Source organism: Henckelia pumila, chromosome 3 (assembly GCF_033568475.1).
Source record: "Henckelia pumila isolate YLH828 chromosome 3, ASM3356847v2, whole genome shotgun sequence".
Taxonomy (NCBI): Eukaryota; Viridiplantae; Streptophyta; class Magnoliopsida; order Lamiales; family Gesneriaceae; genus Henckelia; species Henckelia pumila.
The window spans coordinates 42,052,421-42,122,501 of record NC_133122.1 but is presented as its reverse complement, the minus strand read 5'-3'; the positions used below and the strand labels follow the sequence as shown (position 1 = coordinate 42,122,501).

The 70,081-nt window shown below is 36.3% G+C and overlaps 7 protein-coding genes and 1 non-coding gene across 18 annotated transcripts; 4 read left to right on the top strand and 4 right to left on the bottom strand.

Annotated features, from left to right (window-relative positions):
* The first annotated feature begins 13,364 nt into the window (after positions 1-13,364).
* Positions 13,365-16,803, top strand: LOC140886791 (ABSCISIC ACID-INSENSITIVE 5-like protein 7). 2 transcript variants are annotated; one of them, XM_073293638.1, is made up of 5 exons: positions 13,365-13,484; positions 14,456-15,607; positions 15,721-15,792; positions 15,892-15,921; positions 16,481-16,803. In XM_073293638.1, exons 2-5 carry the CDS (start codon positions 14,528-14,530, stop codon positions 16,553-16,555), a joined length of 1,257 nt encoding a protein of 418 aa, XP_073149739.1. In that variant the 5' UTR covers positions 13,365-13,484; positions 14,456-14,527; the 3' UTR covers positions 16,556-16,803. The 2 variants fall into 2 exon arrangements, with proteins under 2 accessions (XP_073149739.1, XP_073149740.1); XM_073293639.1 differs by lacking the exon at positions 13,365-13,484 and adding an exon at positions 13,515-14,066.
* Positions 16,804-19,555: 2,752 nt separating this feature from the next.
* LOC140891222 (protein DJ-1 homolog C) lies at positions 19,556-22,639 on the bottom strand. 7 transcript variants are annotated; one of them, XM_073299597.1, is made up of 8 exons: positions 22,292-22,639; positions 21,706-21,906; positions 21,434-21,583; positions 21,152-21,331; positions 20,919-20,996; positions 20,601-20,801; positions 20,109-20,243; positions 19,556-20,024 (listed from the first exon to the last, which is right to left on the bottom strand). In XM_073299597.1, the coding sequence occupies exons 1-8, from the start codon at positions 22,523-22,525 to the stop codon at positions 19,818-19,820; spliced, it is 1,386 nt and encodes a 461-aa protein (XP_073155698.1). In that variant the 5' UTR covers positions 22,526-22,639; the 3' UTR covers positions 19,556-19,817. The 7 variants fall into 7 exon arrangements, with proteins under 7 accessions (XP_073155698.1, XP_073155704.1, XP_073155702.1 ...); XM_073299603.1 differs by having other exon boundaries at positions 21,706-21,833; positions 22,292-22,422; XM_073299601.1 differs by having other exon boundaries at positions 21,706-21,833; positions 21,956-22,416.
* Positions 22,640-22,778: 139 nt separating this feature from the next.
* TRNAR-UCU (transfer RNA arginine (anticodon UCU)) lies at positions 22,779-22,851 on the top strand. Its single transcript has one exon. It is a non-coding gene; the product is annotated as a tRNA-Arg (tRNA).
* A 3,659-nt stretch (positions 22,852-26,510) lies between these two features.
* LOC140887184 (probable ion channel POLLUX) lies at positions 26,511-36,660 on the top strand. 4 transcript variants are annotated; one of them, XM_073294263.1, is made up of 12 exons: positions 26,514-27,421; positions 27,681-27,749; positions 27,980-28,609; positions 28,980-29,162; positions 29,359-29,418; positions 29,502-29,705; positions 30,499-30,747; positions 31,742-31,840; positions 33,322-33,516; positions 34,227-34,319; positions 35,179-35,445; positions 35,992-36,660. In XM_073294263.1, the coding sequence occupies exons 1-12, from the start codon at positions 26,807-26,809 to the stop codon at positions 36,208-36,210; spliced, it is 2,883 nt and encodes a 960-aa protein (XP_073150364.1). In that variant the 5' UTR covers positions 26,514-26,806; the 3' UTR covers positions 36,211-36,660. The 4 variants fall into 4 exon arrangements, with proteins under 4 accessions (XP_073150365.1, XP_073150367.1, XP_073150366.1 ...); XM_073294264.1 differs by lacking the exon at positions 35,992-36,660 and having other exon boundaries at positions 26,511-27,421; positions 34,243-34,319; positions 35,084-35,220; XM_073294266.1 differs by lacking the exon at positions 35,992-36,660 and having other exon boundaries at positions 26,511-27,421; positions 35,084-35,220.
* A 128-nt stretch (positions 36,661-36,788) lies between these two features.
* On the bottom strand, positions 36,789-38,643 carry LOC140892686 (uncharacterized). Its single transcript, XM_073301643.1, has 2 exons — positions 38,388-38,643; positions 36,789-37,793 (listed from the first exon to the last, which is right to left on the bottom strand). The coding sequence occupies exons 1-2, from the start codon at positions 38,581-38,583 to the stop codon at positions 36,994-36,996; spliced, it is 996 nt and encodes a 331-aa protein (XP_073157744.1). The 5' UTR covers positions 38,584-38,643; the 3' UTR covers positions 36,789-36,993.
* A 1,042-nt stretch (positions 38,644-39,685) lies between these two features.
* Positions 39,686-43,097, bottom strand: LOC140890737 (uncharacterized). Its single transcript, XM_073298752.1, has 10 exons — positions 42,944-43,097; positions 42,665-42,775; positions 42,511-42,576; positions 42,244-42,408; positions 42,059-42,172; positions 41,625-41,696; positions 40,967-41,050; positions 40,754-40,854; positions 40,387-40,471; positions 39,686-40,200 (listed from the first exon to the last, which is right to left on the bottom strand). The coding sequence occupies exons 1-10, from the start codon at positions 43,022-43,024 to the stop codon at positions 39,811-39,813; spliced, it is 1,269 nt and encodes a 422-aa protein (XP_073154853.1). The 5' UTR covers positions 43,025-43,097; the 3' UTR covers positions 39,686-39,810.
* Positions 43,098-44,138: 1,041 nt separating this feature from the next.
* Positions 44,139-51,344, top strand: LOC140887256 (potassium transporter 7). Its single transcript, XM_073294376.1, has 10 exons — positions 44,139-44,552; positions 45,139-45,373; positions 45,468-45,716; positions 45,862-45,912; positions 46,368-46,628; positions 47,311-47,363; positions 47,488-47,602; positions 47,846-48,100; positions 49,468-49,990; positions 50,524-51,344. The coding sequence occupies exons 1-10, from the start codon at positions 44,307-44,309 to the stop codon at positions 51,065-51,067; spliced, it is 2,532 nt and encodes an 843-aa protein (XP_073150477.1). The 5' UTR covers positions 44,139-44,306; the 3' UTR covers positions 51,068-51,344.
* A 662-nt stretch (positions 51,345-52,006) lies between these two features.
* LOC140887230 (uncharacterized) lies at positions 52,007-57,394 on the bottom strand. Its single transcript, XM_073294346.1, has 5 exons — positions 56,430-57,394; positions 54,742-54,880; positions 53,689-54,672; positions 52,679-53,112; positions 52,007-52,238 (listed from the first exon to the last, which is right to left on the bottom strand). Exons 1-4 carry the CDS (start codon positions 57,311-57,313, stop codon positions 52,717-52,719), a joined length of 2,403 nt encoding a protein of 800 aa, XP_073150447.1. The 5' UTR covers positions 57,314-57,394; the 3' UTR covers positions 52,007-52,238; positions 52,679-52,716.
* Positions 57,395-70,081: the final 12,687 nt, after the last annotated feature.

Sequence of the window (70,081 nt, the reverse complement as noted above, 5' to 3'; positions counted from 1 at the left end):
CGTACGCGACACATCGGTAAAATTCAAAGCAAACACTCTTGATTTGATTATATCAAAGAGTTTTTTGGAAAAGATTCCGAAAAAACAGAACAACTTTCATGCCGAGTTAAACCATCAAATAGGTTTTGTTTATCATAAAAAATGTAATTTAATTATGTTAATCTACCTTTTATTATCCTAGAGTAACACTTTGACATAAAGGCTAGTTTAGATTAGTTGCCTATATAGAACTAATTATATATTCTTTATCCAATCTCATCAAACGTTTGGAATTATTATTTATCTATATAATAATGATCCAGCTACATCCATCAAATCATAATTAAATAGGATAATATTACTATTAATATAAAAACTTTGGTTTAAATGGAAAAAACCGTAAATTCAAATTGAAGAAAACAAAATCTGGATTTTTAAATTAAGATATAAATGATAAAACCAAAGTTTATATGGTTTGATTTCGAATTATAATTGTCAAAATCGTATTAACCAAAAAAACCATTATTACTTATTTAGATGATATATTTTTATAAGATAGTATATATTTAGTGAACTAAAGACCATTTTTTAGGGATGACAATTTTCCCCGCGGATTTGAAAATCCGAAACGGGGCGGGTTTGGGGGAGAACTTTCGGGTATGGGTTTGGGTTCGGGATTTTTAAAAATCCCCGAAACATATTGGGGTGGGTATGGGGATGCTATCCTCATCCCCGAACCCGCCCTGATAATGATAATAATAATAATAATAATAATAATAATATATATGTGTATATTATAATAAAATTTATTTATAATATATTTTTATATATATATTTTCGGGTATGGGTATGGGGATTTGATCCCTGCGAGAATGGGTATGGGAAATCCCCAATAAAAATTAATGGGGATCGGGGCGGGTATGGGGATCGGATTTGAATTCGGAGACGGGGATGGAGAAGGCATCCCCGTCCCCGACCCGCCCCATTGCCATCCCTACCATTTTTGTTTGTTTTTAGTTTATTTTTATTAATTTAATGCATTCAGATTTTGTATTTCGACGTTTTACTAAAAATATATATTATATTCTAAATATCAATTTAAATAATTATTAACCGAACGGAATCGAAAGAAAACGGTTTGGATATCAAATTATTTATTAATAAAATTAAAAACCGAAATAAAAATAAAAAATTTAACCGACCGATTAATATTCCTACTAATATATATACTTTATCAATATAATTTAATTTTAAAAAAATTAAAAATATAATTATCAAATTTAATCAATCAAAACAAACACATATTATTTATTGATTGTTATTTCACATCTTACTTGTATACCTTAATAATCACAAAATAATTTATTTGATCAAATCTCATCAACCAAACTAAAAGAGTATTTGTAAGAATTTCTACTTATATTGAAGGAATCAATTGTGAATAAATCCCTAAATTCAAACCTAACTTTTTTATAAATCCCTACAATAAAAATTCTTTCTTAAAACTCCCTAGGACCACCAAACTTGGTCAAATCCAATGTTTAATTCTTGTACCCAATTTATGCATTTATGTACTCCATTTATGCAATGTTTGTGCTCAATTATGGTACTTGAATCATCCGCAAAAATGGTATCAGAGCTTTAGGTTAAATATTCATACTTAATATTATTCGTTAACTCATACTTTTTTTGTTGAGGAGAAGATTTTTTACAAAAGATGACTTCAAACGAAGGTTTGAATCAAGAGGATTTTATTTATATGAAATCCTATAAACAAGTTAATCTGTTCACAATAGATTACTTACGACAGAAAGATGATTTCTAACTCTCAATTTTTAGAAATTACCCCAGATTCCTCTAAACTCTCCGGAGATCTTAGAGAAATTCAAAAGACGGTACAATATTACAGCAATCAGCTGTATAAAATACCTCGGCAGATTGAAGAAATCCTTAAGAAACAAGAAAAAATTCTTGTAACCCTAAAGGATCTTCAAACTAAAATCACAAATCTAGAACAAACTTCAGGTTCTAGAAAAGGAAATACAGGAGGAAGGTTATCACTCTCGTTTGGTACCGAACCGTTGTTACATCAGAAAGGTAAAACCAAAATGGTTCAAAAACCTTTAACTGATGATGAAAGGATGATTAATCTTATAAAAGCAGTATCAGAGAAAAACACTATCTGATGACTACTTTAGAGAGATTAAATCTCGAGGATCTACAAGATCTCGCGGATTTTTTTGCGAATCTCAAAGTAGTAGATCTAAAAATGAACTCCCCTGAGGCTGAACAACCCATAGGGAATCCCCCAAGATATGTGGTTAAAACAGAAGAACCACATAGTGAGTTTCAGGTTGGAGAAAATTCACATCCAGCAGGAACCAGATCAAGAAGGAGTAAAATCCCACTCCATCAAACTCCTTACGGAAAAATTGTTTTAGATCCAATACATCCTTATGGGGTTATGTTAAACCTTGATGTTTTGGACTTCAAAAACAGAAAAGATCTTATAGATGATTGGACGTCAGCTATGAGAATTGCAGCAGGGACATTAGATCTCAATAAAGAAGGATTCATTAAACTTCTAGAAATGAGTCTAATGGGATCTGTCAAGATTGCTTGGGAGATAACTATGCCAGATACGAAGGAATCAATCTTAGCAGGAGAATCCCTCAGCGAAATTGGAGAAAGAATGGCCACCCTATTTAAAGCACAATTCATAGGGGTAGACTATTTCAACAATCAAGATACAGAGAAAAAGAGAAGATATACTCAAGCTCTGTATAGCCTCGAGTTACATGATATCTGTTTAGTTGATGAATACATTATGTTATTTACTAAATACAGATGGAATTCAGGAGTCGAGAAAAATGTAGCTATTCAGCTATTTTTCGCAAAAATGCCAAGTCCCTGGAGAGAAATGCTGATTAAAGAATACGTTCCAGGTCATCTTGACACTTTGGCAAGACGCGCGTCCTTTTTGAAAGGAAAATTGGCAGAATGGTGCCATATAGCAGCATTACAGAAGAACTACAAGAAAATAAGGGGTATAAATAAACGTACACCTTTATGTTGTAAAGATAATGATCTTCCAACGATCATTGGAAACAGATCACAGGGATTTAAAAGGAAGAAATTCAGAAGTAATCCCTACAATAAAAGAATGAGAAGTTCTTGGAAACCAAGAACAATTTGGTCCAAACAAAAGGCCAGATCTTATAGGTCAGGAAAAAGAAGTGGACCTACAAGAACATCCCCAGTAACAAGCTCATCACAAAGCAGGGGAAGAACACCATCAAGAAGAACTTTCAGAAGAACTCATACAAGAGCAAGTGAAAGTTTCAAGGATTGCAACTGCTGGACATGTGGAGCAAGAGGACATATATCTACAAATTGTCTAGAAAACGAGAAAAAAGGATTTAAACTCTTTGAAGCAACAACAGATATGGATGATGCGGTCTTCTTTCAAGATCTAGTCCAAGTATATCAATTTGAGGATATCCCCTCAGATGAAAGCATATACGAAGAAGAGATATTGTTTAGTCAAGAAGATTCTGAGGATGGATCAGAATCAGAATCAGAATAAAGAAGAAGTGTTTCGGCATGAAACACATGAAAGTTTGGCTGGATTCTTTAGCCAAACCACGATATCTCATAATATGGTCCAAAGGATTATGAGAGAAAATCCAACGTTACAAAAGTACCAGGGATTTTCGGCAGGACAAGTAGAAAGAGTCTTAGGCAACCTAGGGCTTAGACAAAGAAGATATAATTTGATTTACAAATTATCCAGAAGGGAAATGGCAATCCCCATGGAGTTAACAAGTAATCAAATAGAGATGCAGTTAATTCCTTTTGAAGAAATAAGAGAGGAATTGCAAAAGTTGAAAGGTGAGGTAGCAAGGACGATGTCTTGGATTCATATTGGAGCAATCCAAATAATGATCAAGGCAACTTTTAAAGAAGGAATAGATTCACCCATAGATATAGTAGTATGCGATAAAATAATGGGGAATATTCAAGATGCTGTCCTGGGTACTATCTCAGGAAATCTTTGTGCAGGAAAAATTGTAGGAGTTATCTATCCAAGAATAGCCTACAATTTAGCTGGCAGGGACTTTAGTCAAGCCTTGACGTTGCATCAAAACTTCAAGAAAAAGAGACTGATGACGGAAGGTAATAGACCATATTCTATTACATATCAAATTTCATATGCTCTTTCTAATACTCATCATTCTGAATTATTTATTAGAAATGAGTTCATTGAAATTCCAGAGATCTTTGGAAAAGTTGCTCATGCAATATACCAAGAAAGAATCGAGTTTCCTTTAATTCAGGAAACAGACATTCAAATTCAAGACAGACCGGTTCTATACAGAGACCTTAAAATAGAACCTCGAAGGTTATCTTTTCAAGGAAACCTAATGACAAGTAGGAGATGGGACAAATCTCCTATTCAAGAAATTCCACCAGAAAAAAAAGAGTTTTTTATAATAGGAAAACTTAAATCTCCAGAAGGATGGAAAGAAGTGAAAATAGTATTCGATATTACAAGTCATCGGAACCAGTTCCCTTGTAACTCGATTTACTATTTGGAACAACATGAAAAAGGAACTTACTAAGGATTGATAAATATTGGAGAATTGGAAGTTCAAATCTGTGGAATTCCAGGAAAAGTAGTGGATCAGCTCATTCTTGGCCTAGAGTTTCTGGAAGACCATAAACCATGGAAACGCCTTGAAAAAGGAATAGAGTTCATGGCAAAAGAAAAGACTTGGAGGATTCAATAAGAATTCTACGAAATGGAAAACCAAGAGAATTGGATAAGGGACATTCCCTTAATCAGATTCGAGAACTCTGTTTACAAACAGAGGAAGAAGCAACTGTTGAAATTAGTAAGTCATGAACATGATTTACTAGAACGCATTGAAGATGTAGAAAGTAGTAACCATACTCTACCTTCTGAAGCCTTAGGAAGACTAAAGGTGAATATTCTTAATCGGATTACTGAGTTACAACACAGCCTGTTAAAAATGGCAGGGCCATTTAGTAATCCCTTTAAAAAATGACAACAAGTCCTTTCTCCATATACATTCCGATAGGGATGTTGTATGAACAATATAAGGCTGAATACTTTGCAGCTTATATCGATTCGGGAGCAGGAATTTGTACAGCAAAAAGAGGAGTCTTCCCTGAAGAATGTGAAGAAGATTTGCCAAAAATTGCTGGACGAGATTTCTCTCGAAGAATTTTAATTCTTTGCAAAGGAATAAAACAAGCAGAGATCCTTATGGGAGGAGCAGGGCAGACACCTTGGTACAAGGTAAAGACACCACCAATCTATTTTCATGATACAGGAGCTGATATCCTGTTAGGAAATAACTTCTTACAAATGTTTAAGAAGTACACACAAGACAATGAGTCAAGAAGACTTATGTTCACTACAATTTGTGATCATAAAATTATCGTTCAAAGACTCAAATTTGATTTTTATCGACAATTATCGATAATATTTCGCAGCCAGCGCGGTGATAAAGGACAACCTTTTCACCCAAAAATGAAAGATCCAAGGAGGTTTGGAGAAACTGTGTTGAAAATAACAACAGAACAAGAACTCCAAACAGAGGATATGGAGTTTCTCAAGGTAACTCTACATCACAGAGATATAGAGTTAGAAAATAAGGTATCCCTTGAAGATGTCAAAAAGAGGCTCAAAGAAAGTTACAACGAGCACCCTTTGGCATGGTGGGATAGAAATCAACTCAAAGCCAGTCTTACTCTAAATAAAGGCAAAGAGTATGAATTCGTCAGATATAAGCCTATCCCGATGAACATAATAGATCAAAGGGATATGAGAATGATTATCAAGGAACATTTGAACCTTGGTCTAATCAAAGAAGGAGTTTCACCATATAGCAGCCCAGGATTTCTGGTCAGAAATCATGGTGAAATAAAAAGAGAAAAACCCAGGTTAGTTATTAATTACCAATGTATTAATAAAATCCTGGAGTTTGATGGGTACTTCATACCCAGTAGAGAACATCTAATTAGCTGTGTACGAAATGCTAGAGTGTTCTCAAAATTTAATTGTAAGTCTGGATTCTATCAGATAAGAATGGAAGAAGGCAGTAAGAAATTCACAGCCTTCTCTACTCCACAAGGACACTATATTTGGGAAGTTATGCCTATGGGATTGGCCAATGCACCCCAAATATTTCAAAGAAAGATGGATAATCTTTTTAAAGATTATTTCAACTTTATGTTTGTTTATATTGTTGATATTCTTATAGCATCAAAAAACATAGACGAACATGTTAAACACTTAGAGATTTTCTCTAAGATTTGTAAAAAAAAAAAGGACTGGTTTTATCTGAAAAGAAAGCAGTCATAGCAACAAGGAAAATTGAATTCCTTGGTATTGAGATTGATGAAACTGGAATAATTCTACAACCCCATATTGTGGAAAAGGTAAAGAATTTTTCAGATAAACTTAAAGATGTAAAACAAATCCAGAGTTTTCTAGGAGTAGTTAATTTTGCAGGGATGTTCATAAACAACCTAGCAATGTACAGAAAGGTGTTCAGTCCTTTGTTAAAAAAGGATGCCAGGTTTATATGGACCGATGACCATACTAAAGGGGTAAACCAATTAAAGGAGATATGTAAGAATCTCCCAAAAATGGCTATACCCATAGATGAAGATGATCTGATATTATTCACAGATGCCAGTGATGATTGGTGGGCAGCTGTCCTTACCAAGATCACTCCAGATGGAGAAATACCATGCAGATACTGTAGCGGTCTTTTTTCAGAATCAGAGGCCATCAGATGGCATATCAACGAGAAGGAATTTTATGCAGTTAAAAGGGCTTTTGAAAAATGGCCATTATTTTTACTTGCTAAAAAATTCACGCTGAAGGTTGATAACACCCAGGTAAAAGCTTTCTTAAGAAATAAGATTGAATCTAAACCTGAGAAAGCTAGGTTATTAAGATGGCAAGCATTATGTCAAAATTATATTTTTGATATTTTTATTATTAAATCTCATGAAAATATTCTTGCAGATTTCTTAACAAGAGATGGAAGGCAGTGACGTGGATTCCATCATGAAAATGCAGAGGCATCTCAGGGAACACTTTGGGTTGCTTCAAACCGAGTTCAACCAGTTAGTCATTAATGCTGAAATGGCTGGCAGGTTACAACAAGCTGATTGGATCAAAGTATCTAATCGAATTACTGGATGTATGCAAGCTCAAACTCAACTATGGGCTGCTATTCAAGGGCCAATTGTTAAGGCTATAGAGAAACCATTGGTTTCTCATAAACAGGAAAAGTTAAAACCATTGGTTTTACAAGAAGAAAAAACACAGCCACTGGTTGTAGAACAAAGGGTTGAAGATTCCAAAACCCAAGAAACAAGTGTTAATCTATCATCAGCTTTTGATGAATTGGATGAAGCAACAATTGATGAGAATAATTCATCAAGTCAACCCTCCGCCTCTGGGGTAAAAGAGGAAGAGATCAATCTTAGGCCCAACACTGACAAGGGTAAATCTAAGATTGATATTAATCCAGCTATTATTTCTCCATTCCAGGTTTATCAACAGAAGTGGGAGAAATTAAAGACAAGGAGTGAAATCAACCCAAACACTTGCAGGGTTGATGTTGCAGGAATATATCCAAGGGTTTGGCTAAAAAACAATGTCAATCCTAAGGATGTAAAACTCTGGTATGAATTTGGGGCTTTGGCCTCAGTTTATACAACGTCACCAAGCTTCCCGGAAATATCACAGTTACCAAAATGGATCCAGGAAGCAGTCCAAGAAACATGGACAAATAATGATCATTTGTCCAGAGGAGATATGCTAGAACTATATTTCTTCAGTGCAGCTCCAGAGCCAACAGGGAAAGGATCACATGAACCCTTTCATTTCATCAATCTAAGGAGACCTGATATGACAGGCCATAAATTTATCAAGGATCCTAAAGCTGAAGAAATACCTTTGGTGTCCACTTTTGGAGAAAATGAAATCTCAACCATAAGGGCATGGGGTATTTGGGTCTGTCTCACCGAGATGGACAAAGTCAAATTTCCGTTCAAATTCTACCAGAATTCTGTAAATGGATCGTTCCTGTTAAATACAATGATAGGAAAAACAACAGCTTTCACGGAAGAACTCTTCGAAAAGAAGAGAAACTTTTTGTGGAACAACAAGCTGCCGGGGAATAAAGAAACTCGCCGAAAATTTTGTAACATGGCTCACATAGGAAGATGGTCTGAGGTTATCTGCCCAGAATGTCCTGATCTGAAGGAGCCAGAGTTCGGAAAAACATTCAAACCCCGAACGGATCGAAAAGATTTTTCCGAGACAAGCAAAGGTGGACAGAGACCACCAAAGATGCGTTTTTTCAGGGGACCACTGCAAAAGCAGAAGATGCCCCGACAACAATAAAGAAGACATGTGAGGAGCATAAATCCAAAAGAAAAAGGACGACATGTGACTCCTCCACCAACAAACGATGCCATCAATAATGGCATAACAGGACAAGGTGAATAACGGGTAACTCATCCACTAGCTAAAGATGCCATTAATAATGGCATAAAAGGACAAGACAAACAGCTGTAAGATTCCCTGAAGTTTCTCGGTGAAACGAGTGGAACCTCAACTATAAATACAAGCGTTCAAGGAAGCTGAAGATATCGATCATTCCTTTCAGTTTTCTTACAAATAAATTGTTGTAATATTTCTCTTTCTATTGATATAAGTTTTCGTTTATGTATTTCAAGAACAAGGCTACTATGAGTAGCTAAACAAGTTGTCTTCTCCTCTTTAAAAGAGTTGATTTATGTAATAATATTATGTCTAAATAATTTTTCTAAAGTATCTTGTTCTTTCATGCTCATATTTTATAATTAAATTCATATACCATACGCCTTAAGGTAGAAAACGAATTAAGGCTGTGCTGGGTGTCATTGAAGGAGCTTGTGCAGAAACCATCTGTTGCGACTGCGTGGTTGGAGTGTGAGGAGAGCTTCGTAAAACTCGGCAGGTATGACCCGACGACACTATGGTCAAAGAGGTTTTTGAATTTAATTCATCTTACGGAAGCATGTTGGACCCTAATCCAGAGTATATCGGCTGGAAACCTTGCGTAACCGATAGTTCGGCTTAGCCTGAACTGGTTCGATAAGTAAAACAATGTCACGTACAAAGAATTAAATGCTAAACACTTTATTAAGACAAATTTGGGGACCACTAGGGAGTTGAAACAAAGAAATTGGAGTGTAGGGAGTTAAGAGAAAGAAATGTTTGGGTTTGGGGATTTTAAAATAATTTGCCCATATTGAAGTGTTTTTTTTTAGATTATAAAGAAGTAGGTGAAAAAAAAAATCATAAATGTTTGAAATAAAAGTTCAAAGCCAATAAAAGCTAAAATTGAGTGGTTTGGAAAAAAATTTCCCCAAATTTAATTTCTAATTAAATAAAAACGATATTCTTACTTTATATAACACTTATTTTTTAAATATCTAAATTGTATCCATCTTTCCAAAACAAAAAAATCATAAATGTTTGAAATAAAAGTTCAAAGCCAATCTATATATATATAAAAGCAGAGTTTTTACTAAATATAGTAGTTTACCACCAAAACATACTTACTATAAATGAAAATTATGGATGAAATTTTGTTAAAACTATAGATAATGTATTCGGTTCAAATAATACTAATAATATTTTTGGTTAAATTTGTAAAAATAAATTTATATTTACTACTTTTATCAATGTTTGTTTTTTAATTTCAATTGATTTATTGTGTCCATATACAAATTAATCTTATCAAAAATATCGTAAATAATTTAAATATCGTGTATATATATCAAATTAATAATAAAAAACTTACGACACAACCTAAAACATTTATATATGCTTGCATATAGTTTTCATAAATGATATATATATATATATATATATATATATATATATATATATTTGTGTGTTATAGTTTAATATGATAATTTTTGCTAATTTTTTTATGCCTATATATATGTAAAATTTTTCATTAATTACTAGCAACATTGGCACACACGTGTGTAACAAAAAATGGGGTAAATTGCATATATCACCCTTGTGAAATCCCGTGTTAGCTAATAACCCCCTGTAAAAATTTTTTAAGCTAATAACCCCCTGTGATTCTAGATTTGTAGCATACACACCCCTTCTGGCTAAAAAATGACGAAAATGCCCTTGACTTTTATGAACTATTTAATTTATCATTTATTTTATGTAGGGGTATTTTCGTCATTTTTTAGCTGAAAAGGTTGTGTATGCTACAAATCTAGAATCACAGGGGGTTATTAGCTTAAAAAATTTTCACGGGGGGTTATTAGCTAACACGGGATTTCACAAGGGTGATATATGCAATTTTCCCCAAAAAATGTGATAAATGCATTTGTGCTTAATTTAAACATATTTGATATAGTGTTTCAAAAATTGAGTTAGTTTTGGTTTTCTCTTTTTGTTTTGCATAAGAAAGAGAAATATAATGCTAAGTAATAGAAAAGAGAAAAAATAACTGTATATACAAAGAAAATGAATATGGGAAGTTATTTTTTGAAATGTGGATTTTACAATATTATCTATTTTCCATTGTTTTTTTCTGTAAAATAGTAAGGAATTATTTGAAAATTAGAAAAGGTCATACCAACTTACCAAAAAAAATTAGTATGAGACTCACATCTTTAATATAATAGTAAGAGATATTCACCTATCAAATATAAAATTAATTTCAAAACTTTCCAAATTCATATTGAGATTGAAATTAAGAACATTGAAAATATAAAATAACTTTAAATATCTGAATCGATTATAATATTTCATTAATTTTTTTATTTTAGGTTTATCGATTGTTTTATTATTATTATTATTATTATTATTTAATTGATGTATTTTTTTAAAAATTAATAACATTCATAATTATTTCTCATATATTTATGTGAATATATTGGTTTTGAAATAATATTAAACAAAATAATATTAATATATTTGCATGCGTGAGTGATCAGCATATACATGTTATCAATAATAACTACCAGCTATACAACAAATAATAACAAAATTGTAATAAATAATTTGATCCGTCTTTAAGAATTTTTATAATTCATTAAATAAAATAAGTATTATCAATAAAATTTAAAATACTTATTTGAAATATTATTAATTTAATTTCAGTCAATTATGTACGTGTGTGAACATTCTCATTAATTGTATATATATGATAATTTTCGGTTCAAAATTTGATATTTGATTGGATATTTAAAATTTTAAAATTTTATTGATTGTTTCAATATTTTAGGTTTCAAATTTTTTTATATCATGATTTTTTGTTTAAAATTTATCCGATGTTTCAAAATTTATCTGATGTTTCAAAATTTGAAAAATTTTAATGTACCAATGTACAATTCAAAATTTGAAATTTGATCGTATATTATCGCAATTTTTTATTTCAGTTAAATTTTATGTTCATATATATATGTGAAAATTTTCATAAATGTTATATATGATAATATACCAATTTTGTGTTCAAATTTGAAATTTGATTGGATGTTAGTATGTTATCAATACTTTATAATTTCAATTAATTTTTGGTCAAATATGTAAAAAAAAAAATTTGTAAATTTTATATATAATAATGTACCAATTTTCGGTTTAAACATTGAAATTTCAAAGGATGCTATTAATACTTTATAATTTTTTCTAATTTTTTTGTAACCATGTATATGTGTAAATTTCGATAAATATTATATATGACGATGTAACATTTTTCAATTTAAAAAAATGAAATTTGATCGAAAGTTATTCCTACTTTTTAGTTTTAGTTAAATTTTTTTATGTCTATGTATATTTGAAAATTTTCATAAATGCAATATATGATGCAGTACCAATTTTTTATTCAAATTTTAAATTTGACAAGATATTATCAATACTTTTTAATTTAATTTCAATTTTTTGTTGTGTACATATATGAAAATTTTCATAAATACTATATATATTGTAATGTATCAATTTTTTTGTTTCAAAATTAAAAATTTGAAAGAAAGTTATCACGAATTTTTAATTCTGGTTGACTTTTTGTGTTATATATATGTAAAAAATTTCAATAATGTTATTTATAATAATGTATCAATTTCTTTTCAAAATTTGATTATATATCATTATTTTTCAATTAATTTCACTTATTTTTTTTTTTGCCCCTATATATGTTAAAATTTGCATAAATGCTATAAATGATAATTAGGTTTTGCTTAATATAATCGATATTATGGCTGGACCCACCTAAAAAATATAGAATGCATTAAAATATATACAATGATGTATCATTTTATTCAATTTATGTTATTATTTTGAGTGTTGTGTTACTTTTATATGCTTAGTTCTCACTAATATTTATCATATTAAATATATAAAAAAAACTATATAATATTACATTTTTGAATTTTTAAAAGAGTATCGTTGTGAATGTTTGGTATATTGATTGTTAGTAAATCAATTTTATATGTATATTAATTATAAACTTGATATAAATTTTTTATGATATATATTCTAAAAAAGTAATAATAATTTTTTTTTATTAAAATATTAATACTCCGTGCATCGCACGGAGTGAAATACTAGTAAAAGCTAAAATTGAGTGGTTTGGAAAAAAATTGCCCCAAATTTAATTTCTAATTAAATAAAAACGATATTCTTACTTTATATAACACTTATTTTTTTAATATCTAAATTGCTATCAACTATGTATTTATATAATTATTTTTACATTAAGAGTATTTTGTATGAAAATTAATTTTTCTAGTTATTCATGAGTTAAAAAAAAGTGACAAATTTTTTTAAGGTTAAAAAAAATATTATTGGAATTTTACGAATTTCAAAACTCATATAATATATATATAACTTAATTTTTTTTAAAAAAATCTCCAAAAAACTTTATACCAAAGACGTGAACCTGAGACAAAAGTTTGATAGAAATAAATGAAAACAATTATAAAAAATTGCTCCAAAAAAAAATATATAAAAAATATGATAATTTTTTCAAGTCAAAGTATTTTAAATTCACCCCTGAATAAGCCAGTAAAATGGGATCCGACCCATTATTTTTTTTAAAAAAATCTAAATTGTTGCTAGAAAGCACCAAAATATTTCCGTACTCCACGCCGAAATCCCAACCAATAAGAAGGCGCCATTTAACACCTTGTCCGAATATATGAGCGATCCACATACGCCCACGTAGAACTATCTGATTGGCTGGTCCATCAAATCGAGGCCCCCAGACCTCCTTCTCATTGGTCCACGTTCTGAAATTTCAGGCCCCGTTGAATTAAGAAATGGCGAAAATGATTAAAATAAGTAGCGACGGAGATTTATAACGAAGAGACTCGTGTCGAAACGGCACAAGACACTTGTCGACTCCACCTACAAGCCGGTCGGTGAAGAAATCTCTCTCCACAAGGTGATTGGTGGTTTCTATAATGTTCTAGAGATTTCTTTTCTTACCTGTTATTTTCCATTTTTTTCCTAACTTTTTTTGACTTGGCTGATTGCTTGAAAAGATGGGAACTTGGTTGAATCGGTTCATGTTTCGGGTTACAGAGAGTAGATCGATGTTTATCGGACATTTCTTTTGTATTTGTAGTTCTGGGTTTTTGTTTTGAATTTGTTAACGGGTTTATTATAGGATTGGGAAGATTAAGGTTTAGGTTCTCCTAGTGTTGAATTATTGATGATTTGGTGAGATTTTTGTTCAGTAAGGACATAGTAAAAAATGACGGCAAGAAGGGAATGGTTCTTCTGTAAGTTCTTGCACCGTGTTCGAGTGATAGGAGGCAGCTGAGATTTGAGTCATCAATTGATTATTGGGAGTGATGGGCATGGTTAAATTTAGGATTTGATTGTCTTGGTGTTTAGAAATTGATATTTACTTCGGTTATCTGGGTTTTAAAAGAAAAGGAAACGGATGAGAAATAGGAGCCATGCGGATTATTTTGAAGAACACTCTGACTTTGGCTGTTTGGGTCCCTTTGCGAATACCCAAGTATGAGAATTATTGTAACTACTTGTGTGATTTGGAAATTGATAATTTAATCACGCTATGAGTGAAATCTTTCAGTAAATTAATATACTTCCACTTAATCAAGTGAAAGCTGTGTTGCTCTTGTTTGAGGGTTAAAATAGAAGAAGTTGGCTACATGTGTTGTAATGTTAGTCAAATGCATCCTTGAAACTATGAAGTGGGATCTTAATTTATGTTGAGACTCTGAATTTGCATGTTTCATGGAGGCAACCATTAATTTGATGTATTGAGTTGGTCTAGTTATTAGATGGTTTGAAGTATGATACTGTTTTCATTCACGTCTATACTTTTACATGAACTTTTGGAGAACAACTTTGTACGTAAATGGTTGTGTTGGTATTTTTGTGTAGATTATCAAGATCTGAACTGGTGATTACCGTGAGTTCAGCCAGCTGGTTGCTCCGGTTTGCTATCTTGTACTTATGGGGTCTTACATGAACTTCAAGAATTTTGAAGATACATCCCAAACAGATGACAGTGGTTGGAATCAAACAAGTAACCCCCCTTTTACGCGACAGTCTTCCATATACTCCTTGACCTTCGATGAGTTCCAAAACTCTTTGGGGTTACCCGGGAAAGAGTTTGGATCCATGAACATGGAGGAACTTCTGAAAAGCATTTGGACAGCTGAAGAAACACATGCTTCGACCTCTGCCATGGGAGACGGTGTTGCACCGAATGGAAGTTTGCAGAGGCAGGGTTCATTGACTTTACCACGTACACTTAGCCAAAAAACCGTCGATGAAGTGTGGAGAGACGTTCTCAAAGAGACCATTGGCGTACAAGATGTTAGTGCTAGTGGTGGCTTGAACTTGGGTCCTAGGGAGCCCACTTTAGGGGAGATGACATTAGAAGATTTTTTGGCAAAAGCTGGTGTGGTTAGAGAAGATGCTCAAACTTCTGGAGGGCCAACCAGCAATGGAGTCTATTCTGGTTTACCTCTACAAAATGGCAATAATAATACTGGTTTAACTACAGAGTTTCAGCAAGTACCGTCTCAGAACAATGTTGTATTGGGCAATCAACACTTTCTTACTCCTTCAAATGTGGTGGTCTACACAAGTGGTGTTAGTGTAACCAGTGTTGCATCACAACCGCAACCGCAGCCACAATTACAGTCTATTCTTCCCAAGAGAACAACCTTAGCCTTTTCTTCTCCTTCAAATATGGGTAACAACTCCCCAATGAAGGGTTCAGTGGCTGGGATAACGAATACTATGGATAATAACGTGTATCAAAATGGAACGAGGGGCATGGGGGTATTATCTAATGGAGTGACTGTCACCCAAAATTCGCCCAGGAATTCTCCTCACTGTGATGTTAGTGTTAAGGGTTGCATGGATTCACCATCTCTTTCTCCTTCTCCTGTGCCTTATGCATTCGGTCAAGTTGGGGGACGAGGGAGGAGATCAACTGCTTCATTGGAGAAAGTAGTGGAGAGAAGGCGGAGGAGAATGATAAAGAACAGGGAGTCTGCTGCTAGATCTCGTGCTAGGAAGCAGGTGCTTCATCACAAATTTTTCATGTTAAATGGCACTTTATAGTCTTGTAGACTTGTGGCTCATCGGGATTCATGTTTTTAGTGATTGTGATCCAAAATGTGAAACATATGCAGGCATATACATTGGAATTGGAAGCGGAAGTAGCAACACTCAAAGAAATGAACAGAGAGTTGCGCAAAAAACAGGTATATTTTTAGGACAATAAGAAAGGTCCAAAACTTTGACCATGTGAGTTCTTGATTCTAACATATTATACTGTTTCTGCATTTCATGTTTTGCTTCAGTATGATCTGTTGGAGATGCAGAAAAATCAGGTACTTATTCCTTGTCAACTCTTAAATTGCTTTACTTGCAAAATTTTGATAGACTAATTTAAACTTTCGGGTGATGATTCCCGTCTTCCCCTCCAATGTGCTGCCATACCATATCCAAAACATTAATTACAAACATCTGGTGTTATATCATTTCTTGCACTCATATGACTTATTGCTGCATGTCACTTGTATAAATAGATTATGTTGTAAACATTTTAGGTCGAGTTTATGTTACAGTTTGACATTTAGTTGTATTTGTCAGTCCTATCTATATTTTATATATGATTCATGTGTAATTTTGCATGTTCAAAAAATTTTGTTTCGGTGTACTGTGAACAACCCAAAATGGTTGGAGTTTAGTGAAAGATTTTACATCACTTGTGAGAAAGATATGCAACCAAATGCTACAATATAGTATGTTCCAAATTTTCAGTAACATTCTGCTCTCAACATGCTGGATGTTTAGGATATATATACAATTTGAGTAGTGTGCTTTTTACATATTACAGAGTGTTATGTTCCATGTATCTCGAAGTTACGGGTTTTTGTTTGTTGACAGACGGCGGAGACAACAAAGAGACCAGGTGGAGCTCAAAGAAGATGTCTGCGGAGGACGAGCACTGGACCTTGGTAGGCTTAGGGGGAGGAGGTTCAAAATATCATGGTAACTGACTCAGCATCCTTTAAAAGGATTGCGTGCTTTATGCATGAATCTCTAGTGTAACACCAGTGCACTAAGGTTCCTTGTTTGTGTAAAATCTTGTTTGCTCCTCGTTGAAAACTATTAATATCTGTAGGGTTAACCCTATTGTAATTTTAAGGTTCCTCGTTTGTGTAAAATCTAGCTTGTTAAATCAATGAAACTATTGTGGTTCCTTATTACTTGTTTGGTCATTATTTTCCGAATAGATGTTCTCAACAATATATATTAATGGTTTCGGTCCCAACCCGTCTCAACCCACCAAATTACACGATATTGGCTAGGTATGTTGGGTTTACCTTCTCTCTTTACGCCTAAATTAAACAGGTTTGGTTAGCAATTTCCAAATCCGCTAAAGCCTAAAAGGCAGGCCTCACAGCCTATGTTGGGTTACAGTGCATTGTGGGTTGGTCGGTTCCTTCCGACTCTGTTGATGTTTTAAATCAATTTTGTCCTCTTTTCCTTAAAAGGTTCAAATTTTGTAACATACGAAATTATAGATTCGATTAAATATCTAAATAGACTGTTATAAACGAACTTCGAAGTTATGAGTGGTTTCAAAATTTATTTCAATTAAAATGGGATCAAATGACATCTTTCCACATATTTTGATTAACTAGAAAAGTGCAAGTGCATTATTAACAATTAAAAACATTAGTAAGAGAAATACTGTGTTTGGAATAATAAAAAATGGGATTTGAATTCGGAATTGGATTTAGAATTTCATTAATTTGAAATCCCATTTGCTGTTTGGTTATGAATTCAATTTTGGTATTTCGAAATCCATTTTTTGTTTGGAGAAAAAGAAATTTGAATTTGGAATTTTATATTTCAATAAATATCTAACTCTTCTATAATCTTGTGCACAAATAATTTACAAAATATATTATTAATATTATTAACCAAAATTAAAAAAATTAAATCTGGTCGTATTTTTTTAAATCTATTTAACTATTTAATTTAGAATATATAAATTTTTTTTATATAAACTACGTACTATCTTATAAGATTAATAAATAAGTATTAGTGAAAAAATAAAATATCAACATAAAATAATAAAAAATAAGATTTAATAAATATTTAAATTAAAATTTTATGAAATAAACTATATCAAAATTCAACATGATATGTGAAAATTATAAAATAAATAATATTTACTTCTCAATCCAAATACGTGAATTTAAATCAAAATATTATCATTGTTCCATTTCCATGAAAACAACCGGAATCAATGTCAAATATGCAAAATAGAAAAAAATAAAATTATAAATAATTCAATCAGCAATCACATCCTAATTTTTATTCTACCGAATCAAATCATCAATAAATCTTAAGAAGCATTGTCCATTTTTCATGTTAACCAATCGACGAGATCATCTTGTGGAAGTTACAAGAAAAAATCAGTTGTAGTTGAATTTGACATTAGAAAATCATTTGCTTCATAAATGAATTTTCTATCCACTCCATTCAGTTTTTTCAATTTGTTCTATTCAATAACGTTTAGCACTTTGGCAATTTGCGACATTGTGGCATTCAAACTTTCAAGTCTCTCGTTCAGGTCATCAGATTTCGATATTTTTTTCTTGCCAGCCTTAGATATTGCCAGCATTATACGCTAACAAAAAGATCAGAATAAGGTTTGAAGAACAAACCTTGCACAGACTTCACATAAATGTCACTTGACTCAATGAGTTAGTTATTCAAAATTCATGGAGCAAACATTGCACACCATGAGCGAAGAAAACATGATTATTGTGAAATTTGAACTTTTTGGTTGAAGGTAGAAGATAGACAAAAGTATGGCTAAACAAAGAAGATGAACGAAGAAGATGACGTAAGTGATGAAATTACAAGGAATATAAAATATTTATTTGGTTGATTTTTATTCTACTCATATCCGAATCCCCTCAAATCTGATCAAAATTGATAAGATTTATTTACACAACGAAATCCTAACAAATCCCATAAAATCCAATTCTATTTTTTAAATCCAATTGGCCAAACAGTTGAAACAAGATTTACAAATCCAAATTCTCATAAATCCCAGCAAATTCATGCTTCCAAACATAGTGGAACACGAAGGGTTTCATTAACAATAATATGAAAATTTTATGAAGGAAATAAGGATGAAAAAAGAAATTCACAATTGAAGTGATATATTTATGCTAAATAAAATATTAGGAAAAAACACATTCGATATACGTGAAAAATTTATAATTATATGTTCAATATCAATACATAATAGAGAAAAGATATTTGATTGACAATATTAATTAAAACACAATATGATTAATTAATGGTGATGTAATAAAATAGATAATAAAGGACACAAAAGAAAATTCACAATTCAAAATGATATATTTATATGTAAAAAAAAAATATATTTTAAAAGGGTTGATCCCGAAGGAGACCCCATTCCATATGAGTTAGAGGCCCATTGGCTCATGCGAAGATTAAATCGAGGGATGTGCACGAGCGGCAAAAATCTGAAAGAGGGAACAACATGATCCAACCCCCAGAACATACCCCACAATATTTCAGCCGAAAATATGCTCCACACGAGAATCGAACCCGCAACGCTGGGAAATTTTTTCCCACGTCACCTCAGTCCTTACCAACTCACCTATGCCCCCGTGGGCGTATATATATATATATATATTTCACATCACTAAAACACGATACCGGGTTTTAGTGGTCGGGAACGAGTTGAACATATTGATTGAGCAGCTGAAAATTTCTCAGTATGTATATATGTTAGATTTGTTCAAAAACTTTTAGAATACTAAATTATATCAGTTCACTTTTAGAATACTAAATTATATGTATTATATATCATGTTTTTATATTTTCATGTTGAAGAACATACAAGTGAAGCCGTGAAGGCTATTTTACCGACCTAAACTAGCATTTTCAATTCCCATGGTAACTAAAATAACTCATATTACTCCACTATATATATGTATTAAAAAAAAGATAACATAATGAGAATTGAACAGTTTTTCAAAATTGATAAACTACAAAACTCAATTTTGATAGGCCTACCTCATTATTGTGCATGCTATGTGGAATGTTTGCCACACAACTGTTTGTTTCTTGGATTTCAAGATTTGCCAATCTCCTGGAGAACATGTAACCCTTCTCGCAGAAGAAGGCTCGCGGAGAGCTTCCGACGAGCATAGGTATGGTAACCCGGCTGTCACCTGGGGTACTTGAGAACCAAACCTTCCGCCACACTCCTTGCTCTTGCGACCCCAAAAAGCTTGCTTACAATAGCTAGAGCAAAATCAGTTGCAGTAGCGCCTCCTTTGCTGGTAATAAGTTGCCCATCAATGATGACTCGAGCGCCAGTTGCCACGTGATTGACATTGCTCATCACAGAGGGGTGAGCTATGGCTTGCCTATCCTGTTCAAAGAAGAGCTGGAATGAGTTTTGGTTTCAACAAAAAAATACAGAAATATTGAGGTGTGAATCCCATCAGCGTCGCACCTTGAGCAATCCATGACCTTGCAAAATGGCAAGAGAGGAACAGATGGCACCAAAAAACCTTCCAGCGGAGTCTTGCTCTTTCAACAATTTCTTTAAAAACCTTGACTTGTGAAGTCGTTCATTCGAGACTCCTCCCTAAATAAAAATGAGCCAAATAAGGCGACACCTTTTAAGGACGATGATTAGGGGTGCCTATAAGTCAAGCTGAGTAAATACGGGTTTAATTAAGCTAAGGATTTTTTTTTACTACGAGCTACACTGTTATTGTTTCGGCAATACAAAATTAAATTTTAAATAGTAATAAATATTTTCAGCATTATATATACAATATTATTACTGTACAAAAATATTATATATTATAGAATATCACTGAGCAAATACATTCTTACATGTCATACCACATATAGCAAAAAAAATGTCATCTCCAGAAAAAAAAAAACAAACGTAGCATTCTTTCTTGGGTAAGATGCGAAATATATAAGAGTAACATACCGGCAGGATGATTAAATCATATGTTGATTCAGCAGCAGCACTTATCATTTTGTCAGCAACAATTTTTGTACCAGTGGATGACAAAATCTGCAAAGATTTTTCAACTGAAGCAATGATAACATTTGCTTTAGCTCGTCGCAGAATATCTACAATGGTCACAACTTCGATTTCTTCAGAGCCATTAGCCACTGGAATAAGTACCTATGGCATTTATCAGAAGCTTAAGAATAAGGAATTGCGTTATGATAAACACAGATTATTTAGGATACACTAGGTTCTGTGAACAACATGTATCGATAAGGAAAAGGAAGCTCTTACTTGAGGAGTATGATCAAGAGCCCACGATATGTCATTAAATTCTTCTTCTTTCAGAGCATTGGCATCAGCATTTAACAACTGCACAAATTAAAGGACATTAAATGTTTTCGAATATAATTTGAACCACAATGAGGAACATTTAGGGTGTGCATACAATTCAGCATTACAAACCATGCGTCCTCTCAAATGCAAGTAAAATCAAAACACATCAAATATAAGTAGTTCTCGCGTACCATCAAGTCAGAAATATCCATGGCCACCGAATTGCCAAAGAGCTGCTCCACTAATGATACAGCAAAATCAAAGCAAGTGCCCGGGCCTCGACTAGTAGTTAGCTCTCCAGAAACTTGAACATTTGATTTTACAGCCCAAAAAGTAGGAAGCTTGTCCATAAAGGCAGGATGACAAGTCGTCTTGCAGGATAAACTATGATCAAATTAGACAACAGAGTAATCAAATATATCACATGAAAAACAAGTAATTGAATTTCAAACATTGCACCAGATTCAAGGTACCTGCTTTTTCTTAAGCAGCCCCCAAGGCAAAAGTGCAACAGCTGGAGCAGCAGATATTGCACCATACAATCGTTTCTTTTCAGCATGCTTGCTAGTTATATCTTGAAGAATTTTGCAATCTCTTAAACGAGCGGAGCCTGGCATACCTCCCTATTTGGCAACACAAGGCCAAAGTAGGTTGATACAAATGTAAGATAAGGTGTGTGTTTGCCAGCTAATGTACATATAAATATGACCCAAAAACCACACAAACATGGTTTAGATTAACCGACCGGTAGTGCAACAAGATCAAAAGTTTCATAAAAACAGGAAGATATGAATGTGTCAGCTACAAGCCTGGTGCCTCCAGACGCCTCCACCTCAAGCTGCTCCTCCACTGATGCCAAAGTTACCTCTGCACCTGCGCGACGAAGAATATCAATAATTATCACTGCCTCCATTTCTTCTGTCCCGAATCCAATAGGCACCAGAACCTATAATTTGTGGGGGAAAACAGAGGGTGACCAACAAATTATAACTTACAAACTGCAAGAGGGCAATCAGACTGGAGGGAAAAAACAAACTTTATGCTACCAAGGGGCCAGGGAGCTATCCCTCACATTAAAAAGAAAACTTGCTACATGCAGCCTCTCTACAAATCTAAGTTTTATCCAACCCCTGGTTCTGTCCACCGCCCCCAAATCACTTCAAGTCTTCAAGAATCCACCATATGACTTTGAAAATCTAGAAAACCTCTTAATACAAGAGGACAGATAAAAGAGCAAAACACAAGCATGAAACTAAACGCAAACAACCAATTTTTAAAGAAAAGAAACAGAAACTCAGATGGTAACAAACACAGATATATAAAGCTGTGACCTTTTTGCGAGGAATTGAAGAAGAGGGGCCTGTAGACGGAGTGCGGATTGGAGCTGGGGATATATTTTTGTTGGGTTTCGAAGAGCGTTGTCTAAGGGCAGGTTTCTTCTGGGTTTTTGGGCTTTGGGTAGTTGCGCATATTGAGAAAGGTAAGTAAAGCAAAGTGGCGTCAGAAATGACCGCCGCAGGCTTGGCGGTGGTGGTAAACGGGAACGCCGGCGATATAGAATTCATTTTCTTCCGTTGCTTAGTCTCAGTTTGCCATAGTTTTGCTTTATTACCTATACAACCAAATCTTGAAGAAATGTATCCAAAAAACAATAATTCTTCTTCCTACTGTTTTTGACAAAAGCTTGAAATATTTTAAATTTCAATCCAAATACTGGAGTGGCTATGATCTGTTGCATAAAAGGCTATGATCTGTTGCATAAAATTTACCCCAATTATTTAATAACTTTTAATTAAAAATACGCACATCGTCAAAGTAGCGCCCGTGGCCTAATGGATAAGGCGTCTGACTTCTAATCAGGCGATTGTGGGTTCGAGTCCCACCGGGCGTGATTTTATTTTGTTGAACCTCTGCTTAGTGGGCCTAATCTGAGGACAGTCCAAAAATCTAGCAATTTTTTCTATTATTTTTATCTAAATAATTTTTAACATCTTGTAATTTTCGTGCAAAAAGTGAGAACTTTTGCACCCCCCAGGCTGCAAATGAGGAGGAATGTTGCCCCTTTTATAATGCAATGATGATCTTATTCTTCGTTTTAAGAAACTTTTAAGAATGATATAACTTAATCGCATGTTGTATGTATATACTATGAGATACAATAAATCGGATTTGGCTTTCAAGAAACTTGAGGGCCATGTTATGCAACATCGTCTAACACTTGAACAAACTCCATTATGACAATCATTCTTTAGTCATCTAAATGGCAAACCACTTTTTTATCAGAAGAATAAATTTGAAGAACACTTCATGTTGTCAAGAATAAAAAAATGTCACTATATACAGATACAAACACAGTGTTTCTTAAACATCGTATGTTGGGAAGCAGAAACACACGTGTTGCGTGAGCCGATTCCACAACGAGCCTGACGCTCACAAAACTATCGAGGTCCTGAGCAACGGCGAAGAACAGATACTCGCAACTTAATCAGCTAGAGCCTAGAGCAAATCGTTGAATCAGCCTATTGACAAACCGATGAAACATAGCAGCTGAAACTGGAAAACAAAGACACCTGGGCTGTAACAATAACAAAAGAAACTCCTTATCCTTCTCCCAGTATTTAGTTCATTTAGTTCTATGCTTTCTGAACTAAAAAAAAAATGATGTTTCTACAAGTAATGTTTATGGACCTCCTTCAAGAATCAAGAGTGTTCAAAAGAGCTGTATTGCTAGCTACTGGCAAACCTTGAAATAACGAACCCGAAAAACTAAAGAAGATGTTCATGTTCTGTAACCTGTATTCATCCTAATTATTTTCTTGCTCTTCTAGCCAATGCCTGTCTTATTCCTGAGGCTTCCTCTTCCTTCAAATTCTCCCCTACTCTAGCACTATGTTGAAAGTTTAAGTCACCCTCATCCAACTCTTGGCAAAAAGCCGAATAGTCCTCCCTCGCCAATAACATATTATGCAGTATCGAGCAAGCACCAATATAAGCAACCGCAACCTTGTATTCCTCCTTGATCGTTCCACTCAAAACACCCCATTTTCTCAAACTCGAAACAGCTTTTATCGAAGAAACACACATTGATTTGCACACATTGTTGAAGTTATCCTCGACTGATCCTTCCTCAGGATCCACAAAAGGTACTAACAAAAAGGGAAGCAAAGGATACCCCCCATTTCCTACTAAATACTGAGGCACACACACATCATTCATATGCAAAGTCCTCGAATTCAGGATCACGCCATTTTCGATGTCTTTAAACAAACTCGTTGATCTCAAGATTCGTGAGTCGGTTTTGTTACCACGAAAGCCAGCAATTATGCTCAAGATTCTTGATGATGAGTCCACCACGATCTGAGCAGCAATGCTGTCTGCTGGAGCCTCGTTTTCGATCCTGGCATCCGAAGAATTGCGTTTTTCGATCAAGAACCTAGCGCAATTCACTATTCCACAGCAATTCGGAAGACCCGTGAGAGCCTCGAACTGCGCTGAAACGGACTCTAATTCGGTTTGACTCGGAAACCCTACCCAGAACCGGAAGTTGGTGCAGAGCACTCGGCAGAGCTGTTTGACGCAAAATCTTGAAGCGGCCTCTGAAACACAGAAACGGCCGGAGATCTCAGGGTAATCCGCCCCCGTGGCGAGCCGGAAAACGCCGATCCCGAGCCTTACCTCAGCCGTTAAATCGAGAGGCGACTCGACCGGGTCACGGCAGTCCAACAACGGTTCGAGTAGCCCACAGAGCCATTCGAATGTAGATATCCTCATCCCAAAAAACTGCTTGAAAGACTCGGGGCTCTTAGGAACCGTCGAGTCCATCCCGGGAGCGGGCCCGGCGCCATGGTCTCCGTCCGACGCATCGGGGTTTTGGAAATGAGCCCGCTTCCGTTTTCTTGAAAAGGAACGGAAAGAAAGGGTGGCAACAGTATCTGAAGTCAAGAGGAAATGGTGCAGGAGAGGAAAAACGATTTCTTGGAAATCTTGAGGTGGGGTGAGTGAGGCTGGGAAAATGAGGAAGAGGAGGAGAAGAATTTGGGATACCAGAGAGGAAAGCGAAGCGGCCAGTGTTCGGGGATTCATTTTCTGATTTTCCCCAGGTGGTATTTGAGTCATAAAATGGAGTGTATTTCGATTCCCGTGCAGATGGAGACAAACAGATTTCGAGTTACCTTAAAATTCAGATGTTTTTGGTCCAAAAATCTGAAGTTGTGGGCAGGTAGATCCGACAGTTGTTATTGGATATATATATATATATATATATATATATATATATATATATTTTAATGATATGGTAATTTGCGGATGTTATTTTTCGTGTACAGTGCGTAAACGCCGTGCTAATGTAATAGCTTGCAAATTACGCTAGTCAGATAAATCAGACTAAACAAGCCTTGTGTGAGATACTATTCCAAGAAAGTGTTAAATAGAAGGAATTGAACTCATGACCTCTAACACAAAGTCAAATATGAGCTCATATTTTGGGGCCATATAAATACTAAACAAGTTTACACCTTACAATTTGAAAATTCCCTTGAAATTCTCTTGTTCTCCGAGGCATGATTTTCGGTTGTTATTTCAAATGAGACATTTCAAAAATCAATTTTGTTAGACATATATTTTATTCGATTTGACCCATAAAAATTTATTATTTTTTTATGTCAAAGTATTAATTTTCATTGTAGATATCAGTCGAACCGGTTTATATCATGGATATGAATTCGTGAAACTGTCTTCCAAGGACCAAAATAAGTACTTTTGAGTTTCTAAGCCCAAATTTCTTGGTTTGTCATCCAGTTTAATTCTTAGGCTGGAAACACAAACCACGTAGAGAAATGTGGTTCCAAATCAATATTTATTTGCTAACCAATATTTTGGGACCTAAAGGTTGGAAAAGTAGGCACTTTGTGATTTGGTAAAAATTCGTAAATTTGATATTATATGCGAGTCTTTAATCGGAATAAATAAATAAATCACTATTTATCTTTTCTGTCTAAAAATTGATAACATGTAAGTAGAACTATCAAAATGTAAAGAGACTAATCGACACACCATTTTGGTAAGTTGAAAAATTACTATCCTAGTTCAACAATTTTAAGTGATGGAACACACTAGCCAATTTTGTATTAGATTTGGTTAGGTGTCGCGGACCGTCTTACTATTTAAGCAAATTGATAAATTGTCAATAAACTATCTTATTTTGTATGACGGGGCTAGCTGACTTGATTAACTTGACCTATTTTGATAGATGTACATGCAAAAGATATAGATGGCAATACGTTTATTACTGTGAAGTACAAATTTTACAATTATTTTTCGTTTTTTTTTTGTTTTATAACTAAACTAAAATAAAGTATAAAGAATACTTCAACCGAAAATTAAATGCCAATGTAGCTGGGCAGTCTCCAATCCATCCTCTTCCTTTTCTTGTAGCAATTTCAAAACCAAAACGAAAACAAAAACAAAAACATTATTCACTGTAATCGAATGGTACCGAGAAACAAAATGAGGAGAGCAGAGTGCGGAGTAGGCGTTACTGCACTAAATATGGAGAACATGCACATTTTTAACGTAGCTGTGCCTCATTTTCTTGCGTCATTTCAAGAATATAATAATCAGTTAATCACATCATGTGTTTTCCACTTTAATTCTTCATATTTCAGCTCGTTATTCTACTCGGGAGCCTCGAATGGTGCCAGAAAAATTATAAATTTAGTGTGTCCAATCCCACCCACGATTAGAATTCATTTGGATTTTCTGGTGTGGGTCTTTTTGGGTCAGTGGAGGATAGACTAGGAACTTAAGCATAGCTAAAGCCCGAGTCTTTGTCTGGGAACACTGGTGGAATGTTGGGGACCAATGGCCAATCGGGCCCGAAGCCGAATACGGGCATGCCGGAGAGGCCACCGGTGACCAAGAAGTCCAAAACCGAGCCTACCGACGCCTCAGGCTCTGATGATTCCCAAGCAGCTGCACAATCTCCGGGCCCCATCTTCCCCTCCGGACGCCGCGTCTCTCCATCTCCACCAATCAGTTCCGCCTCATCCTCCGCCACATCGGCAGCCACTTACCTTGGCGGTGGAACCAGCAGCAACGATAGTGATGCTTTCAGCTTCAATTTTTCGGATCGGGACTACGTCTTCCCATCCAATCTCGGCCCCTACTCCACTCGCCGAAACCTCAGCATCAAATCTTCTACTTTGTCGAAACAGCAGGGACCAGCTCAATTTCCTGCTCGTAGCACTTCCATGCCGCCAAATTTGAGTGGTTCTGCAGTGGACTCCGGACGCCGGAGCAGTAGGACGAAGCTGAAAGCTGACAAAGACTTGAAGACATTGTCACTTCAAGCCTCCACGGCGGCTTTGGCCCCTTCTCCCAGAGTAACATTAATTCGTGATTCAGCTCATTCCAGTAGTATTCAGGCGAATTCATCATTCGGGGGCGCTTGGAGGTTAAAATTTGTGAGTGATTTTTTTTTCCATGACATGTTCTTTCCTTTTTTTCCTTTCGTTCTTTCTTTTCCTTTTAGTGTTTAGTTGATTGTTACTTCATAATTAATATTAGAAGATCACAGGGGGATCTTGAATAGAGTTGGATTCTTGCTCTTTATTGTTGTTACGTAGGCTGCGTGTTCTGGCCATTTGCTTCTTAGGCTTCAATTGTTGTTTGGAGCTATTTTCATGGATGAATTTGTGATTTGTGGTATGCTTGCACCTGCAGTTCATGTTTCTCAGTATACTATCACTACTGTACACAATTGGGATGCGATATGAGGTTGCAAGGCTCGAGGTAATTTCAAAGTTCCAAGTAGAGTGTGTCTATTTTAAGTTTTGGTAATATCACAGGAATGTTGTTGTGGTTGAATGCAAACTCCGAGCGCCCTTCGGTAACCTTTGTTTCTTTCAGTGTTTGCTGTGTCCCTTTGGGCATATCATGAGAGTATCATGATATATACTAAATGACATTACAAACCTGGTTTGCCATTAAATCCTGATTAAGAAAGATGGATGTGTTTGCAGGAAGAAAATGCCAACCTACATAGATTATGCATTCATAAAAATTACATCGATAGCAATCATGTAAAAGATATGGAGCTTGAAAATGAAAGTTCAGTCTTGTGGTTAGGGCACTCTGACGGTAGAACTATTGCTCTCTACACTGTTATTGTTACTCTCGTTATGCCATTTATTTTGTACAAATATCTTGATTATCTTCCACGGATCAAGAATCTTTCGAGGAGGACAAAGAATAACAAAGAGGAGGTCCCGTTGAAGAAAAGAATTGCCTATAAAGTTGATGTGTGCTTCTCTGTTTATCCTTATGCAAAGCTGCTTGCACTTCTCTTTGCGACTCTGTTTCTCATCGGATTTGGGAGCTTGGCACTGTATGCTGTAAGTGATGGCAGTTTTTCCGAAGCCCTTTGGCTTTCTTGGACCTTTGTGGCAGACTCAGGAAATCACGCCGATAGAGTTGGTACAGGTCCGAGAATTGTCTCAGTTTCTATAAGTTCAGGAGGCATGCTTATATTCGCCATGATGCTTGGACTTGTTTCCGATGCAATATCAGAGAAGGTGGATTCGTTGCGTAAAGGCAAGAGTGAGGTCATTGAAAGTAACCATATCCTCGTTCTAGGATGGAGTGATAAACTGGTAATTCTATCACAAACATTGCTATAAATGATTGTGACTTGTACCTCTGTATTGTGCTCCTGGGTTTTTGGTGTTATCTCACAAAAGAATGCCACTGAATTTAATTTTACCTTTTTCTTTCTCCTTAACTTCAATGAGTAATAGGTGCTTAATAGGTATGTGTATCAATTTATTCCTGATCATTTCGACGTGCCTGCTGATCTACTGTTTGTAATTACGCTCTACATTTTTCCTTCTCCCCTAGAAACTATGAGACATACTATCATGCAACAAGCGTCTTGATACGTTGAACGTCTACATGCAGTTAAATTTGTGATTATTGAATTAGAGAATTTTTTTATTAATTGTTAGAAACTATCCTTTATTACAGGGTTCACTTTTGAAGCAGCTTGCAATAGCAAATAAGAGCATAGGTGGTGGTGTTATTGTTGTACTTGCTGAAAGAGACAAGGAAGAAATGGAAATGGACATTGCAAAGCTTGAATTTGACCTGATGGGAACATCAGTTATCTGCAGAAGCGGTAGCCCACTTATACTTGCAGACTTGAAAAAGGTAGCTTTTACTATACTGACAATAACCCATATCTATTCTCCCTTGTCATAGCAGGATACTGAGATGCATTTTTAAGAATTATTTTTTCGACAAAAGTCAAATTCTTTTGGTCATCCCAAAGCCCCACCCCTTACCCCCCACCCCAACTGAGCCCTATAATTTTTTCTTTTATCCTATACCCGTGTTTGGCCAGCAGATCTCAGTCTCCAAGGCACGGGCAATCATTGTATTGGCATCTGATGAAAATGCTGATCAGGTCCCTACTTTTATTTCAATAAGTCTTCGTATGGTTAAATTTTAGAGTTTCTAGTTGCTTATTGCTTTGGAATTTCATATTAGAGTGATGCACGTGCTTTAAGGGTTGTGCTCAGTCTTACTGGTGTGAAAGAGGGTCTAAGAGGCCATATTGTTGTGGAAATGAGCGATCTTGATAATGAGCCTTTGGTCAAGCTTGTTGGAGGAGAACTGATAGAAACAGTTGTTGCCCATGATGTGATTGGGAGATTGATGATACAGTGTGCTCTCCAGCCTGGCCTGGCGCAGGTTAGCTATGATATGTAGATTTTCTACATATGCTGTGTATTATTACTTGTGGAAACGAAGCTGGGGTATTTCAATAACTTTATCATTCAGAAAGCGTACCTTCTATAAAGGTGAAAATCGAGGTTGTGTAGATCCTAGAACATTAGTCTCTGGGTTAACTATCCTTTTTGTTATTGTTTTGTCCATGTCTTTAACATGTCGAATATCACAGCCACATTACGCTCTTATTACAGATTTCATTAGTTCAACTTTTATAGTTCAAATATTCTGTAGTAAGTGTTGCAGATTATTCAATTTAATGAACTAATAGTGTTGGCAATTGATCTCGATTAACTGTTCAAAATTTGCTGGGTGGAAAAATCCATGTTTTCCGTATCATCTGATTATGATTAATCAAAGGAAGTTGTGACTAAAAAGAGCGTTATGTTAGTCCGTGTGTGTGTATTTTTTTATTCAATGGGGGTGAGGATTTATCTAAACCTACCATAACTAATTAAACAACTCACGCAGTCGGTGGGATTCATGGATTTCAAAATGGTAAGATTGTAAGTTTTATCAATGATGTGTGGATTTGCTAGACAATTAACAAATTATTCAATCTGTCTTCTACTTCGGCATTTGAAAACTTAATTTGAAATATTGTTAACACTAAACTTTTTTAGTTCACTTTCTTCTTCTCCAATTAGAATGTCAAAAACTTGTAGCTTCCACTATAAAAAAATCCAGAAATTTGTCCCAAAAAAAATGAGAATTAGGTATTTATTATGTGAATTATCATGGTTCCACTTGGCAGATATGGGAAGACATTCTGGGGTTTGAAAATGCGGAGTTCTACATCAAAAGATGGCCTGAACTGGATGGTACCCGTTTTGAAGATGTACTTGTATCTTTTCCTGATGCAATTCCTTGTGGAGTTAAAGTTGCTGCAGATGGTGGAAAGATTAAAATGAATCCTGATGATAAATATGTTCTAAAAGAAGGTGATGAAATCCTTGTCATTGCCGAGGATGACGACACATATGCCCCCAGTTCCTTGCCAGAGGTCAACCTCTTAACTCCAACTTTATGATAATATCACTAGTATAATGTTTAAAATATGGACATCTTTGACTTTGAATGCGAAGGCTATATCTTATATTTATATCACACTTTCTTTGATGTTGATATACATGAATAGTTTTGTCTGGCGAAATGCTCTCAGATTTCTATTTAATGGACAGATTAATAGGTTTTGTGTACCATTATCTGTAGGCCAACTGGCTTGATATTTCAAAATAACCAATTTGAGAATCCTTGCCAAATGGTCTGACCATTCGTTTCCGCTTTGAACTGCAAAAAACGGCAGTCTCTTCTTGCCGAGTCCATCAAAACTTTGCCTTTAAAAAAAAAAAAACAAAGAAAATTATAAACAGAGTTGAATGAGGTAGGCATTGTACAGATTTTCCTGTCACTCTTTTTTAAAAAGGTTTTACACCATTTTTTGGATTTAAAATGCAAAATAGTGATAATGTGTATATTGATGTTCAAATAGTTTAGGCACCTTATGACGCTAGGTTAGATCTAGTACCAAACATATTTAGTTCTTGTATTATTTAATTTTATTATCCTCCTATACTTTTCTTGCATTTGTTTTATGAATTGGTCTCCGCCTGAGAAGATATATAGTTGGGAAATTCTCAAAGCATAAACTTTCATTTCTGAAGATTTCTTGACCTAAATGCTTGTGATATTTATTGTCTATTACATGTTTCAGAGTTGAACAAAAATTTCTCCCATTTGTTGTATCCATCCTATTGCCATCTTGTTAACTTGCTCTTAACGAGGCAAGTTAAAATAGCAACACATACTCACACGGTAGAGACACAATAGATTATTGCTGTGATTACACTTTTTCAAGAAGCCGTCGTTCTCATGTATGCATCTTGATTTCTGCAGTCATGTATGCATCTTGATTTCTGCAGCTACAATAGATTATAGCTGTGATTACACTTTTTCTAGAAGCTGCCGTTCTCATGTATGCATCTTGCTTTCTGCAGCTTCGGAAGGGACTATCGCCCAGGATAACTGATCCGCCGAAATTCCCTGAAAAGATTCTATTTTGTGGTTGGCGACGTGACATCGATGATATGATTATGGTGATTTTTGCGCATAATCACATTCATTTTCCTTAACTTTCATACTTATTTTATAAGTAAATCTAGTTTCCTTTCATCTTTGTGGTTCTTTTGATTTGCTATAACAAGTTGATACTGATGACCTCAATTTTCTTTGCAGACTTATCACATTCCTTTTCTTTGACTTTCATACTTGTATCAAAAACAGCTCTTGTTTCCTTCCATCTTGGTGGTTCTTTCAATTTGCTACAATAAGCTGATCTTGTGCTCTAGATTTTTTGTGTACACTAGAGCTAGCTTTGACTGCTTCAACAAATTGCTGTTGCTCATTTTAAAGTTTTGGTCAACTGGAGTACTGGACTAAACAAATGAGGGAGAGAGAGTATTAAATTTGAAATAGAAGGTGACACATTTTAGCATGCGCTGGTTTTCAGGCGTTACCAGATCCAGAGCTTGAGCAACTGCTGTTCTGCATATAAATTAGCTTTCTCAACACTATTAATTGCAATTCTACATATAAATTAATCGAGCCAATACTCGAGTTATTGCAATGCAATGCACAATTTAGGTTAACCAACTCTCTAAAACCTATATACTACAGTTTGATGCTGATAATGCACAAATAAAGGGATTTATATCTAAACCTGTAGAGTGTCCTATTGCTTGAGAGTTGGTAATGAGATCTAATATGAACTATCATAATCAATCAGCCGAGAAAAATAGTTATTTTACTTGCTTGTATGTATTTTAATTAAAAGGGAATGCATCTCTTCATGTGCATGGACAGTAGGTAACAACTCCTAGCACTCCATGAGACTATTACAAAACTTATCATGCATGTGCCTGCGTTTGGTCTTTCCCTCTAAAATTCTATATATCCAAAATTGATACTTCCTCTTCTATTATAAAATTTATCTTGTAGTGTTTTTCTTGAAGAAAACGCCTTGAACATTTCATTTCATTAAAACCAGCACATCTTGATTGTCTTGACTCTTGTAATTTATCTAGTCAGAATTTTATGAAGCTGTTTACTAGCCAAGTCCTTTGCAAGTGTAATACAAGCTCAAAACCAATGATACTCTTGAAGATTAAGTAAGGCATTTGTTGCAAACATCAAATATTAAGTATCTCACTTTTTTATGAACTGAAGTTTTGAATAAACTAGCCAAAAGGAGTGTTCTTATCTCAAATCTCACCTTCACTCATATATGGAGAAAGAATGATCTTTTTTCCACGAGGGACCTGGTTGAGCTCATTAACAATTAATGCTCTAAATTTTTGTGATATTAAGCTTTTAGATGACATGTTCTTTTGATGAAATTGCTGATATGCAATGTTCTTACGAAGCTTCACCGCTTGATAAGTTTCTCGAACCTGTTTTATAAAAATGATAAATGTGTGTTTAATCACATACTATTTAAATGAGAAAAATGTTCGCATTTTTACATAAAAGTTTGCTGTATCTCATAAATATTAGTTTGGTTGTACACTGCCATTTGTAGGTGCTAGAGGCATTGTTGGCTCCGGGATCTGAATTGTGGATGTTCAATGAGGTTCCTGTGGAAGACCGACATAAAAAATTAACAGATGGTGGCCTTGATATTCTTGGGTTAGTGAACATAAAACTAGTCCATAGGGACGGGAATGCTGTCATCAGACGCCATTTGGAGAGTCTTCCTTTGGAGACTTTTGATTCTGTAAGTTTCATCTTTAGAATGCACCAGTATACCGGAAATTTTCTGCTGGAAATGTTCTAATTGTGATGGTTGAGCTATGCAAAAAATTTCAAGTAGCCAAATAGGACGTGGAAAGAGAAGTATTTTATTTTCTGATCTAAAGCATTTTGCACTAGAATGCTATTGTTTTTGTTATGGCATCTTAAAATTATGTTGTCCATTATGGGGATTGAGATTGAGGTAAACAAATGCAAGATTTCAATGTCTATATTTTCCGAATGTAAAAGGTCCATATCGTTATTCCGGAAAAATAATCTTAGTCAAGCATCAGGTTTGCATATGCTGTTCCTTTATGACTTCTTGTGGTATAAAAGAAACTGTTTTTCTTGAATAGCCTGTTACCTGAAATTTAGTTTTATAGCATTACTCTATGCATTTCAATGCATGACATGGCTTCAAATAAGACCTTCATCTTAATCAGGCAGAATTGTTCCCTGTTCATCCAATCAGGTTTGGCATTGCCAAGAGTAGGAATCATTATTGATCATCCCCTCACCACACTTCCAGGATAGAGAAGAGGCTATTAGTTATGTTTGTTAAAATTGTTTTCAGCTGCCAATTTTTGTTCATCTACTGATGTTTCTGGGATTAGGTACTGAATTTAAATGAGGACTTCTGAAACTGACGTTTGGATCCACTTGTCATGACCATTACTAACTCTAAGAGAACAGATTTTAATTCTTGCAGATGAATCTGTGGAAGACTCTATTGTCCAATCTGATTCACGATCTCTTGCTACCCTCCTCCTTATTCGAGATATACAGGTCATTTCTCTATCTGTGTTTGGTAGATGTATATATAATATAATATTATAATGTGATTCAATGAGTTACAGTTGATTATTATCTGAATTCAAGACCAAGATCTAATCATTTGAGCCATTTTTAGACTTTTAAATGTAAATGGGCCTGCCTCTTTAGTTTTAATGTTTGAGATTATTGTTTCCTTTTGTTATGCATTATTTAGCTTATTTCATGGAATAGCATTTGTGATTTGGGTTTCATGCATAGGCCGGACTAAATGATTAGTATAGCCAGAAGGTCTAAGTTAAGTGTTGGGGTCTTGTACAAACCACGCCTTATTTATCAGTATTTATACTTAGTATATTTTTCATTGTTCGTGAATCATTGTATTATGAACCAAGTAGAAGCTTGTTTTGAGAGCCATAAATAATTCTTTACACCTGTAAATTTTCATGCACCATGCATAAGGATAAAATACACTTCGCCCTTCCTAAACTTTTAGTATTTTAGTTTTGTCCCCAAAAGTGTTATTTAAGGCTCTGCTCCTCTTCTCAATGTTGTGTTCTAAAATATAAATCAAATTAGTTGGTATCATATTTTGGTGTGCTCCAAGGCCCTGGCGTATTGTTGATTAATAATAATTCCTATATGTGCATATAAACCTTATTTTAACAAAAAAACATTTTCTTAAATTCCTATGTCACTTTGTACAAGTGCAAATCCTTCAAAGTTTAATTTGTTTGAACCAATTTTTCAATGCAACTCTGATCCACGGTTCCTACCAGGGTTTTTCTGTCTAATTTTTTCGCCACCATGTTGAGAAGTTCTGTAACAATTCTCAGTTACTGATTAAAAGTACTTGGATGATTATTTACTCCAGTCAAAACGCCTGCCGTACAAGGATGCAAAATCCATTCCTATAAGGCATTCAGGATTCTCACAAAGTTCTTGGATTCGGGAAATGCAGCAAGCTTCAGACAAATCAATTATTATAAGTGAGATATTGGATTCTAGAACTCGAAATCTTGTGTCCGTGACTAGGATAAGTGACTATGTATTGTCAAATGAGCTGGTGAGCATGGCTCTAGCCATGGTTGCAGAAGACAAACAAATCAATCGTGTGCTTGAAGAACTATTTGCTGAGGAGGTATGCTTCTCACCATTCTAGCTTTCTGAGGTTTCCTTCAGTAATTTCTTATATATATAGTAGGGCAGTGTAAAAAATGTAGACTGGTAGGCCAGTAGGGGGAGACTGATTGAGGATGCCCGTAAGAATTGGACAATGCTTTTGTCCCATTAAATTTTTTAGGTTACACTTGGATTAATGAATTTGAGTTGGAGGCTGGTATTTGATTTGATGAACGATGTCGATTTGAGACATGGATTTCAAATACACCAAAATCCACCTCAATTACTATTGAAATTGTATAATTTGATATGGAGCGAATTTAAGTCAGCTTCAATTTTATCCATCCAAACAAGTCTAAAGTACTTCTCAGCTTTTACTAACAAAATTTCACAAAATTTCAAAATTTTGTTAAGGAAAAGCTGAAAAGTGCTTCCTAGAAGTTCTCCCAAACACTACCTAAGAATTAGAAATCCATTGCCCCGCTGGTGTATTTAGACGGCGGAAATGTATATTTGTCGAGTATTCACTTACCGAATTTTGACACATCTGTTCCTGGCTCTTCAGGGAAACGAGATGTGTATAAAGCCTGCAGAATGCTATCTTTATGACCAGGAAGAGCTTTGTTTCTTCGAAATAATGATCAGGGGACGCCAACGCAAAGAAATCGTAATTGGGTATCGACTCGCAACAGCAGAGCATGCTGTGATCAACCCTGTGGGAAAATCTACGCCACAGAAATGGTCTATAAATGATGTTTTTGTCGTCATTTCGTCAGGTGAATGACAAGAGGAACAGATAAGTGTCTGGATATTGATCACCAAAATCTCGGGACGACTCAATACTATGCTACATGATGCAAAGTTCAGAGCAGCACCCTCTCACCGAGCAGCTACTACGATGATACTCTTGCTACACGAAGTTTATCAAATTTATATTCAAGAAAGGAGGGAACTCCGAATGTCGCGAGAGGCGCTTGCACTTGGCCTTTTTTCATAAATACTAAAACAATGCAATCACCCGAATGTATTTGTAGCTGTTTTGTTGTTCTACATGTTAGCTATAGTTTAGAAATTAAATAAAATTAGAAAGCACTTGAAATGTTCAAATAAAACCAGAAGTTAGCAAGTTAGGTCATTGAAGTAATTGTGGTTATGTTTCGATTAATTTCACTTGCTAATTGAAGGAAACTGAATTTTGGTACCCTCTTATTGTCTCTTTGCTACTTCTTTATAAAATTTGACGGTCTCGAACTGATTAGTATAATTACTTGGTCTTCTTGTTAACATCATACGCTTGCAAGCAAGGTACCTATATTCATGTTTTGAAAGATAATTATGTACAAAGGCTTACAGCACATAAATCACAATCCAGAAGGGACCAAAAAAAACAGAAGTTCAGTATCTTTATGTACAATACAATGTTAGGACTCGTCTTTCAAACTAACACTACTCGAGTACATTCCGTTTTACAACGAGATCTAAAAAGCATCTATTATACAAGTAAACATACTATAACGCAGCAAGAGCATAGAATCTTCACCATTAGTATTTATTCCCATTTGGCAATTTAAGTATCTCCACCCATAGCGTTATCCCATGCCTTCATCCCATTGTGGCCATGTCGTGGACTCAAAACAACGGGGTTTATAGCGACATTCTGCCTTGAAGCCGAGTAGTAATTGTGAGGGACAGGGTCAACTTGGTAATTCACCCCCTCAACACGGCCGACAGACCTCACAGACATTAGCCTTTCGGGGGCAACACTTCTATTGAAATCAATAGGTGGCTTGGGAGATTGGTAGGCAGGATAGTGTGGCTGTCTATAACTCTGATAATATTGGTGAGGAATTTGATGAACATAATAATGGCCTGTTGGTTGTGGAGAATTTAAGCTGCATATGCTAGGCATACTGCGAACCTTGTGCATATTGGTACGGCTACTTTGGTGGTTTCCATGAAGCACGGGTTCGTTGTTTATGGTTTCCGTGGTCCAGCTATCTGGTGACCTTGGGGAAGAGCATGCTGAGGAAACTAAAGAGCCATGTTGAACAGAATTGATAGTTGGGTGTTGTTTCATGTTGAATGGAGTAGAGGGGATCATGCCATTGATGGCATCAATATATCGTTGCTCAAGCCCGTGGGGATCTACATAGCCCATCTGGTTCTCCAACGAAAAGGGGTTTGCAGGGAACAGGAATGCTCGAAGTTTTGGAGCTCCAGCAGCTTCATAGTTGATAGCTTCATCCATCATGTGGCGTAGATCTTCATCAGATCTAACCGAGACCAAGGAATCGAGGTCCTCTGACAAAACTTGGTACTTGAGGATCATTTCTCCCTCGATTAGATAAGTGAGCTTCTTCATAAGTTCTGTAAATAATGAAACCACTCACTGTCAGAACATTGAAAGCCAGGACTGAAAATCAAAACATTTTTCTCTTCTTTCCTTTGCAAGATTCAGCATCTTCTCTTCCCAAAAGACATTCCAAGTCTACTAAATTCACCATTGTAAATCATGCATCAACTCTAAATTCTTGCATCTGCTATCCGCCACCACCTCCATCACCACAGAAAAGTTTTGCAATCCAATCCGTATAAGTAATATGAATAAAGAGATGAGCAGAGAACCAAAGGCTACAATGCAAAACAACATTATGCAAGAATTTTTAGACTACTATCTCATCTACCATATAAATTATAAATCAGAGAAAAGATAATCGATAACTATGAAATAGAACAATTTTTCTTCCGTAAATGGAGAAAGTCAAGCGTTCTCATAAACCATTTCATACTACGATCCATACATTAAGGTTCAATTTGTTCCGTATAGGGGTGAAATCCATCCCCTTCATGCAAAAAATTCTCCGAAAAAAAAAAAGCTTTCCAAAAATTTAACTTCCTAGTTTTCAATTTAAAAAAATGCGGATAGAACGAAATGAAAATGTAAAGAGTGAAATGCAAAACCTTGGAAAGGAATGTCCCGCGGCACAGAAATGACACGGGTTTCGCCGCCAACATATTTGAGGTGGCGGTCGGCGGGGCGGGGGAGGATCTTTCCGCCGTGACTGCACAAGAATTTGATCCGGTTCTTAGGCGAATTGGGGGCTGAATTTGGCGCCGAACCCGACTCAGGGGCGATCTCAACACCTCCTCTCGACATTGCAACGCAGGCTCAAATCAATGGGAGAGAGAATCCTGAGAAACGTTAAGAGTTCGTTGGTATTTATACAATTGTGCACCATAATTTGATTTATTCATTCATTGATTATCTTATTTTAATCACTACTTATTATCCTTTATTTAATTAATTAATTTTTTTTTACTAATAAACAAACAGAACTAGCAATTGGATGAAATTATTAGATTAATAAGCTTATTCATATACTAATTACTATGTCATTAAATGCTTTCTTATCGACAATAAGATTTTTTTTAAAATATCTCAACGAGCCAATTAATACTTATTTTTGCATGATTTTTCATTTCACAAGGTATAATATATCCATACACAAAAATCATGATTTTTTCATTTAAGATGTTCACGCGAACATCTCAAATATAAAATAAATTCGGTCGTTGGATCCACATTCGGACACTGCTCGAATGAGGTAGCATAGACTGCTCCCCCAATTTGACAATTTCTCATGTTTCCATATCGGTAAACATTATCATGCAACGATTTACGTTCTTCATTGATTTCATGTGTCTATAATTGAATTTTTTAAAAAAATTTGTTATAATTTTGGCACGGTAGCAACTTGAAATGGAAAAGCGTTCATCGGTTGGCTCATCTCGACTTTAGCAAAATTTTATTTCTGTTTTTCGATTTCGATTTTAAAAATTATATAATCCAATTATCATTTTATTTTATTTACTAGACATTATTAAAATTACACATTTTATTTTAGATTTTTTTATTATCAAAAAATAAGAGAATAATTACCGGCAAACTATAAATTTACAGAAATATATTTTCATGGTAAAATAAATTGAAGAAAAGAGAAGATATTTTGTAATTCATTCAAATTAAGATGGTAAAAAATAATTTATATAAAGGTCTGTACTCGACAACATTGTGTGTCTTTGTATACACATGGAGCTAAACTAAATAGGCACCCACCAAAATAAAATCATGAAATTTGGAGCAACATTATGATAATTAGCACTTTCCATTTCATATATAATGAACAACCCATAAGCAACTCATCCATGAGCAAAACTCAAAATCCAGACTTCTCGAACCATCAAATAAATTAGGCAAATAAAGAAACTGGGATTTTAAAGAAAATATAAATAGCCTCCAATACACACACTAGCAACAATTTAAACCCAGGTTATGAAACTAACAAGAACATAAAGCCGAATTTAAAAAAAACAGATAAAATAACTAGTCGTCTTTGTTCTCCTCAACAATAATGTCATTATCTGTTTCTGCTTTCACTACTTCATCGACCCGTCGAACATTATCATCAACACCAAGCACGTCGTCCATCATATCATCCTCCGCGACATTTATATCTTCCACATCGTCTTCATCTTCGTTGTTGCTTTGTCCAGGGATCTTTCTTGTTTTGGGTCCGTGCTCAAGCTGATGGGTCTCAAGTTCCTTGTCCATTGTTTCTTGTAAGTTTGTTGCATCGTTGTTTGCTATCCAAGATTTTCTTCCATTTTGCCACCTTTCCAGACCATTTTCCACATTCGCAATGTACTTTTCTGAAACCTCCTTCTGATACTGTGATAGTTCACTTCTCCTAGCAGACTTCCATTCTTGAAACATCTGATGACAAATAAAGAAATTGCTCCATGGAAGATTTATTCTAGCAGCGCACATAAGTACGTTTTATCTAATTACAACTAAAAAAGGAGAAAACGATTGGGTTTCAGTACTTAACAGCCCCATCTGTAGTTTAAATATCAATCTTACTGCACATTGCTTCAAGCATAAGTCACAGAAAATACTTACCTCTTCTTTTTGCTGCTCAAGCAAAGCTTCATCACGATCCAAAGGCCTGGCAAGCACGTAATAGATTGGAGGCTCCGTCTTTGTCCTGGAAGATCACAAGCAAGGAAAATAGAAGAAATATGTCATACTAAAAACGATGGAAATTCATAAGAGCATCCTAACTCCTGTACAGCAAGAAACCGGGGTCATTTAACTGCTTCAAAGTTCTGCATACGAGTGGACACTTATCTTCTGTGTCAATAAAATTGTGAATATGGACACTTTTGGACCAAAATTAATAATAACCTGCAGCATGTAGAAAAAACAGAATCAGCCGGTTGGTCATGCTAGAGAACATTCAGACTGTTACCACAGAAAACAAGAGTACCTTGTGAAATTTCCAAGTTTTTTGTGATGCTCACTCCATCGAAGAAATAGCAATTCCAATTTCTTTTCCTCCGCCTTTGCAGCAATACGAGCTCTTAGAGTCTAAAAATAACACAGGCAATACAGAAAGGAATTCAGAAGTGCTACTATTTTGCATAGAGCAGAAATAATAGCATACAGTTTCAGACATAATAGATTAAAATTAACAGCAAACCAGGTCTCTTTTCCGCTTTTCCGCAATCTGCTCACGCTCTTGCTGCCTCAGCTTTTCACTTTCTTCACGTGCGCGCTGTTCAGCCTACGTAAACACGTGATATCTCAAGTTAATGACATGGAAAGAATATTATCTTGGAAAGAATATGGAAAGAATATTATCTTGGAAAAATTGACATGGAAAGAATATTATCTTAAAAATTTTTGAAGTACAAAAATCTCTAAGTTCAACTTTTAGTCACTCACAAGCATAGGCAACCAAGGAGGACAAGAAAAAAGGAAAAATATTGCACTCAGTATTTCATGAAATTTCTTCTAGCATCCTCAGTAAAATGATTCGGAAGCATACACACGTAAATATATATGTGTTCCTCAATGCATGTGTATCGGCGTACACAGACCCTATATAGGATTAGTCCATCATAATCAGTTTTTAACTTAGACACTTGCAACTTCAGGTTGCCAATCCAAGCTCACAATAACTATGCTCACATATACAAATCAAAGTTTTATTGAAGCCCATAGTTTTTATAGACCACGTTGTCAAACCAGCGAGATAGTCCAAGACAGCTAATTTCTCTCAAAAAAGAAAAAGAAGACAGTCCCTTGTGTTTAATTTTGTTTACCCTTCACAAGGAAAAAAGAAAAGGTATACTCACCCTTTTCAAAGAATCAGACCTCCGCATGTATGCTTCCGTACCTGAAAGTTGCTTGTCTTCTTTCCTGAACCTCTGAAAGGGGGCAAACAACAGTAAATGTCCAGACGGACCACACCTCCATTCATCACTCTTTGTACTAGGGTAAAAATATAGAATCTCAATACCACTTACAAAGAGTAGCACCTTTATTAGGAAATAAGACAACATCTCACTTAAGTTAATACTCCAGAAAGGTCAAAACATATATGATGACCAGTAATAAATCTGGACCTTTAACAAAGATCAATGTTTTACATGCTTCTTTGAGATATTTGGCTGAGCTAATCATAAACTATAAGTAGTTTTCAGAAACTATAACTAATCCACCCAAAAATATTAGAGAATACGACATATTGAAAATAGATAAAAATTACAAGAACTAGAAGCGAGAATACCTCTAAAGTCCCAAGAAGCTGACCCAGCATCCTCTTATTTCTGCTAACCAAATTAGGATCCTCATCTTTAGGCAATACCCTTGGTACATGCTCTGCCGGAGGGATTTCAAAATCCTATACCAAGTACAGGACATAAGAAAACAAATTAAATCCTACTCACGCACCCCAAACTCATTTTCTTGTACCATTTTAGAGGGCAAGGGCCTCTTATTGCCATCCCGTTGCGGCCAAAGGGATGGCTTCTTCTCACTCTGACTCGTATTTGTATCTTCAATTTCAACAGGTAAATCTTCCCATTTCGCATCCTTCGCAGCTTCGGAGCCATCTTCAGCTATTTCCCCATCCTCAAGCTTCAACACCCAAAAAAATATAAACAATTAACTTAAAGCCAAAATTGTTCACAAGCATTCTCAGCGCAACAATGCTAAAAATTATGCAAGGGATGTCCACACCTTGACCACAGCAGAAGAAAGTCTCCTTTTTGCTGCTGGCTGGTCCTCCATGTCATTTCTCTCCGCCTAATAAATCAATTGACAACCAATTATTTATTTTTCTTTAGCAAAAAAGTATAGCAAGGGTGTAAAAAAAAGTTAATAAAAGAATTACGGGTCGAACAAAGCCACGCTGGCGACCGCCATTGGCAGTAAAATTGCGAGGACCGGCGTTCGATAAACCACCACGGCGAATCCCCCTAGGATCGCGAAGCCGCTCTGAAATCTGCTCATAGGAAAACGAGGTATCATGGATAAATTCAAAAAAAAAAAAAAAACTAAGGCAAAAATTATCTGCATAAAAATTAAATCAGGAGCTTCAGACAGTAGATTTCAACGTATATAGACACCAAACACATTCATAAACAAAAAAAAAATACAAGAAAAAATTTACTTCTCGTTGCTGGCGGTGGAGTTCATCGATCTCTCTGCGGAGTTCTTCCTCTGTCTTTTCAACTACTACCGTGCTGCCCATTTGCGTCAACAGTAAACGAAGAGGAGCTGCAGATGCAAAATCAAAACCCTTGCGAAGAATTAAGATAAAGTATATTAATTAATTAATTATTTTTTAAAAAAGAAAATACTTTTTAATGTCGAGAGCTCGAATTTTCTTGATTTTTCTCTCGAAATAGCCAGAATTTTTACATATGTAACATATTATTTATTACTATGTTTTATAGGTGTTTGTTAAAATAAAACTTAATAAATTTTCGTTTCATATGGATCCTAAAATATGTTTATTTTTGTTTTGTTAAATATATAACTCAACTTTTACCAAAAATTAATGTCATGCCAAATTATCTTATCCAAATATATCGATTATCATCATATCATACATATTTCATATAATCACAAACAAAACAATTTTCGTTGTCGTGTACTTTGTACACCCATTGTTAGTAAATGAGATAATAATGATACATGATATAAAGATTATAAACTAATATATATAGATAAAACAATGGAGCACAACATTAATAACTTTTATAACTTGAAGCTAACCAAAAAAAATAAAAATTAATAATCAATTAATATATTATCATTCACGATAGCTATGTTAGTTCACATAACCATACGTACTAGATAGATAAATGTTAAGTAACGAATATACTTTATATTATAAATTTTCCGTGAAGAAAATAATTAATTATTATAAAATAGGTTATTTGGTTTCATGTATATTGTTTTTTATTATTAATAATAAATAATATAATATAGATGGTAGACATATATACATATATAAAATTTATCCTCGAGTTTTTAGAGTGGACAATAAATGAGTTTGATCCATACTATCTAGTCTAGAAAAAATAGTGGGTCAGATGATGCAAAATAATTTTTCAATATTGCAGCTTTGATTCTCGTGTGAAACATATTATTTGCTTAAATATTATAAAATATGTTCTGAAATTGAGCATATTGCTTTCTCTCAAATCTTTATCACTCATGTATATCTTTCGATTTAATTTTGCATGAGTTAATGGACCTCTTAATCGGTTTAAAATGGGATTCCCTCGGGGCCAACATTTGTTTTTTCAGAAAAAATAGTGGGCCGGTTGAAAGAAAATAAAGGAGTTATTAAAAGAAAATAACAGTTGTCGAAATTTGAAGAGAAGGAGCCCGATGGCGTCTGATTCAGTCCCCCAGGGTTCATTCATTCCACGTATAGGAGTTTACGTTCGAGAAAGTAGGCGATTAAATCAATTTCCAGCAGCCAATTTTGGAAAATGCGTGCCGCTAGATAATCAATAAGACTGATGGCGGAGGAGGGATCGGAGAGGGATAATGGAGGTTTAGCTTCTATGGATTCCATGGAATCCAGATGGGTGTATCAAGACGAGGAAGGCTCCGACATCGATCACGAACGCGATTACGTCGACGGCGGCGAGGGTTCCGATGACGAGGATAATGCGGAGCAGAGGTTGATTCGCACGGGCCCTAGGATAGATTCGTTTGATGTTGAAGCCCTAGAAATCCCCGGCGCTCACAGGAATGAATTTGAGGTATTATTGACTCTAAAATTTATCACATCTGCTTGTGCGGAGCAGTTTCGTGGGTTTTTTTTTCTATCTCTGCTGTTTGTGTCAGTCATGATATTAAACTGTAAAGAATTTAGTACATTTATACATGGTTTAAATCTTCCAAACCGGAATAGTCAAGTCAATAGAGTTAATAAGTTATGGCGGATGTTGACACGAGGTATCTCCAAATTTTTGTCGCACAAAGCTGACCGTAGCTGTCACGTCACAACGAGTTCATACTCTGCACCATTTTTCATGAAGAGCTCGGTGAATAAGTAGACTTCTGACCTAATTTATTGTGAATGAAGAGTGAATTGATCTTGGACATTTGACAATATATTCAGACATCATAAATGGTTGTGCGTACTTTGATGTTTTTCGTAAATCTGATACGATGCTGCCTTCATAGGTTGCAAAATTGTTTTCTCCTTGCATTTTTTTTTTGAATTTGTTGCATTAGAAAGTGTTTGCCGGAAAATAACCACCGCAGTTCTGCTAGTATTGAGTTTTCTCGCTATAAAGATGTCTATGGGAGTATGGGTGCTCATACTTCATTTCAAAATTTCAGTCGCAGGATTTCACGATGGGCAGGAGAGTCATATTGGCCTTTCAGACACTTGGAGTTGTTTTTGGTGATGTGGGGATTAGTCCATTATATACCTTCAGTGTGATGTTCAGCAAGGCTCCAGTCAATGGGAATGAAGATGTTCTTGGTGCATTATCCCTAGTTTTGTACACCTTAATTTTGATTCCTCTGATTAAGTATGTTCTTATTGTTCTTTGGGCAAATGACGATGGTGAAGGTATACGGTTTCTTAAATTTTGCCTTTATTTATACAAACACAATCTACATATGGACTGGACGCATGGCCTACATTATTTTCGCAATTGGTGCAGGTGGTACATTTGCTCTGTACTCCCTGATTTGTAGACATGCCAAAGTTAGTCTCTTGCCGAACCAACTTCCATCAGATGCTCGTATATCAAGCTTCAGACTTAAGGTGCCATCAGCTGAACTGGAAAGATCTCTAAAAATAAAGGAAAGACTTGAAGCTTCCCTGACACTGAAAAGGCTTATTTTGATGTTGGTCCTGGCTGGTACTTCTATGGTGATAGCTGATGGTGTTGTTACACCTGCAATGTCAGGTGCTTTTTAACAGATCATTTTCATACATTTAATTATTCCGGCTGGATTTGTTTGGTAGGCCAAGAAAGGATCCCTTTTTTAATTAAAAAAGAAAACTTTTTTGCTTATTGAATATGGTAAATTTACCTTATGATTTTTGCGCAGTAATCTCTGCTGTTGATGGCTTGAAGATCGGAGTCTCATGGGTAGAGCAAGGTGATTGATCCGCTCAACTACTGGGACTCAGCTAAATCTGTAAATAATGTTCTTTTGCTTTTGACATTGGTGAAAATTTGGTAAATCTAAACTTATTATGATCTTTTTGCATCAATTCACGATTGAATTCCCTGGTCAACTTAAGCTGATATGAGATTCGAAATACTGGAAACTACCATTTCCCTAAAAGTAAGTTGTTGGTCTTAGATAATCAATACTGGCTAAACATGCTAAGCTTATCAATCACAAAATTAAGTTTTGACCATAGCATTATTCACCAAACTTCCATCATCACGTCCTCCATACTTAATGGATTCTATATTGTCCGACTAGTACTGCGGTTGCATTTTAAACGATTATTCCATAATGTGAACAATTTGTCCATCTATAAGTGCATATTAAGCATGCAAATTTGTAGTCTAGCTGACGCTTGAGGCTTTCTTTCTGAATTGCAGATCATGTAGTGATGATCTCGGTCGCATTTCTTATAATTTTATTCAGTGTACAGAGGTATGGAACTAGTAAAGTTGGGATTGTAGTTGGTCCTGCCTTGTTCATATGGTTTTGTTCTCTTGGAGGCATTGGCATATACAACCTTGTGAAGTATGATACCAGTGTTCTGAAGGCATTTAATCCAGTTCATATATATTATTTCTTTAAGCGCAACTCAACCAAGGCTTGGTATTCCCTAGGAGGCTGTCTTCTTTGTGCAACAGGTATGCTCTCTTGGAATCAGTCGACTGTTATTTTCTGCTTTTATCTATTGGCCCCCTTCGAATACAGCTTTGCGCTGTAATATTGTGGAGTTTGAAGTCCATCGTTTTAAATGGCAGGTTCTATGGTTTTGTCTCGCCCATTCTTTTTTCTCTCTACACGTGTTTTCAAGTTTTCACAATCACATATTGGACCATATATGTTTTCTTGTATTGCAGTTTGCTATGTAAATTCTATATTAATTTGGCAGTTTTCTCGACTGTGATCAGCATCGGACATTCGTGGGCATCAGAAATGACCCTGAATTCTTATGTGGATGATTTCAGTATAAGAAGTAATATAAAATAAAAGTGATAAAGGAAAGGCTGAAGTAACCTAGAAAGAGTTTACGTGACTTTATTAATCTCCTCAGAGCAGCTTATGTGTGCTAAATTCTCTTTTTGTACTCTTTACTCTGTTCTGAAAGAGTTGTATATCAGTTGTCAGTTATTAAGCTATCATATTAAGCTTATGCTCTCTGTAGATGAACTGGCTTAGAATGTACCCCATATTTATATGTCTAAATGACTTGGTTTCTCAAAAATCATCAGTAATATATCACTTTTGACTGCTATCTATAGCTTATATATTTGTTGTTACAAAAACGTGTCTGATCAATTTCTGATCATCAGTTTTATGACTCAGGTTCTGAGGCAATGTTTGCAGATCTTTGCTATTTTTCTGTAAGATCAGTGCAGGTAAACGAACTGCAGGAGTTTGATGTGTATTTTTATTCACTGGGTTAATGTAGAAGATTCAATATATTTTTTTTATGTGGAAATTTTATTTTCTTATTCAAGTTTGTAAATATGTTTGTGGCAGCTTACTTTTATATTTCTTGTATTACCTTGCCTTCTATTGGGATACCTGGGTCAAGCTGCTTATCTGATGGAGAACCACGCTGATACAACACAAGCCTTTTTCTCTTCTGTTCCAAGTAAGCATATTCTTTTTTTAACTGTGATTTATTTATGATGAAAACTTCAATTTAGCGAATGTAAGACATTTCACTTGTTTAGATTTGCTTACCATGAGCATACAATTTTCTCTTTCCTGCTAGAATGTCTATCGATTTTCAATACTTGATATTAAAATCTGTATGATGTGCAATTGGAAGAAGTACAAGAGTGATGATAAATAACCTCCAATAATGAAGTGCTTTATTTCAAATGCTTTGCAGGTGGAGCTTTCTGGCCTGTCTTCTTCATAGCCAACATAGCTGCACTGATTGCTAGTAGGACCATGACTACAGCTACATTTTCTTGCATTAAACAATCCGCAGCGCTTGGTTGCTTTCCTCGTCTGAAAATCATTCACACCTCAAGGAAATTCATGGGTCAAATTTACATACCTGTCATGAATTGGTTTCTGCTGGCTCTTACCCTGATATTAGTATGCAATATCTCAAGTATTTATGAGATTGGAAATGCATATGGTTAGTCTCTTTGCTTATTGTTACAGTCGGGGTTTTTTTTTACGATATTCTTTGCTGCTCTGTTCAATTGCCTTGATATGTAACTGATGCTTCCTCTATTGTTGATTACAATCCACAGGTCGGTCTATTTTGTTAAGTTCCCCTCGATTTGTTGATTAACTGCCAGTATGTGGGGCCTTGGGGTCCTTACTGTTCCTGCGGTTATTAACGTACAAGAAAATTAAGAGCAGAAATATTCTTTTAACTAAGCTGTACCCTAATTAAGTAATAGCCTCTTTTCAAATGCTGTATAATAGTTATACACATGATATATATATTTTTTAGAGTAATAACAACATTCCATTATACGCATGATTTAAAACCATTACATCATCCAAATATAGTCATGCTATCCATATGTATCATATTTAAATAATTTAATTTAATGTTTGAACCCTCCCCGGCAAACCAAACTAATACTAGTATTAATAAAATACTAAATTATGTTTGTAGTACATGAATTTTCGAAAACCTTAGCTCCCATAATAGTTCACCATCTCCTACCTCTAGATGAACATTCCTCAAGTTCCAGGTTCCTATACTTACTATGATAAATCCACAAGTGGGGATACGACAGTCTCGAAGGTGAGCAAACCCAAAGTTGAGTCCCACAAGCACAAAAATCCATTTACCTAAAATGTGTTTTCAACTCGAAACAGCACCAAAGTGTATAGTACCATGGGCGGCACGATTACTTGACCCTCAAAGCATGACCACATGTATATCACGTAATGCAGGATTATATTTTGATTCCTTATTTGTTGACTGGTGTCTGTCTATCGAACTTGGATTTCAACCTTAAGCTTTGTGGCTTGTTGTAATATAGTTAGGTCAACAATTTTTTGCCGCATTAGTCTCATTTTGTATATGCAACATTATGTCATGAAATTGATTTATAATGAATATGTTGTTCCCCCCATATTTTTCTCTAGATTTATTTTTCATCAGCATTTTCATGTAGAGCCTCTGATTTCCTATTGTGTTTCCGTGAATCTAGAAGAAGTTGAGAAAACGTATGATGCTCCCTGCCTGTCAATCTATTTGATAGCAGTGGCGTTCCTTATATCATATTGTAGCGAACTCCATCTGATAATGGAAAACTAATATGTAATGAACTTTAGGTTGTTGCAATTTCACATTAATGGTTCGTGATCAGTGAAATCAAAATAGCAAATCCTTTATATTATATCTGGCTTTGTATTACTCTGTGGCATAAATAATCTTCTAAACCTTTCTATTTTATCTGACTTCATATTACTTTGTAATACACAATGTTTCGGACTAGTATAAACTATTATTATGGTACCTGATATTTCCTTATTTGACAGGCATTGCAGAACTCGGAGTTATGATGATGACTACAATCTTAGTGACTCTTGTAATGCTTCTTATATGGCAGATTAACATTTTTGTTGTTATGAGTTTTGCTATACTTTTCTTGGGGTTGGAGTTAACATTCTTTTCGTCGGTTTTATGGAGTGTGGGGGATGGTAGTTGGATCATTCTGGTGTTTTCCATTGTAATATTTTTTATAATGTACATTTGGAACTATGGGAGTAAGCTTAAGTATGAAACAGAGGTTAAGCAAAAGATGTCAATGGATTTATTGCGGGACCTAGGTCCCAACCTGGGAACTGTCAGAGCTCCTGGCATTGGGCTGCTTTATAATGAGCTAGCAAAGGGTGTACCGGCTGTATTTGGACATTTCCTTACCGATCTTCCTGCTGTGCATTCGATGATCATTTTTGTCTGTATAAAGTATGTTCCTGTATCTGTTGTGCCTCAGAATGAAAGGTTTCTGTTTAGGCGAGTCTGCCTTAAAAGCTACCACATGTTTCGTTGCATTGCCAGGTACCATTTCTCCAATTGTATCATTAGTTGCATATCCTAAACCTCATCTTGACTGGAGTAGGTTAGGACAATTTCCATCCATATTTATAATCTATATGACAAGTGAAATAGGCTTGTTGAAATGCGTGATTCTGCAGATATTTAAATATCTTTGACAGTTTGATTGCACTGAGAGTTAGGAAGAGCATCTTTTTATTTCATTTAGTCAGCAATTCAACTTTCCAGAGTTTATGATAGTCTATTTTTAGCTTGACGGAGGTACTTGTGTCGTCTCTAAGTTGTAACCGTTCTGTATGCTTCACACGTGGGGTCTTCTTGTGCAACTTTTAGGTCATTACCATAAAATATAGGGTGCTGCAATGCAAAATTTTTATAAGACGATACCCCCATCATATATGTACATCCCGTCACACTATTCATAGGACAAAAGCATCTAAAAAGAGGAATGATGTCTACATCGATTTAAAGATGTTTAACTTAGCAGCAGCTGGCCAACTATGTAGATATGATGGGTGGATTTCATATTTTGACAGATATGGTTACAAGGATGTTCGCAAAGAAAACCACCAGACCTTTGAGCAGTTGCTGATCGAGAGTCTTGAGAAGTTCATTCGTCGGGAAGCTCAAGAAAGGTCATTGGAGAGTGACAGCGAAGACGACGACTCAGGTTCTGAGGAAGAGCGTTCTTTCTCAAGAATTTTAATAGCCCCCAACGGCAGTGTTTATTCACTCGGTGTCCCATTACTGACCGAATTCAAGGATGCCAACAAGTTCATCCCCGAATCCAGCAGAATGTCAGAAGAGGCTAGGCAAGAGACGTCTACCGACGAAACTGCTATAGACCCAGAACAAAGTCTTGAGAAAGAGCTTTCTTTCATACGCAAAGCCAAGGAAAGCGGGTTCGTGTATCTTCTTGGTCATGGGAATATCAGGGCAAGGAAAGATTCCTGGTTTATCAAAAAGCTTATCATCAACTATTTCTATGCTTTCTTAAGAAAGAATTCCCGGAGGGGAACAGCCAATTTGAGTGTTCCTCACTCACATCTGATACGAGTAGGCATGACGTATATGGTGTGAAATGAAACTATAATCAAGCCTGCACTCTCTGTAAGCATGACATACTGACGCCTTCGGCGGTCGGTCTTGTATGATCAGGTTTCAACTCATTTGGAAGCTCATTGACTGACAAAATTTGCATGATTTTGTAGCTTTTGATTCCCTGTAAAGATGTGGTATACCTTACAGGAAACTTTTACCGTATAAAAAAATTAAAACTCATGAGATAAAGAAAATATATAATCGTATTGTATCAAATCTTTCTACATTCTGAGTCTTGGTATCTTGTGATGTTTGTAAAATTTATTTGTATATCGAAATTTTATATATTTTTAAATTTATATGTATTGTTTTTAAATTTATATATTGTTTAAATATTTCGATGTATACCAAAATCGAGCGAAATTTCGGCATTGATGTCAAATTATTCTGAAAATTTTGATTAATTCGATATTTTTTGGTACTATAAATTTGTTATATCAAACATTTTGATATTTTTCCCACCTTTACTCTTTTTGTTTTGATCATCGTCGTCATGTAATCATGTTTGAATGAAAAAGAGATGATAATGGATGATTTCACACTTGTTTTTTCAAGGAAAGAACAATTCAAGGAAAGAGGATATTTATTTTGTTGGTGTTCTTAAAATACCACAATATTTAAATCTGAAATAATAAATTTTCGAAGGAAAACAGGACCCCTCCAAAAACCATTTTTCACCAAAGAATTTGGACTAGAATTAGGAATCATTAAATCAAAGAACGGGAAAAACAGAATAAAAAGGTCATCGCCCTACGACATTTCTCAAATCATTACATGCTAAACGATGAAAGCATTATGCTCGAGCTGCTATATTGCTATAAAATATTTGAATTATATCACTGCCATTTAATCTACTCTCGATTTTGCACAATATTTCTAAAAATTAAGAGCATAAGAACGTGCAGAAAGCGCCAAAAATTAAAATGCACACGCAAATATATGGAGCTCATAGAAAACGCATTCGACGAGAGTGAGAGAGACTGTATATACATACATATGACAGATACACCAACTCCTAATGCAATACACGGGGGCGATCAGCACAACTTAGCAAGCCATACATACAAAAACTTAGAAGGGCCTCTTTTCGGCACAAGATTAACGGCAGTTCTCCGACAAGACTGAAAATTGTTACCGGGAATATGTGGCACTGCAATGCAAGAATTAAAGAACAATCAACTGCAGATTATGGATATGGCCTTGAAAAGTGACAACAGACGGATATCTTGGATGGTTACCAGAAAAAGAACATGGAAAAACTTATAATGGATTAATGAAAATTGAAAAATCGCAAATTGTGATAATTTGGGATGTGAGAAATCTTTGTTGTTTGTATGAAGAAGGGAATAACATAAGATGCACTACATGAGAGTGAACCAACTTATAAGTATATGAAAAGACAGACAAATTAACTTGAAAAAAAAAAAAAAAAAATTGGTCATGCCATCAGTTCCAACCTCTCACAGAATTCCCTCAAATTTCAAGCAAGGACAAATCATCTAGCTATGTCGGCAACTTCACTCAACAAACCATGTAGTCTATTTCTATGTAATCTTTTACCTTTCACATCAAATGGGAATAATTAATTACCTTCAAAAGCAGAAGCTGATAAGTTAATGATACTAGAATCAGAAACCATGAGGATTCATGGAGAGACCACCAGCTAAGTGCCCAGAGATTTTATCCTTGCAAGTTGGACACATATAGCCAATGGATTCTGATGGCGCTTCTGATTCAACATTGTCAAGTTTGAACTCTGCTCTGCACCATACACACACAGTTGTCAACTGATTTGCATCCAGTGAATTAAACGTGACGTCCTCCGAACCAAACGTAACTGAGGAATTAAACCCATCAACAATCCCAGCTATATTTCCTAAATTCATGGAGCTTCCCGACAAAGATTGCAACTCTTCTCCATTCATAAAACCGTACTTGAAGGGTTCCAGGTCATCAAACCTCAGCTCCTCAAATTCTGTAGCATTCCCAAGCTTCTGACCAACCAAAGAAAATTCATGTTCTACCTGCAGTTATTGCATTTTGAATAGAATTTATTAGCACCAAATCGATTTAGCAGGAAAAAGAACTACCACACTTGCATAATGAGACAAGGAAATGGATGATTTTGCTTAATCCTGGAGAGGTTATTTTGAGCACATGTACAGAGTTGAGCTCACTGGCATTTAGATCCCAACAGATAGGATGCACTTTTACAATTGAGAAGACAAATAAAATCATAAAATAAGTTCTCGGTTTCCAAATAGGAGAGATTTTTCAGCACCTGTAATCTTGTAAAGTTTTTAATCATAACAAACAAGATCAGGAAGTTTTGCATTTTCTTAATTCTAATAATGAATTTGATTTCAAACGCTTACATCACCACAAATCATGGGACATGACAAAACGTGAGATTATTCCACTTCCGAGCATATCAATTACACATGTTTATTGGCTAACTAGCGACCGAAAGAATGTAGTGGATACTGGTCTATCAGTCTAAATATCAATTTCATGTATGCAACAATTGAATCCAGGTATCTAAGAAATTTTACCCCCCACCCAACGAAAACAAAAAGAAAAATTATAAGCTGATTATTCACCTTATTTGACATAGAGTCCAAGGAAGGGAAGAACTGAAATGATTGAGTCAAGGGCACAGAAGCAACTGCACTTGAAAAATCAATTTCTCCAACATTTAATCCACGCGCATCTTCTAGATGATCATTTCTTGGATTGGAACATCCATTACCAAAATTCATCTCCAAATTTCTGTTTCCATATTTATCAATGTCATGTGACCCAATATATTCCGATTCATTTACGCACTTGTCATCAATTTTAATGTCCATATTAGAAGTGTAATCATTGATCACCATACCATCAGTATCCATCATGGCTAGGCTACCATGTGCATTCAAGTCTATGTAAGCAGATCTGTCAACCTTATCTTCTTCCTGTACCACAGGAGAAGAAAACAAATTTAATTCCTGACTACTACAGGCAACTGGAGTTTCTTCCAAATTAAATGCAACAGGAGGAATATCGTTTGTGGTTTGTTCACAAGTTTCAACTTTTGGGGTTTCATGTATTGAACCTTGGGCTATTTCAATCAAAGCATCCATTTTTGATGTCCTCGGAAGCAATACCTCCTGCGATGGAGATTTTTCATTCTTCTGGATGCTTGGAGGAGCAGTTATTTCACTGGAATTTTTCCCAGAATTCCTCACATGGACGCCAACATGTCCATTATAACTTCGCCTTTCTTCAAAAACCTTGTGACAGAACTGGCATTCATATTTCCCATCTTTGATGATCACGCCTTCCCCAACAGGAGTCCCAATTCTGCACCTTTTCGTTGTCTTTTGGTGGACTGCAAACAGATGCTGCAAGTACACACTCTTCTCATCAAAAGTCAACTTGCATTTGGCACATTCAAAGACGTCCTGAACTTGAACTTCAGGAAGGTTTTCTATGCTCTTAGAGCATTCATTATTCTCATGTAAACCAGACGAGGCTCTATCCAAAGTAGAATGGGGTGGCACGTCATGCCACGTGACACCTTTTTTGACAGCAGAATGTACATTCTGTTGCATACCGAATTAGTTTCATTTCACAAATTAATAAAGAAGATGATAAACATTGAGCATGCTTACCTTTGCAGTTGACTCGACACATGCCTGTTGAATGCTAAAAGGCTTCTGATCCCTTGGATGATCAGTATCATTACTCCCAAAATACGATTTCAAAAAGGATGCAGCCTCCTGGCATGATAAATATTGTTGTCCACTAGGGCTGTGGTTTTTTTGGGGGTTGGGGGAGGGCAGGCCAGGGCAGGTGGGAAGGGAAGAAAGAGCAGATAAATGGGTTAAAACCAGTAATAATTCAAGCAAATATAGGAATCAAAGAAAAACTGTAAAAAATGATGAAAAATTTTAGAAACATCTGGAAAAGATGCAAATTGACTTGGTACACATGTAATATTTCTCACAAAATAAATTCTCTTTTCAAAAACGGCTATTAATTAGATTCCACTTATGAAAATTCCTAACCGTTAGAAAATAAAACAAAATTACTGCAGCATCGAGGTCATTATTTGTTATTAGAGCATTCATCAAGTGCAATTCAATAACTTCCAACCAAACCGGATGATTGTACTTTGTTTCAATGTTTTACACAAGGCAGACTACTAACCAACTGATTTCCTTTAATTTTTTATTCTGACCCGACTGTTCGGCAACTAGAGTATCACTTAGAGTCCCTCATCTGCTTTATTTGTCCAGTAACATAAGGGGTATCTAAACACCTTCTAAGTCTTTATTAAACATATAAAAATCGGGTTAAGTATCATTATGCTCCCCATTCAGTAGTTCTATGTGTAGCGTCTGATTCCCTTCCTGACAAGCAGATAGGAGGAAAGCAGGAATTTCCTTTGCTTTATGATTAACCGATCTGTTTAAGAAGACAGTGAACTCATACGGACAGCCAGAAGGTAAGGGCAGAGTTCTATGTTCTATTGAAAGCTATCTCAATTATTCCATTATGTAAAATCGGTAGATTTTATTCTGAGAAAGAGAAGCTCTTTGCAGTATATATTCATGAGTATAGTGGAATATAAAAACATATCCACCAGGAACAGGCAGAACAACAGTTAACACCAAAAGGCATTACAAAGTAAAGTTGTCACATGCTCACCCCTAAAAATCAAGAAAACGAAGAAACTTACTAAGTTCCATTGATTAATAATAATGCTTCAAATTTGTATTTCTATGCTGCCACACAAACCAAAAATGTTAATCTCTCGATATATGTGCAACAGCACAACACAAACTTCAATATATGTTAGATCCATTAACTCCCAACTTCCAGAATCAAATATGCATCCTCCACATGGTAAATAGATTGATCCATAATACTGGTTGGTTACAGAGCCTTAAGTGCAGACTGTGGAGCATTTTGTGGTTACTACCCGTGGAAAAGACTGTTAAACTCTTCACAGCCTAAATATATTATGTCCGAGGCATTGCACCAAGCGATTTTTCTTGTTCATCCAATATTTGATCATAAGCAGACCATCCTTTTGATTTTAGAAATATTAGCATCACATTCTTTCTTATCCAATATCCACCTTAATTATGACAAACAAAAGTTACTTTCTTACTCATCAATTGCTCCGGATTTGATCTTTCATTTATGTCAACTCATATAAATCATTTTAGGTAAACAAATTGACCACTTGGTCAGTGGTAGTAGGCTCGTGAATACTACAGTGACAAACAGCAGAGAATCGGATAAATATCTAACTTTATGAAAAATATTTGGAAAAAACCCGAAATTCTACAACCTTATGAATCTGCGGCAATAGATGGATGGACGGAAATCTCGCCTCCTGATTCCAAGCAAGAGCTTCCAGCCAACGGGCAATGCATCTCCAAACATACCTGCATCAACATACTTCCTCTTCTTTCTAGTGCTACACCATTGCCCCTCCAAACTCCACAAAAACCCCAAAACACCCTCCTCGGTTACCAATCCCGCAGTCCTGCTCCTCAGCTCTTGGGCGAACAATTCATCGCCATTCTTCTCCAATTCGTCCAAATTCACCAGCTCGCCCTTACTATTCACCTTTTGCAGCTCACCACCTACGCCACTCTCCAAAAAACTTTTTCTGTTCAAATTCTTGTTTTTCTTCGCCCTTTTCCGCTTCTTCTCCGCTGCATGGAGTTTGATCTTCAGATTTTCTTGTAATCCTTGAAAACGTGAATGCCGGGAATCCTCCGTCACCGACAGCATCGCCTCCGCTTGCGCAGGAGGAGCCGGAGGCGGAGCAGGAGGGGGAGGGTTGTGGTTGCCATTCATAAAGTGCTTCAGATAGTGGATAATGGAGTGGTTCACGGGGTCGGAGGAAGGGTGAGAATCGCGGGGAGGTTTAAGAGATGGGTGTGGACCGGGGAGTCGGAAGTGAGAACGGTGCAGGAGGCGCGAGTAGGTCTGTCGGCGGCTTCCGGCGGACTCGTTGAAGAGTGAGCGATCGAGTTGGGGACAAACAACATCGTCAGTACAGCGTAGGTCGAAGGAGGAAGCGGAGCAAAGAGAGAGAGCTTGCAGTTCCAATTGGGAGAGCCTTGTGACGTCTACGCACTTCAAAGCTTCCACCTTCAAACAGGCGTCTCCGCCGGAGGATGAGGACCGCGGCGGCGGTTGTTCGCCGGAGGCAACACTAGCCATTTCTCGCCGGAGCGTTACAGTGGAAACCGTTCACAGAGGAAGTGCCAGCAGCAGAACCATTTCGTAGGATCACTGGATTCCTCAAACGACACCGTATTTAATTAAATACTATGATCATGAATTGATGACGATTTATATTAAAAAAATTAATTATTTCACATCTTTTTGTCCCCCAAAATATACCATATATAACTAATAAAATCGTGTTAAAATTTAATTCCTTTTAAATGAAGTTGATAAAGGTTATTAATGTAAATAAGTTAGAAGGAATTTGATACTATAGAAGGAATTTGATATTATAGATTACTTGCATGGAAAAATAGTATATGGATTTTTAAGATAAAACTGTTGAAAAATATATTATTATTATTATGTTGAATATTAAATATTGAATGTTGAATGTTGAATATTGAGTTGTAAAATGTGGAAAATTAGTGTGTGATGATGTAGATGATGATGTATTAATTTTTGGACTAATCTCAAATGTGGATCTATAAATAGGTCTTTATTTGTGATGAAAAATACAATTGAGTTGAGAGGAAAATATTATAAAGTGTAGAATTTGATATATTTAGAGTTTTGGAGTATTTACTTTTTACCGTAAATTTTTACTTTTTCACAACACGTTATCAGCACGAAGCTCTAAAAGTCCTCCATATTTTTCCAAGCTCCAAAACATAAGAAAAAGGTAACAAAAGTAAGAATATTTATTTTATTGTTTATTTATTTGTTGTGTATATATTTAATATATAATATCATGTTATTATCAGAAAGGATAAAAAAAAAATTAGTTTTTAAAAACTTGTTATAAATCCTGGGAGGATGTTAAGACGACATCCCACACTCCCAGTAAGGGATACGACAAGTATAAAAGCCTCTAAGGTTTTTAAACAATGACGTGATATGATATATATTTATTATGTATATATACTAACTATATTAATATATAATTTCATGTTATTATATAAAAGGTTGTCTATGACACTGACCTTATAATAACGCGATATGATATATATTATTGTGTATTTATATACTAATCATATTCGTATAATCTCATAATATTATATAAAAGGCTGTCTAAGACACCGACCTTATAATAATGTGATATGATATACATAATTATTTAATTATGATTATCATTATATGCATCACATGATTATCACAAATTTTTATTCAACACATACTCGATTTTTTTCCTGACCCCCAACGGTCACAAACGGTAACAAACGGCTAGTTTTTGCCCTATAAATATGTTCACTCAAACTCATTTTCAATCACACCAAATTCACTCTTTCTCTCAAAATAATTTCTCCTCGATTTTTCGAAGATGAAGATGATGACATTTCTAAGGCTATTTTTCATAACGATTATGATCATCATGCTCACAAGTCTTGTACTCACCAGCGATTTTCCACCATATATTTTTTCTTTATTTGTACACGCACTTGTAATCTTCGTTCTTTCATTATTTTGTATTGTCATATTAATGAAAATTAACTTATAAAATGCATTGTTATTTTTCTAGTACCACCATGTCAAATTTTACAAAGCTTAAATTTGTTGCTCTCGATATCACTAGAAAAGAGCAAAGAAATGTTAATGAGAAATCATCAATCTCGACTCCATGTATCTACGGCATTTTCAGAAGAAATTTCGTAAGTAAAAATGAAAACCAAAATCAAAGGCATAAACTAGATTTTGATCGAGGTCGAGGATGTGTTCATGAACGTAGACGTAGAAATGATCACGGTCGTGGTTATGGCCATGAATATGAAAATAATCGAGATAGTTACTTCAATAACTAATCTCAAAAGAACATCCGAACCACCCAAAAAGGCAGCATGAAAATATGAGTGAAAATAAAAATCACTCAAAAAGATATGTGAAACGACCCTAACTCTATAATAAATAAATAAATAAATAAATATGCGGAAAATTTTTTTTTTTCTTTTTTTTTTATATACTACTAAATAAAATATGTACATATATGCCCATACATATATGCACAGGATAAAATATTTAAAATAAATACATGACTAAATACATAAACAATTAAATACTTAAGAAAAAAATGCATTCTTTAAAATAATTAAACATCTGAGTCAACCCTAGAATTAAAAATATACTGCATAAATAAAATAATTAAAATATGTGCATGCACTAAAACATTTAATAAAATATTCCCATAAACCTCAACCACTAAAAATATAATAAAATGTTTCACATGACATCATGCACGGTGACTCAGAAGCTGTCACGGTCACGGGGCTACTGCAGCGCTGCTCATACGTCCTCACCACCGGTAGGAGTAACCTGCTCCTCTACGTACTCACCTGCACCATATCAGTGTAGTGAGCCTAGAGGCCCAACATGCATACTAACAAGGGTTCAAAATAATTTAAAACAATTTAATACTAATACATACATATACATGAATGAGCATGCTTAAAAATTACATAACATAACTTACTTAAATAAACATAAATACATAATACATAACATACATACTTGAGTTGTTGAGCATTTATTTTCTTAACATCGAATGGTCCTATCCGTAAGTGTGACCCATAGTGCGACTGATCAGTCTAAGAAACCATCGTACGAGGCTGGTGGCGAACCACCCATACATAAATGGCAGAAAACTGCCCATACATAAATGGCAGAAACTGCCCATACATAAATGGCCACACTACTTCAATTTCCACCTAAAATATTTTATTTGCTCAACCATAGAAATTAAATCATAGCATAAAAATTGATTTCATGAATGCATGTACTTAAATAAATTGTGTGTCCTTCATATATATTTAATTTAATTTTCTTACTAACATATAAATATTAAAATAACTTAAATGCATAAAAATAATTAAATATATAATCAGGACACATGTAATTTTCTCATGGATGGTTCTGGACTGCTGGCCTTACACTCAAGCCCATTAACTTAAATCTGGCCCATTAACATACTTAAGCCCAATATCTTAAACTTTAAGCCCAATTAATTAATCTAAGCCCAATTAAATTAATTAAGCCCATTAAAATTACACTAAGCCCAATAACACTTAAACTGGCCCATTGGGCCCAAAAACCCAAAGACTGGCCCATTAACTTTTATGGGCCCAAAAGCCCATAAAATTAATGGACTAACTTAATTAAAATTTTAAAAGTACAAATAAAATTATTTGGGAGTCCAAATAATTTTATTTCAATTAAATTGACTCAAAAACCCATTATTTCATAAAATATTTTAAAAATAAAAAGACTCGAGCCCGGCCCACCAAACCCGGACCCGGACCCACTTAACCCGACCCACTAATTTACTGACCCGACCCGAGCCCCACGACCCGACCCGGTACCCTAAACCCTAGAACCCGAACCCCCTTACCTCACCAAGGCCGCGGCCGTGAGCAGCAGCCATTCCATGGCTGCTGCCGGCCGGCTCCGGCCGCCCCTGGCCGGAGCGCCGCCGCCCGGACGTAGCCCATGTCCGGGCGGACCTAACCTATCCAAACCCCAGCCCCCATGCAGCCTATACTAGAAGCCCGAAGGGCCTTCCCTTCGAACCCTAGACCTGCGCCTCTTGGAGGCCGATCGACTCTGGTTGGTTTCCTGGCTTGTTTGGCTCGAGCCACTCGAGCCATTCGAGCCAGGCCACACCATCACCCCCTTCCAGACCCTCGGCCACCAGTAGACACCACCATGAGCAGAAAAAAAACGTGCACACCAACAAGAAACCACACGGCCAATTCGGTCTCTACATGGCCAAAGGAAATTTTTCTGAAAATCTTTAAAATTTACGATGCACATCTCATACACACACTATAATATCTGATATTGTACAAAAAAATTAGAAAAGAATTCATGCCTTTCACCGAAGTAGTAGAGAAAACAAGAAGGCGACGAGTCCGGGACGACGGGGCGATGACAACCGACTTGAACCTTCAAAAACCGAGGCTATGGTGTTCTTGGAGCTTGCTCGGTGGAGAAGATGAAGATTTATGAGGGTGGCGGCTGATGGAGGGGTTGAGGGATCGGCTAAAGGGGTTTGGGGTAGATTAGGTTTAGGTTTTGATTTAAAATAGGTTTTAAGATAATTAAAAAGGTTTAAATATAAAATATAAAATTTAAAAACTCTAATTAAAAGTTGAAATCTGAAATATTAAGTTAAACATATGAAAATCCCGAAATCTTGAATTAAAGGAATTTTAAAAATACTAAAAAGTCAATATTTTGGCTAATTTTGAATAAAAATGGACTCCTAAAATTATATAAAATTAAATACTTAAAATTTTGAGATAATAAAACTCAAAATAATATTTTAAGGCTCTAAAAAGGCTCATAAAATAATTTGGTGGAAAGTCGTCATCTCGTCCGTCCATGGTCCCGTCTACGCGATCAAATAATTAAAATACTAAAAATCATAAAAATCACTAATTATGGGTTAAATGCTTAAAAATAAATTAAATCATGCACAAATAATTCACATAATTATTTAACCCATAAATCATAAATTTAAATAATTAAATATCCTAATTATGCATGCGAATTTACGTATTTAAAAATACCGGGTGTTACAATTCTCCCCCCCTTAAATTGAATTTCGTCCTCGAAATTAAAGTACTTACCCGAACAACTCCGGGTAGCGAGTCCTCATATCCTCCTCGGTCTCCCAAGTAGCTTCCTCCTCCGAGTGATTCAGCCACTGGACTCTGACCATCGGTATGACCCGTGTCCTAAGCCTCCGCTCCTCTCTAGCCAAGATCCGCACTGGTCTCTCCTCGTATACAAGATCCGGTGGCAACTGTAAGGGCTCGAAATCCAATACATGTGACGGATTGGAGACATATCTCCGAAGCATGGATACATGGAAAACGTTATGCACTGCCGCTAGCCCTGGTGGTAGAGCTAAACGATAGGCCAACGTGCCAACTCGCTCCAAGATCTCGAATGGCCCTATGTATCTCGGATTAAGCTTGCCTCTCCGCCCAAAACGCGCTACTCCCTTCATAGGTGACACCTTCAAGAATACGTGATCACCTACCGCGAACTCCAAATCGCATCGTCTGGCATCCGCATAACTCTTCTGCCGACTCTGCGCTGTCCTCATCCTGTCTCGAATCTGCGTCACAATGTCAGCTGTCTGCTGCACAATCTCTGGACCCAACAAAATCCGCTCACCAACCTCATCCCAATGCACCGGAGATCTGCATCTCCTCCCATACAGTGCTGCATATGGAGCCATACCTATAGACGACTGAAAACTGTTGTTATAGGTAAACTCCACTAATGGCAGTCTAGTCTCCCAAGATCCTCGAAAATCGATGACACAAGCTCTCAAAAGATCTTCGAGAACCTGGATCACTCTCTCGGACTGCCCATCTGTCTGGGGATGAAATGCTGTACTGAACAAAAGTCTAGTCCCCAAAGCTGTGTGCAGACTCTTTCAAAACGCTGAGGTGAACCTCGGATCTCTGTCTGACACGATAGACACTGGTATGCCATGCAGTCTAACAATCTCTCTGACGTAAAGCTCTGCATACTGTGTCAAAGTGTAAGTAGTTCTTACCGGCAAGAAATGAGCTGACTTGGTGAGTCTATCCACAATCACCCAAATCGCTGTACACCCTCTGGTACTCCTCGGTAACCAACCACAAAGTCCATCGTAATATTCTCCCACTTCCATTCCGGAATAGGGAGAGGTCTAAGAAGTCCTGCTGGACGCTGATGCTCTGCTTTGACTTGCTGACAAGTCAAGCACTCTGACACCACTCTCCCGATGTCACTCTTCATCCCAGGCCACCAATACAATAACTGCAAGTCTCGGTACATCTTCGTACCTCCGGGGTGAATGGAGTACGGAGATGCATGAGCCTCTGCTAGAATCTCGGCTCTCAACTGATCAACGTTCGGTACCCACATCCTCCCACGGTACTGAACGATGCCATCCTCCATTGTATACAAGAGATTACCTCTGGCCTCATCTCTCTGTCTCCATCGCTGTAGCTCCTCATCAGTGGACTGTCCCTCTCTAATCCGATCTCGCAGAACTGGCTGCACCGTCAACACTGACAAGCTCGGTGCATGGCCACTCGGATAGCACTCCAAACCAAATCTCTGAATCTCGGTCTGTAGTGGTAACTGTACAGTCAAACATGATACCACTGACGACTTCCGACTCAAAGCATCTGCCACTACATTAGCCTTACCCGGATGGTAGCTAATGTCACAGTCATAGTCCTTAACAAGCTCAAGCCATCTGCGCTGCCTCATGTTCAACTCCTTCTGGGTGAAGAAGTACTTGAGGCTCTTGTGGTCTGTGAAAATCTTGCACTTCTCGCCATACAGATAGTGCCTCCAGATTTTCAACGCAAATACCACTGCTGCAAGCTCCAAATCATGCGTCGGATAGTTCTGCTCATGAATCTTCAACTGTCGCGACGCATATGCGATAACTCTGCCACTCTGCATAAGTACTGCGCCCAAACCAAGCTTGGACGCGTCGGTGTACACCACTAACTCCTCATGTGGCACTGTCATAGCTAACACCGGTGCTGAAGTAAGTGCATCCTTCAGCTGATCAAAGCTCCTCTGACAATCTGGACTCCAACTATACTTCGCGTTCTTCTTGGTCAAGGAAGTCAAGGGTACTGCAATAGAGGAAAAACCCTTGATGAACTTCCTATAGTATCCTGCTAAACCCAAGAAGCTACGAATCTCCGAAACATTCTTTGGAATCCCCCAATCCCTCACTGCCTGCACCTTGGACTGATCCACTGCAATTCCATCCCTAGAAATAATGTGGCCTAGAAACGCCACCTGCTCCAACCAAAACTCACACTTACTGAACTTTGCAAACAGTCGATGCTCCCTCAAAGTCTGCAAGGCTGTATGAAAATGCTGTGTATGCTCCTCAATGCTTCTCGAGTAGATCAATATGTCATCAATGAATACAATGACAAACTGATCTAGATACGGCTGGAAGACACGATGCATGAGATCCATAAAAACTGCTGGAGCATTGGTCAACCCAAAGGGCATCACCAAGAACTCATAGTGCCCATATCGTGTCCTAAAGGCAGTCTTAGACACGTCTGAATCTCTGACTCTCAGCTGATGGTAACCGGATCGCAGATCGATCTTGGAGAATACCGAAGCTCCCTGCAACTGATCGAATAAATCCTCTATCCTCGGTAGTGGATACTTATTCTTCACTGTGACTCTGTGGAGCTCTCGGTAGTCGATGCACAATCTCATGCTGCCGTCCTTCTTCTTCACAAACAACACTGGAGCTCCCCATGGAGAAAAGCTAGGACGAACAAAGCCCTTCTCCAACAGCTCCTGAATCTGCTCCTTCAACTCTCTCATCTCTGTAGGAGCAAGTCGATACGGTGCCTTAGAGATAGGCACAGTATCCGGCAACAACTCAATACTGAACTCCACCTCCCTCACTGGTGGAACTCCTGCAACATCGTCAGGAAAAACATCTGGATAGTCACGTACCACCTCTATATCTGATAAAGATCTGCTAGAAACGTCTGAGGTAGTGACCACACTAGCAAGAAAACCCTGACATCCATTGCGCAACAGTTTCCTCGCATGAACAAGTGATATCATCTGAGGAATACTGCTAGACTGAGATGCAAAGAAAGTAAACATCTCACCTCCTGCTGGCTTCACTGACACTGTCCTACGTCGGAAATCAATCGAAGCTCCATTAACTGATAGCCAGTCCATACCCAAAATCAATTCAAACCCAGTCAATGGAAGAACCACTAGATCTGCTCGAATGGAGTGTCCCTGCAACTCCAATGCCAGATCCCTGATGACACTAGTGGTAGTGATAATCTGTCCGGATGGCATGGTAACATCGTAACCACTGTCTACAACCTCCGGTGAAATGCCTATCCGTCTGATAAAATCTCGGGAGATAAACGAATGCGTGGCTCCTGAATCTAGCAACGCAAACGTGGAGTTGCCTCCAACTAGAATTCTCCCTGCACGCAGAAGATTCCCAACAATTCATACCACTATGCTCCCAAGGTTAAAACACTAAAATCCTTAATTCTAATCACAAAGAAACAAAATTCTTATTCTAGCATGCTGATAATTAAACTCATGTAACAGGCATTCAGATATAATCGCAATTAAACAAAAGCAAAGAATTGAAAAAGTTCTAGGGGTTAGGTATACCGGTGATCAAGGAGGTATCTGGGTCTGCCTCCTCAGCCTGCATCACATAAACTCGCCCACTGACATTCTGCCTCTTCGGGCAGTTGGCAATCTGATGCCCTGGCTCCTTGCAACGATAGCAGACTCCTGCTCCCAATAGACACTGCCCGGAATGCATCTTCTGGCACTTCGGACACACTGGATATCTCCCTGGAGTAGGGACCCCGCCCCTAGTCTGCTGCTGTGGCTTCCCCTGAGGCCTCTGCTGATTCGGGCCTTTAGATGGCCCTGTAGACTGCTTTTTCGCAGGTGGCTGCGAAGATGGTCGCTGATACCCTGTCTGCATAAACTGCCTCTTACCCTGCTGCTCTCTATGTATCTCTCTCCGTCCCTCCTCGGAACGCAAGGCCCTGCTGACTGCAGACTCATATGTAAAGACGTCTGCCATACGCACGTCATGCCTGATCTCAGCCTTCAGGCCCTCCACAAACTGTCGCAGCTTCTCCTGCGGACTATCAGCAATCATGGGCACAAAGTGACAGCCCCTCTCAAACTGGCTTACGTACTCCACAACAGATCTGTCCCCCTGACGGAGACTCATGAACTCTCGGATCATGCGACTGCGCACATCCTCAGTGAAATATTTGGCGTAGAAGATACGCCTGAACTCAGCCCACGTCAGTGTAGGTAGATGGACTCCTCTGACTGCACCCTCCTACCAAAGGGCTGCATCGCCTCGCATCATATACGTAGCACAGCTCACCCTGTCGGCGTCTGTGATCCCCATATAGTCGAAAATAGACTCAAGAGAGCGAATCCATCCCTCAGCCACCAACGGATCGGTGGTCCCCACAAACTCCTTAGGCCCCTTCTTCTGGAACCTCTCTGCGACGTCCTCCTCGTGGGACAGTCTGGGACGGGCAGCCTGCTGCTCTAGCAAGGCAGTAATACCCGCCATCATCGTGGCACTGGCCTGCTCCAGTGCTGTCATGGGGTGCTGCTGAGGTGGCGGTGGAGGTGGAGGTCTCCCACGTCGATTCACCTGTCTGGGAGGCATTCTGCACCACCACATATTTATTTACGTAAATCGCCATGCATAACTAAGTGTTTAAAATTAAGGCTAACTTCAAATTCTAGAAATTAAATCATACTTTAAACATTAAAACTTACAGACCGGTAGCGTGGATTTCTGAGCTCGCAAAGCAGTAGTGACCCCTCCAAGGACCGTGCTCTGATACCAACTGAAACGACCCTAACTCTATAATAAATAAATAAATAAATAAATATGCGGAAAATTTTTTTTTTCTTTTTTTTATATACTACTAAATAAAATATGTACATATATGCCCATACATATATGCACAGGATAAAATATTTAAAATAAATACATGACTAAATACATAAACAATTAAATACTTAAGAAAAAAATGCATTCTTTAAAATAATTAAACATCTGAGTCAACCCTAGAATTAAAAATATACTGCATAAATAAAATAATTAAAATATGTGCATGCACTAAAACATTTAATAAAATATTCCCATAAACCTCAACCACTAAAAATATAATAAAATGTTTCACATGACATCATGCACGGTGACTCAGAAGCTGTCACGGTCACGGGGCTACTGCAGCGCTGCTCATACGTCCTCACCACCGGTAGGAGTAACCTGCTCCTCTACGTACTCACCTGCACCATATCAGTGTAGTGAGCCTAGAGGCCCAACATGCATACTAACAAGGGTTCAAAATAATTTAAAACAATTTAATACTAATACATACATATACATGAATGAGCATGCTTAAAAATTACATAACATAACTTACTTAAATAAACATAAATACATAATACATAACATACATACTTGAGTTGTTGAGCATTTATTTTCTTAACATCGAATGGTCCTATCCGTAAGTGTGACCCATAGTGCGACTGATCAGTCTAAGAAACCATCGTACGAGGCTGGTGGCGAACCACCCATACATAAATGGCAGAAAACTGCCCATACATAAATGGCAGAAACTGCCCATATAAATGGCCACACTACTTCAATTTCCACCTAAAATATTTTATTTGCTCAACCATAGAAATTAAATCATAGCATAAAAATTGATTTCATGAATGCATGTACTTAAATAAATTGTGTGTCCTTCATATATATTTAATTTAATTTTCTTACTAACATATAAATATTAAAATAACTTAAATGCATAAAAATAATTAAATATATAATCAGGACACATGTAATTTTCTCATGGATGGTTCTGGACTGCTGGCCTTACACTCAAGCCCATTAACTTAAATCTGGCCCATTAACATACTTAAGCCCAATATCTTAAACTTTAAGCCCAATTAATTAATCTAAGCCCAATTAAATTAATTAAGCCCATTAAAATTACACTAAGCCCAATAACACTTAAACTGGCCCATTGGGCCCAAAAACCCAAAGACTGGCCCATTAACTTTTATGGGCCCAAAAGCCCATAAAATTAATGGACTAACTTAATTAAAATTTTAAAAGTACAAATAAAATTATTTGGGAGTCCAAATAATTTTATTTCAATTAAATTGACTCAAAAACCCATTATTTCATAAAATATTTTAAAAATAAAAAGACTCGAGCCCGGCCCACCAAACCCGGTCCCGGACCCACTTAACCCGACTCACTAATTTACTGACCCGACCCGAGCCCCCACGACCCGACCCGGTACCCTAAACCCTAGAACCCGAACCCCCTTACCTCACCAAGGCCGCGGCCGTGAGCAGCAGCCATTCCATGGCTGCTGCCGGCCGGCTCCGGCCGCCCCTGGCCGGAGCGCCGCCGCCCGGACGTAGCCCACGTCCGGGCGGACCTAACCTGTCCGAACCCCAGCCCCCATGCAGCCTATACTAGAAGCCCGAAGGGCCTTCCCTTCGAACCCTAGACCTGCGCCTCTTGGAGGCCGATCGACTCTGGTTGGTTTCCTGGCTTGTTTGGCTCGAGCCACTCGAGCCATTCGAGCCAGGCCACACCATCACCCCCTTCCAGACCCTCGGCCACCAGTAGACACCACCATGAGCAGAAAAAAAACGTGCACACCAACAAGAAACCACACGGCCAATTCGGTCTCTACATGGCCAAAGGAAATTTTTCTGAAAATCTTTAAAATTTACGATGCACATCTCATACACACACTATAATATCTGATATTGTACAAAAAAATTAGAAAAGAATTCATGCCTTTCACCGAAGTAGTAGAGAAAACGAGAAGGCGACGAGTCCGGGACGACGGGGCGATGACAACCGACTTGAACCTTCAAAAACCGAGGCTATGGTGTTCTTGGAGCTTGCTCGGTGGAGAAGATGAAGATTTATGAGGGTGGCGGCTGATGGAGGGGTTGAGGGATCGGCTAAAGGGGTTTGGGTATATTAGGTTTAGGTTTTGATTTAAAATAGGTTTTAAGATAATTAAAAAGGTTTAAATATAAAATATAAAATTTAAAAACTCTAATTAAAAGTTGAAATCTGAAATATTAAGTTAAACATATGAAAATCCCGAAATATTGAATTAAAGGAATTTTAAAAATACTAAAAAGTCAATATTTTGGCTAATTTTGAATAAAAATGGACTCCTAAAATTATATAAAATTAAATACTTAAAATTTTGAGATAATAAAACTCAAAATAATATTTTAAGGCTCTAAAAAGGCTCATAAAATAATTTGGGTGGAAAGTCGTCATCTCGTCCGTCCATGGTCCCGTCTACGCGATCAAATAATTAAAATACTAAAAATCATAAAAATCACTAATTATGGGTTAAATGCTTAAAAATAAATTAAATCATGCACAAATAATTCACATAATTATTTAACCCATAAATCATAAATTTAAATAATTAAATATCCTAATTATGAATGCGAATTTACGTATTTAAAAATACCGGGTGTTACAATATGAGAGTATTTGTTATAAATGTGACACTCCAAGACATTGTTCACATACCCCTGAGCACTTATGTAAGCTCTTTAAAGTATCGATAAAGGGGAAATAAAAAGAGATCAATTTTGTTGAAAAACAGTAACCATTTAAGTGGTTCAACTTATTTCAATGCTGCCGATTTTTTCAAATGATTTCGAGAACATTGATTAATATACTGGTGTGACTGAAATGTAACATGCTATATTTTTCATGCATTCTTATGAAACATGCTATACTTTGCATATATATATTATCCTTGCTTTTTTTTATTGCTATTTTTTGAAGTATGGAAAATGTTATGAGCAAATATAAACCCATGGAAGTTTGCATACCCGATAGTGGTACAATGCACACCATTCTCCAAGATAAAATATATATCTTGGAATTAAAACCAACAAAAACAATGGTGAATACAATATCAGGTCCTGTAGACTTGATTGAAGGTTGTGGAAAAGCACATTTTTTGTTACCTAATGGTACAAATTTTTTTATAAATGATGCTTTATATTCACCAGGATAAAAAAAAAATTTGTTGAGTTTTAATGGCATATATTCTTATGGGTATGATACTGAGACGATAACTAATGGAAATCAGAAATATATGTGTCTTACCACATATAAATCAGGAAAGAAATATGTGG

What these genes read in the sequence shown, in the direction of transcription:
- LOC140887184 (XM_073294263.1), top strand. Translation starts at nt 26,807, where the DNA reads ATGTTGGGGACCAATGGCCAATCGGGCCCGAAGCCGAATACGGGCATG. An exon ending in ATGAGGTTGCAAGGCTCGAG is followed by an intron (nt 27,750 to 27,979) that starts GTAATTTCAAAG and finishes ATGTGTTTGCAG; the next exon opens with GAAGAAAATGCCAACCTACA. An exon ending in CTTTGGAGACTTTTGATTCT is followed by an intron (nt 33,517 to 34,226) that starts GTAAGTTTCATC and finishes CTAAGAGAACAG; the next exon opens with ATTTTAATTCTTGCAGATGA.
- LOC140887256 (XM_073294376.1), top strand. Translation starts at nt 44,307, where the DNA reads ATGGCGGAGGAGGGATCGGAGAGGGATAATGGAGGTTTAGCTTCTATG. An exon ending in TGTTACACCTGCAATGTCAG is followed by an intron (nt 45,717 to 45,861) that starts GTGCTTTTTAAC and finishes ATTTTTGCGCAG; the next exon opens with TAATCTCTGCTGTTGATGGC. An exon ending in AGTCTCATGGGTAGAGCAAG is followed by an intron (nt 45,913 to 46,367) that starts GTGATTGATCCG and finishes TCTGAATTGCAG; the next exon opens with ATCATGTAGTGATGATCTCG.
- LOC140891222 (XM_073299597.1), bottom strand. Translation starts at nt 22,525, where the DNA reads ATGAATTCTATATCGCCGGCGTTCCCGTTTACCACCACCGCCAAGCCT. An exon ending in TGGATATTTCTGACTTGATG is followed by an intron (nt 20,997 to 21,151) that starts GTACGCGAGAAC and finishes TAATTTGTGCAG; the next exon opens with TTGTTAAATGCTGATGCCAA. An exon ending in ATGATTTAATCATCCTGCCG is followed by an intron (nt 20,244 to 20,600) that starts GTATGTTACTCT and finishes ATTTTTATTTAG; the next exon opens with GGAGGAGTCTCGAATGAACG.
- LOC140890737 (XM_073298752.1), bottom strand. Translation starts at nt 43,024, where the DNA reads ATGGGCAGCACGGTAGTAGTTGAAAAGACAGAGGAAGAACTCCGCAGA. An exon ending in AGCTTCTTGGGACTTTAGAG is followed by an intron (nt 41,697 to 42,058) that starts GTATTCTCGCTT and finishes GCCCCCTTTCAG; the next exon opens with AGGTTCAGGAAAGAAGACAA. An exon ending in GGTCTGATTCTTTGAAAAGG is followed by an intron (nt 41,051 to 41,624) that starts GTGAGTATACCT and finishes GTGTTTACGTAG; the next exon opens with GCTGAACAGCGCGCACGTGA.
- LOC140892686 (XM_073301643.1), bottom strand. Translation starts at nt 38,583, where the DNA reads ATGTCGAGAGGAGGTGTTGAGATCGCCCCTGAGTCGGGTTCGGCGCCA. An exon ending in GCGGGACATTCCTTTCCAAG is followed by an intron (nt 37,794 to 38,387) that starts GTTTTGCATTTC and finishes CATTATTTACAG; the next exon opens with AACTTATGAAGAAGCTCACT.
- LOC140887230 (XM_073294346.1), bottom strand. Translation starts at nt 57,313, where the DNA reads ATGGCTAGTGTTGCCTCCGGCGAACAACCGCCGCCGCGGTCCTCATCC. An exon ending in TATTGCCGCAGATTCATAAG is followed by an intron (nt 54,881 to 56,429) that starts GTTGTAGAATTT and finishes AAAAAACCACAG; the next exon opens with CCCTAGTGGACAACAATATT. An exon ending in GTGTCGAGTCAACTGCAAAG is followed by an intron (nt 54,673 to 54,741) that starts GTAAGCATGCTC and finishes GGTATGCAACAG; the next exon opens with AATGTACATTCTGCTGTCAA.
- LOC140886791 (XM_073293638.1), top strand. Translation starts at nt 14,528, where the DNA reads ATGGGGTCTTACATGAACTTCAAGAATTTTGAAGATACATCCCAAACA. An exon ending in GATCTCGTGCTAGGAAGCAG is followed by an intron (nt 15,608 to 15,720) that starts GTGCTTCATCAC and finishes AAACATATGCAG; the next exon opens with GCATATACATTGGAATTGGA. An exon ending in TGGAGATGCAGAAAAATCAG is followed by an intron (nt 15,922 to 16,480) that starts GTACTTATTCCT and finishes GTTTGTTGACAG; the next exon opens with ACGGCGGAGACAACAAAGAG.